Below are 60,948 nucleotides of genomic sequence, written 5' to 3'. Positions count from 1 at the left end.
ACTATGGAACCAGCCAAGATGTCTATCAACAGATGAATGGATTTCAAAACTATGTGATATGTACACAATGGAATTCTACTCAGCCATAAAGAAAAACACAATTACATCATTTACAGGGAAGTGGATGGAACTGGAGGACATTAAGCTAAGTGAGATTAGTCAGACACAAAAAATAAGAAATCAGATGCTCTCCCTAATATGCGGAACCTAGGGAGAAAATGGGTCATAGGAGGAACTCTAGACAAAGGAGGAGATACTATAGATGTGGAAATAAGGTGACCTGAGAGGATGGGAGGGAGGGAAGAGGGAAATTCTCTAATGCACATGATGTACTTTAACAAACATGCCAATCACTAATCCAAACATGAGAAGGTGAAAGAGGGAATGGGGTAGGAACTAGGTAAGGGCTAATTGGGTGAAGCGTGAATGTATGCCTCTAACATCTTGCATCCCATTAAGATGTATGAATACAATGCACCAATAAAAAAATTTAAAAAAAAAGAGGAAAAGAACATAAAAATATAAATAAATTGTGTAGAAACAGGAAAATACATATTATGTATTATTAAGTAATTATATAAAAACCAGTATGTACTCTAAGACTATATTATAATAAAATCCATAGTTTGGAAAATGTCTTAGAATTATAGATTCTTTACATATACAACATTTCTTTACTGTCTTCCTAAATTTCTTACAAGTTTACTTTTTAAACCATTATGAGAAATGTTTGACATCTCATCTAAGAATCTATAACTAAAGATATTTTCAATTATGATTCACCTATATCATTTACATAAGGGATCCATATAATAAGTTCCTCATTTATTTCAGACTCAAATTGACTCCCTCAGTAATACTTTCACACATTCCTTTACAAAAAAGAAAACAGGGCTGGGAGCATAGCTTAGTGGTAGACTGTGCTTGAAATGCTAAGGTCCTAAGTTCAATCTCCAGCAACAACAACAAAAAATAAAAAGCCAAAGCCCTAAGAATCACATTGGTGGTAATGCTTAGCTTAAAGGCAGGAAACTGAAAGCTACATTTGTGTGCAACAAAAAGCTACAGGTAAAAAAGCCACATAAGAAAGATTTGCTTTCCTTTTTCTTATAGCTGTTAAAGTCTGTTGTAAAATTCCCTTATCTTGTATTTTATTTCTGAACTGTTTCAAATTTTTAAAAGTTATATACAAATAATGTAAGATGGACATTTCCAATTAAAGATCTTTTGAGTTAACTTTGTAAAGATCTTTTGAGTCAATTTTGTCAGTCTGCATCTATAATTATATAATTGGAATTTGGTTTCTAAAATTTGGAATTTACATTCTTGAATATTAACTGTTAAATTGGAAAAGGTTTTGACCACTACTCATAATAAATGAGTCATTTAGCCTGTATATATCAAATTACAATTAAAGATATTCTAAAGTAAAAGTTCTAAGACACTTTTTTATACTTTTAAAAATATGGTATCCTTACTATGAGAACTTATAAAGTTAGAACCTAAGATTTTTATCATACGAAAAGTTAAGTTAAATTGTGTTTTCATGTACAAAAGTTTAGAAACTTAAAAATTAACTCTTTTGGCCAAATATTTTTACCCAGCAATTGTAAAACATTATACATGACACTAAGAAAAATTAGTCTTTTTTTTTTTTTTTTTTTTTTTTGGTAGTACTGGGGTTTCTGGAAGCCCTTCTACCTCCAGGCTACACTCCCAGACCTATTTTTACATTTTTATTTTGGAAACAGGGTCTCCTAAGCCAGCACGCGTGGCTGGCTTCGAACCTGCGCTATCCTCCTGTCTCTGCCTCCCAAGCGCGGGGATTACAAGCGTGCGCCACCACGCCCGGCTAGAAAAATTAGTCTTTTAAGGCTAGCTTATTGTAGCTAATGTTTCAGAACAAAGAAATTTTGTACTTTGAGGGAATCAAAAGTAGAAAAAAAAATCTGTATTAGTAAGATGTAAAGACACAAAGACTTTGTAAATGTGTGAGGTCCAAAAAGAATAAAGAGAAAATTTAGAATAACAGAAGGAAACCAAAAGGATGATAGGAAACCAAAATAATACAATTAATAGGGTATATGAAGCATGGAGTATAGTTTTGAAATATTCTTTATATAAAACAAAGCATGCTTCAAACAAATACAAAATGTTTATTACACAAAATATAATAACTGACAACTTTTAAAAAGTACTGTTATTTCATAAGTTTATAAAAAACACTTTACATTTTTATTACTTAACTTACTTTGAAGTTATAAAAGTTATAAATTTTTAGTTAAAAAAATTCTATCCTAATTTATTTTTCCATGACAAAATGTCTCTGAAATATTGAGTATTTCAATGGAATTATTTGTGACATAAACTTACTTAAATGACTTTTACATCAACAATATGCCAATATATATCTTAACAACCCTCTTAGCAGAAAGAGGAAATATTAATGAAGTGCTGCATGAAACTTAAAACATTTCTCAGTTCACATATAGCACAAAAATCAATCTAGTTAGTCTAGTGATATTTAAAGAACATGGTTAGTCACCCTCTCTTGGTATAACTGCATACCCTAACACTCTCATCAAATGAATGGCAATTCAGTTATCTCATATTCTCTATATTCCTTGTCTCCAGGTTGGAATAGCCCTAAAGAAAAAAGAAAAGCAATTACAAATATATAAGTAAAAAATTAAAAAACCAAACCAATTCTATTAGATGTTAAATGTTATAGGTTTGTTTTATCAACTATAAAATATTATACACATGTAGAAATTCCATAAGATATAAACAAAGTTATTAAATTTCTCTGAAGTGAACACCCCTTTAAACTCCTTTTTACCTATGTGGGATATGTAGAAGTGGTCCAGAGCCTGTTGGTCCTATCATTTTGGTTCGTTCTTTCCAACCTCTGGTAGGTTTGTAAAGCCTAGAAGGATCTCTACTAACATTGTTCTCAACCTATAATCAGAAGTAAAATTAAGTTCCAGTTAATTTATCTGAAGTAAGTTTGTGTTAAGTGAGTAAAATATTTAGTAACAAAACAAAAGCAGCTTTAAAAAACATACTTTGTATCAGCTAGACAATAAAAAAACTAGAGCCCATTCAGTTAACCTCTAACTGTGCTTATATAGCTAAAATAAAATGTGGACTATATCAATCTATTAATAAACTATTAGTTTATTTTTTCTAATTATACTATTTTCTTTTCTTCTATTTTTTTCTATTTCTACTATGAGATAAAGTAGAGCTAAGTATAACACTGATATAGCCAGACAATAAATTTAGGCTAGCCACTAGTGAGTCCTTTGCTTAATCTGCGATGATTATCAACACCTTTAATTCTGAGTATTACCAGTGAGATTAAACAATGTTCACAGCTCACACAGGTATAAAACAGGTTCATACAGAAAGAATGAAAAGAATGATGAGTAGGAAGATAATTCAATGAGAAAGAGAAAGGTGCTTATTCCAATGATAGCTGCTTAATTGTACTAAGGTATGCTTTCTAATATTTAATAGATTTGATCTAAATTTGCTTACAAATCAAGGAATCAGGACAATTAGGAGTAAGATGGGGAAAAGTTGATCAATAGGTACTAAGTTAAGGTTAGGAACAAAAGTTCTGGTATACTATTGCATAGTAGGGTGACTATCAATAATAATTATGTAGCATAAATTTCAACAAGATGGAAGAAAGATTTTGAATGTTTTTGTCATAAAGAAATGATGTTTGAAGAGATAAATATGTTTCACCTCACTTAAATATTTATAAGGTGTATTGAAAAATAGTACATTGTACCCCATTAACATATATATATATATAATATTAATCTCAGTTAAAATGAAAAATAAATTAACCTCTCTATAAAGTACCTTTTCTTTCAATTTTGTCAGTCTTCTTTGTTTTTCTGCCTTTTCATCTTCCTTTGCCTGTCTGTCCAGAATTCTCAATTCAAGTTTATGTAAATCCTAGTAAAAAACCAAAAAATATTACATTAAAATAAAATTTGCTTAAAATTTAGTTGTTTGCAGGTAAAATTAATGTATCTAAACTATCAGTACTCCAATATTAACCTTTTCCAATAAAGGCTTTATTTTCTCTAAAATATAAATATAAAGCCGGGCGTGGTGGCGCACGCTTTGTAATCCCAGCATTCAGGAAGCTGAGACCGGAGGATCATGGTTCGCAGACAGCCTCAGCTACTTAGTGAGGCTCTCTGCAACTCAGTGAGACTCCGTTTCAAAATAAAGAATAAAAAATAGGGCAGGGGTTGTAGCTCAGAGGTCAAATGCCCCTGTGTCCGATCCCCAGACCCCCTCCACACACACAAAAATATATATATGTATATATTTTTTTTCTCTAAAGCTTTTTTTTCTCTAAATATAACTAACATATACATGTCCTTCCTAAAATGTTTTCTACTAGCTATTGCTTGTTTTACTTTCAACCTAAAACTCCTTTTAACAGGTAAGTTAAACCCCTTTTCATCTAGCAACAGATATATGACATATTTTATATTTTGTTTTACTGGTTTTCTTTAAGTCTTTTATTATTTGAATTGCTTATCTTTTGGGGAAGTGAGGAGGCATGGGATATTTTGTTATTCAGGAACAATTTTTTTATATAGACTAAGTTATTAATGTATTTTTTCCTATTATTTTCATCATATCTCTTATTTTTTGCTTTATGAATGTGCAATGTCTTTTGATCCACAAAGTAATTTGTAGCAGTTATATTCATAATAGTTCTATCTTATCTGTACCCTTTGCATTTAAAATACCCTTCCTTGTTTAATATTTTTTGGACAAAATTCCAATTGATTTTATTAGCATTTTTCATGTATACAAGTGTTTAAAATTCTATATAATCCTGCCACCTAGAAATAACCTGAGTTCTTTAACCCTTAATGGTTAAAAAGATTAAAAGATTAATGGTTCCAAGATTTCAATTCAGCAGTTATCAATAACTACTTCAAAGTTGCCACAAGTGGTATATGTTTTTCTTAACTGAGTTTTTTTTTTTTAATGGATGTTCCACATGTGAGGTGATGAGAGAAAATGGGTTAGGTATATGCTGAGTATATAAAATACACCCAACCCTAGCGTATAGGCATGAATAAAAAACATAAAATCTCGGCCCTCATGGAGCTTATGTTATGGTGGGGAGATAAGAATGAACAAGCAAGCAAATCATTTATGGCATAAAGTTAGGTGGTTTGGCAGGGATGGCATCTGGCAGAGATGACAAGACACTCACTTCCTGGCCTGTGGCTACCTTTCAGCCTCATCTCCTGCATATTCCTATCCCCCCTCCCCGATACCCTAATACTGAAATATTTCTAGTTCCCTCCAATAAACCATGCTGTTACACTCCTCCAAAATACTATTCAGGCTGTTTGCTCTACTAGGAAAGCTCTCTATTCTCCTTCAAGACTCAACTCACACATCACCTTCTCTTTAACTATGGTAAACATCTCTCCTTGTATATCCACCACCTAAAGCACTCTGTCTAGATCTCAATCACCATACTACTTACCACTTTACACTAAAATCTCCTATTTGCATATATTTTTCCCACTAGATTATAACATACTAGAAGTTAGTGAGCATGCTTACTCATTTGAATGCATTCAAATGGCTTTTGCTGAATTGAATCTATAATGCCTCCGTATGTAGCATTTAAAATTATTTAGAAAATATATATACTTACTCTTTCTTGAAACTTGGAAATCTCATCAGCAGCAGTTTTCCTTTTTTCTGCCTTTTCTGCCTTTTCCCTGATCTCCTTTTCAAGCCTCAAAAATTCTTCCTGCTCTTTCTTCTGTTGGGTATAACTTTCTAGTAGTAATTTTAGTTTAAACTGGCGCTGACGTTCTTTCTGCTGCTTTTTCTCTTTTTCTGCTTCTTCTTTTAACTGGGAGGCATATTTCATTGACATCTCTATACTTTTCTGTTTTTTCCAAGCTTCAACTGCCAATTTCTGTTTCTTTCTTTGTTCTTCTTTTTGCTTTTGATTATCTTCTGGTTTAGTATGATATATCATAGGTATGTTATCTGCCTTTTCTTTTAATTTGAAAATTTCCTCCTTTTTTTGCTGTTTTTTAGTTTTCCAATTCTGAATAGACTAAATGATTAAAAACAGATAGAAAATTTTGTAAAATAACCCAGAGTAATAAATTCCATCTTCCTGATGAGAATATTGATTACAAGATGCTAGGTGCTTAAGTTTTTACGTTTTGTTTTGAACCAATACAAGGATTTTTTCTACTTCTGTTTTTTTAAATTATGCTGTATCTTTAATTATGAATAGTAGGTTATTCATTCAGCTTTCCTCTTCCTCTCTAAAAGGAAAACTAAAGGTAGGAGGAGAAGGAGGAGGAGGAGGAGGAGGAGGAGAAATCTCAATAGCTGCATAAATTCTGGCAGCCAGGTAGGACATATCTCCTGCATTAGCTTTCTCACAGTCAGGAAACCATTTTTGTATCGTTCCTTATTGTATCATCCATTCATTCAATGAAGCTTTATGCAATGTGTATTATATACAAAATAATATGGTAGGAATCATAGGTAAATAATACCAAATGCCATCTAGTACAATGCCATTCGATGTGCCAATCTACAAAAATATCAGGAACTCATGTCAGATTGTATATCAATGCACTGTCTTCTTCAGTTAAAAATTTCCTATTAAAACTGTCAACTGACCTATCAAGAACCTCAACAGAAGCCTGGCGTCGTGGCGCATGCTTTTAATCCCAGCGTTCGGGAGGCTGAGACCGGAGGATCTGGGTTCGCAGCCAGCCTCAGCTACTTAGTGAGGTCATTTTCAACTCAGTGAGACCCTATTTCAGAATAAAGAATAAAAAGATAGGGTTGGGGGTGTAGCTCAGAGGTAGAATAGTCCCTGGGTTCCATCCCCAGTATTGAAAAAAAAAAAAAAAAAACAACTCAACAACAACAAAAAAAACACAAAAAAACAAACAAAATAAAACAAAACAAAAAGAACCTCAACAGAAAGCCAACAGAATGGGGGATTTTTGCCAACTACTACTTTGATAGAGGACTAATATCTAGAATATATAGAGAACTTAAGAAACTCAATGCTAAGAAAACAAATAACCCAATCGCCAAAAAATGGGCAACTGAGCCGGGCATAGAGTCACACACTTGTAATCCTAGCATTTGGGAGGCTAAGACAGGAGGGTCATAGTTTGAAGACAGCTTCCCCTACATAGTAAGGCCCTTTGCAACTAAGTGAGACCCTGTTTCTAAAATAAAGAATAAAAAATACGATTGGGGGTGTAGCTCGGAGGTAGAATGGCCCTGGGTTCCATTCCCAGTAACGCAAAAAATTTTAAAAAAAGGACAAGTGAACCACATAGACATTTCAAATAAGAAGAAATTCAAATGGCCAGCAAATGTATGAAAAACTGCTCAACATCATTGGCAGTCAGTGAGAGGTGCAAATCAAGACTACCCTGAGATTTCACCTAACTCCAATTAGAATGGAAACTGGCAAAACACAACAAATGTTGGCGAGGGTATGGAAAAGTGGGAACTCTAATACATTGTTGATAGTATTACAAATTAGTGTAATGACTATGGATAACAGTGTGGAGGATCTTCAGAAGAAGGGAAATTTTCAGAATAATGGAATAACTTTGGAATAATGGAATAACAACCTATTATATGATCCAGCAATAACACTTCTGGTTACCAAAAGAATGGAAACCAAAATACAAAACTAATATATACATATGTATGGTCATAGCCTCATAATTCACAATTGCCAAACTATGGAACCAGCCAAGATATTCATCAACAGATAAATGGATTACAAAAGTATGGGATACATGCACAATGCAATTTTACTCAGCCATAAAGAAGAAGAAAATTACATCATTTGTGGAGAAATGGATGGAACTGGAGAACATTATGCTAAGTTATGCTAAGTGAGATTAGTCACTCATAAAAAGTAAAAAATCAGATGTCCTCCCTAATATGTGGAAGTTAGGGAGAAAAAGGGTCATAGAAGGAACTCTAGAAAATGAAGGAGACACCATAGATGAGCAAATAAGGTGACCTAACTGAGAGGGATGGGAGGAAGGAAGAGGGAAATTCCCTAATATGCATGATGTACATTCATAAACATAAGTCAATCACTAAGCCAAACATGAGAAGGAAGGCCAAGGGAGGGAGTGGAGTAGGAATTGGGGAAGGGCTAAATGAGTGATGTGTGCATGTATGCCTCTACCATCTTGTACCCCATTAAGATGTATGACAACAATGCACTGATTAAAAAAAGTCAGCTGAGGCCAGTTGTACCTGCGAGGCTGAGACTCTCAGCTTGAGACCTTGTCTTAAAATAAAAAATAATAAATAAAAAGGTTTGGGGTATAGGTCAGAGGTGCTATCACCAGTACTAAAAAAAAAAAAAAAAAAAAAAAAAAAAGTCAACTAAACTAACTTATTTTATTGTAGGCCTTTAACAGATTGCTAATCAATATCCACTCTCAGACCAAGTTTGAGCAACACTGTTTTATCTAGAGGAGATAAAACATTGGGTATGCTATAGCACATCAAAAAAAAAAGTATAAATAACATGTTTGTGAATGACTGAGGGGAAGACTGAAGACTTATGTTTGGGTGAGCAAGAACAAGGCAGCATCTGATTTGAGCAGATTCTGACAAGCTGGGTGCAAATAGTGAGAACAAGATACTCAAGAGCACCTAAAAAGTTCAATGTGTCTGAAAATGTTATCTTCATTTACACAGAATATGGGATACATTAAATGAAGTGGGAGGTAGAAATGGTAAGTTTCCTACTCAACAACCAAACTCAGGAGATGTTTTTATCTTTTATTTTATTTTTATTTACTTATTTTTATTGGTGCATTGTAGTCATATATCTTAATGGGATAAAAGATGGTGGAGACATACATGCACACATCAACCAATCAGCCCTTACTCAATCCCCACCTCATTCCCTCCTTCCCATACTTGGCTAAGTGGATTGACTTTGATATGTTTAAGTACATCATGTGCTTTAGAGAGTTTCCCTCTTCCCCCCTCCCATCCCCTCAGTTAAGTCACCTTATTTGCTCCTTTATAGAATCTCCTCCTTTGTCTAGAGTTCCTCCTGTTACCAATTTCTCCCTAGCTTTTGCATATTAGGGAAAGTATCTGATTTCTTGTTTTTTGTGTCTAATTAATCTCACTTAGCATATGTCCTCCAGTTCCATCCATTTCCCTGAAAATGATGTAATTGTGTTTTTCTTTATGGCTAAATAAAATTTCATTGTGTACATATCCTATGGTTTTATAGTCCATTTATCTGTTGATGGACATCTTGGCTGGTTCCATAGTTTGGCAATGGTGAATTGTGCAGCTATGAACATAGATACCCATGTATTACTTTGGTAGTTTGGTTTTCTTTCTTTTGGGTAGATACCCAGAAGTGGTATTGCTGGATCAAATGATAAGTTCATTCCCATTCTTCTGAGGATCTTCCATAGTGTTTTCCAAAGTGGTTGCACTAATTTGCAGTCCCAACAACAAAATGTATTGGAGTTCCCACTTCTCCACATCCTTGCTGGCATTTGTTGTTTGTGTTTTCCATCCTAGTTGGAGTTAGGTGAAATCTCAGAATAGTTTTGATTTGCATCTCTCTGATTGCTAATGTTGCGCATTTTTTTCCTGTATTTATTGGCCATTTAAATTTCTTCTTTTGTGCCGGGCGTGGTGGCGCACGCTTGTAATCCCCGCGCTTGGGAGGCGGAGACAGGAGGATCGGATCGCGCAGGTTCGAAGCCAGCCGCGTGTGCTGGTTTAGGAGACCCTGTTTCCAAAATGAAAATGTAAAAATAGGTCTGGGAGTGTAGCTCGGAGGTAGAAGGGCTTCCAGGAACCCCAGTACCACCAAAAAATAATAATAATAATAAATAAATAGATAAATAAATAAATAAATTTCTTCTTTTGTGAAGTTGAAGTGTCTATTTAATTCACTTGCCCTTTTTTTTTTTTTTTTTTTGGTGGTACTGGGGATGGAACCCTTCTATCTCCAGACTACACTCCCAGGCCTATTTCATATTTTATTTGGAAACAGGATCTCTTAAGCCAGTGAGGCTGGCCTTTGAACCTGCACAATCCTCCTGTCTCTACCTCCCAAGCATGGGGATTACAAGCATGCACCACCACACCCAGCGTCACTTGCCCATTTTTTGATTGGGTTATTTGTTTTCTTAATGCTAAGCTTCTTGAGTGAAACTCAGTAGATTTAAAATGAAATCCTGATATTCTTCCTAAATCTCCTATCCAACAACATCCCACTTCTACAGAACCTACAAAATTATTCTATATCAGTAACTGCTAAACTGTACTTTCACGTTCACACACCATCTCTCTCTACCCGCCTTCAATCAATCACCAGGTCTCAGGAAATAGTATTTGGGAACAAAAATACTCTGGAATTGGGATGGTTTACTTTTATTACAAGAAATATAATGTCTGTTCCTTTTCCTAGGGAAGGAGTTCTCAAATGTTAGCTTGTAACAAGCCAAAGGACTTGGTAAAGCATGGATTGCTGAGACCCATCCCCTGAGTTCTGATTAGATCTGGGGTTGGGGCCTGGTCAGTTCTGACAAGTTCCTAGGTGATATTCATTTGTCAGGGTAAGGACCACCTTGAGAAACCCATGATTTACCTAGAAGAAAAGCACAATAATTTTAGTAGCTTGTTACATTAAATCTTTAAAAATGACTTATGTCTCAAAAATATTTCTTAAAACTCTCTGAATCAATTATCCTAGATTCACTTTATTTCAGAGGGAGGAAAAACAATGATGAGGACAAAAACCCAGCTTTCTCTAAAACTTTATACTAATCATGGAATCAATAATTCTTTGACACTTTTAGGTAGGTCATTTGTTGAAAAGACATGCATTTCTTGTTAAGCCAAGTTAAAGTTATCTAAACCCTTGGTTTTCAACCAGGATAGATTTTTGCTCCCCAGGGTAAAAGTGACAATATCTAGAAATAGTTTTGATATTCACAATTATGGGAGTATAACAATCATCTAGTAGCTGGAGGCCAGATATGTGGTCAACTGCTATACAATGCTTAGGATGGTCTACCACAACAAAGTATTATCCAGTCAGTCCCAAATATCAATAGTGCCAAGACTGAGAAATCTTGACCTAAACCAAAGCCAAACTAATATTTTTGTGAGAAAAGGAATCTGAAGGTATTTGCTACCATCAAGGGTAAGTTTTCTCTCTGGGATAGCCAAAATTAGAGACTTTAAACAATGAGGTTGAAGTTCAAAAATCTCAGGCTGAGACAGGAGGATCACAGGTTTGCAGCTAGCCTCAGCTACTTAGTGAGGCCCTCTGCAATTTAGTGAGACCCTGTTTCAAAATAAAGAATAAAAAAATAGGGCTGGGGGTGTAGTTCAGAGATAGAATAGCCCCTGGGTTCAATCCCCACTATTTTGGGGGGGGGGGAATCTCAAAGCTGAGCATGGTGACACATGCCTGTAATCCCAGTTACTGGGAAGGCTGAGACAAAAGAATCACAGGTTCAAGGCCAGCTTCGGCCAATTTAGGCTTGCAGTAACTTAGAAAAACTGTTTCAAAATAAAACAAAACAAAACAAAAAACAAGGCTGGGGGTGTAGCTTTGAGATAGAATGATCCTGGGATCAATCCCAGTAATCTCTCAAAGAGATTTAATAATCTAATTGTTTTTTCTCTGTCTTTTGATATTCTATTCAAAATAATGTGGCCTTTGCTGATAAAATTACCTTGTTTCAAAAGTCTGAGTGGGTCTGAATTATCTGGGAATTGGACACAGAATATTTTCTCCACATTTATAAAGATTATGGTCCATTGTATAATTTCTTGGGATAGAAATGTTTGACTTTGAGTTCAATTATAGTTTCATTATTTGTGTAAAAATCACAACTTTTTTGGGAGGAGAGGAATTAAACTCAAGAAAATTCTACCTCTGAGTTTTTTCTTTTTTCTTTTGAAACTGGGACTCACTAAGCTTCTGAGGGCCTGATAAGTTGTTGAGGTTGCCTTTGAACCTACAATTTCTCCTATCTCAGCCACTCAAGTACTGGGATCACAGGCATGTGCCACCACGCCCAATTAAATCAAAACTTCTTAATGCCTCAGTTTAATCTTCTTTAAGATGGGGAAAAATAACTATAAACATCTTTTATGGGATTGCTGCAAAGTTAATGATATTGTGTTAAGAATTTAGCATAGTGCCTAAGACATAGAAAAAGGTATTATTATTATTATTATTATTATTATTATTATTATTATTACCTCTTTTTTTCTTTCTTCTAGAGCCAGAAATTTCTGATACCATTTCTCATGCTGTTGAACTTCATCCTGTGTTCTTCCAGGAAGGTGTTCTAGAACTTCTCCCATAAATGCTGGCTTCCCTTTATGTTTGTTTCTCACCTTTAAAAAGTTCTGGTGGTCATAATCATCCCAGCCTCCTTGTCGCCCTCCTGTTTGCTGTAGAAATTTTTCAAAATCTACCACTTCCTCTGGAAGAGTACTTGATATCACTTTGTCTGCAGTAACTTTGCTTGAGATTGCTCTGAAAGCTTTCTCTGTTTCTGAATTACTCAAAGCCCATGTGTCAATTTTTCTTGATATGGCACTCAACTCATTACTGGTTGTTTTCTCATCTTTAATTAGCTCTTCATATCTAAAATAAAAATATTCAAGTTTGAATAAGAAAATACCAATAAATCCATATTAACTTCATTTTCCCTCAAATTTAAAGTTTCTTGCCTCTTCATACCATTGTCTCCAATTGGTATTACTAATATTTATAAATCTAAGCCTTAAGAGATTTCCTTAAAGATAAAAACAATCTTTCAAATTCTTATTTGGAATTTTACAGTGTCCAAATATAAATAAAAATTCACTTTAGACACAAAAAGCTATTTAACCTTATCAAAGAAAAGTGTTACACTGCTTTTGTGTGAGACTCAAATACATAATATGCTTATATAAACAACCTAGTGGTGAAGTATTGAAAAATAAAGGTCAATAATTTTATATAAAATTAGTTTAAACATACATTAGCCTTTGTTCTTCTTTAAAAGTGTTAATAGTATTTTCAATTTCTTCCATCATTTCACTTAGCTTTTCAACAACTGTAAAAAGGAGAACAAACCCATGGAAAAATTATTTTATGTTATATTGCAGTATGATTGAGTTAAATATTAAGGAAAAAACATGTAATGTTCCCCCCACCCTTTTTTCTGTTTTTGCAGAATTGGGGATTGAACCCAGGGGCATTCTACCTCCAAGCTTCGTCTCCAGCCCTATTTTTTATTCTTTATTTTGAAACAGAGTCTTACTAAGTTTCAGAAGACCTAAGTAGCTGAGGTTGGCTATGAACCTGTGATCCTCCTGTCCCAGCCTCCCAAGTACTGGGATTACAAGCATGCACCACCATGCCCGGCTGTTTCTCTAATTTGAAAACATTTCTTATTCTGAGAAATTAAGAAAACTATGTTTAAAATAAATTTTTATGATCATATTTTTCTAATTACAGATGTTTTCCTATATACCTATATTATTAAATATAATATTATGTTTTATAAAAATATTTCAAATGAACTGTATGACTTCAGTTTTTGACAAAATATTATAGCTAAAAAGAGCTTAAACTTTTCCATAAATATGTAATACTACCTCACTTTTTCTGTTGATATATATGGGATTTCATTGTCTAAATCTATCCTACTTCATTTAGTCAATTCTTCAATTGATGGAACTTAAGTATGTACAATGCCATAGTAAAAATCCTTGTATACATATATTATTTTAGCATGCTCAAGTAAAAGTTTTCTTAGAGAATAACTGGTAAAACCTGAAATGCTAAACAAAAAAGTAGCAGTGTACTAGATACTGTTATGTTGTTATTCAAAAGGCACTACGAAAGCTGGGCATGGTGGCCCACATTTGTAATCCCAGCATTCAGAAGGCTGAGACCAGAGGAATGCAGTTTGCAGACAGCCTCAGCTACTTAGTGAGGCCCTCTGCAACTTAGTGAGATCCTGTTTCAAAATAAAGAAAAAATAAATAGGGAGGGGGTGTAGCTCAGAGGTGGAATGCCCCAGGGTCCCATCTCCAGATAGACAGACAGACAGACAGACAGACACACACACACACACACACACACACACACACACACACACACAGCACTACGAACTCACAATTCCTCAGAATGCCCATCCCATGTACTTTAATTGTGTGTGTGTGTGTGTGTGTGTGTGTGTGTGTGTGTGTGTGTGTTACTCAGGATTGAACTCAGGGGCATTCTACCTCTGAGCTACATACCACCCCTATTTTATTTTTATTTTGAAACAGGTTTTTGCTAGGTTAGTGAGAATTTTCACTACTTATTGAAGCTGCAATTGAACCTATGATCTTCCTGTCTCAGCCTCCCAAGTACTTAGATTAAAAGCATATGCCAGCACTCCCAGCTCCCATGTACTTTTAACAGTTTTAAAAATGATGCAAAAATTTATCATTATTGATTTAATTGCATGCTGTGATCATTAATAAGCCTGAGCATCTTTTCCCTATGTTTGTATTTCTTTTGCTATACTATGCAGCCAATAATCTTTGCCAGTTCTTCTATTAGGTTATTTGGTTGCTCTAATTTGTGGGCATTCTCTCTATATATTATAGATATTGGCTTTTTAAGTTACATATATATTGCTAATATCTTTCTAATTTGTCTTTGAACTTTGCTTATGGGTTCAAGTTTTTTTTTAAAGTAGCCACTACGTTCACTTCTTAAAATATTTTCTGTTCTTATCCTTCTTGTTATGAAAATATTAATCCATATTCTGTTATTTTTATGGTTTCATTTAACTTATTAATAACTACAATATTTATATTTACCATTTTTAGTGCTTACTTTTATCACCACTACACAAGTGCTTCAATGCACTGTTTTGCTTCATGACAGCTAAGGAAATAAAAGGTCAATGAGGTCAAGTAACTTGCCTAAAGTTACATAACTAACAGGTGAACAGAACAAGAGTTTACCCCAACATCTGTCTACTTAAGTCCATACATCTTGAGCACTCTATTGCTCTGAACCCTTAGGAATGAATGTTGGTATAATAAGACAGGATACCATTTTCCCCCTGAAAGCAGCATTTACCCTAATATAGTCAAGTATTTTCTTATGTATATCTGAAATGACTCTGAAAAGTAATTATTTCAAAAAATGAATGATAGGGTCGGGTGTAGTGGCGCATGCTTGTAATCCCTGTGTTTGGGAGGCAGAGACAGGAGGATCATGCAGGTTTGAAACCAGCCGCACTGGCTTAAGAGACTCTGTTTCCAAATAAAAAAAGTATAAAATAGGTCTGGGAGTGTAGCCCAGAGGTAGAAGGGTTTCCAAGAACCCCAGTACCACCAAAATAATAAAAATAATTAATAATAATAATAATAATAATAAATATATATATATATAAAAAAGAAAAGAAAAAAAGTGAATGATAGGGAATGCACCTGGCAAGGAATCAAGAAATCAGTCCTTTTACCCTTGACTAGCTAAATCTGAACTTTTCTGTACCAAATTCTCAATCTTAAAAATATCACTAACATCACTTTTACCTATCTATCAAATTTTTAAAAATTTGATAGCACTTTAAAAATTAAAAATAAAATTACATAGACCCTGGATACTACAGTTTTCCAATATATCTTCATTAATCCCTAACCTAAAAAGTATTAATGCAAAGTAGATAAACAGATATACTTCATATTAGAAAAGTATCAATTTCCTAGTGAACAACAGAAAAGAAGGGCTCCAACATCTAAATTTACTTACAATCAGGTGTTGGCTTCACATCCTTTAATTGATGCTGAAGTGTTTTTACACTGTTATAGATTTTGGCCAACTGTTGCTGGATTTTTGCTCCTGTAAGGAAGAAGTACAGAGTTTAAAACAATTCTGTGAAAGATATGGTTATTAAAATTCTACACATAAGACTGATCACACAAGACTTATTAACACAGCAAGAACAATTAAATAAAGAATAAAAGATAGTTACTTTAAGCAAAAAAACTTGAACATGTTAAGTTGCCTGGTTCTAAATAAAGCATTTCTCAATTTTCTTCAATATTTAAAAGCACAGGGGGCACCAAGTAAATGTCTTTTTCCCCATTTGGTGGAGACTGAGTTATTGGACATTCTTTTAAATTTAGTAGCATTTAAAAGAAAGTAGAATTTTAGTAGAATTTAAAAGAAAGATTAGTAGCTTAAGCTTAGTATGTTTTGTTCTTTAAAAGCATTTTTAATTATAATTTGTTATACAAATAAAATTTGATCTTCACTGTGTTGTGGGAATATTAAAACTGTCAAATGATATGAACTGAATACTGACAAACTTACTATTGAGTTAATTCATCTACAAACATCCTCTAAGACAGAGGTGGGTGATACCTAGGGTGTCACTGTCATGGCCCTGAAGAAGTGCCTCAGATGCCAGTCAGTGGTATCTGTGTCACAGGATGCCATGTTCAACCCCAAAGGACTAGCTTGAAGTAAATGTTAGGCCCAGAATATAAGTCTGAAAAACAGATGAGGGTCTCAGACGTTTCCAGACAGTTTTTATTAGGAGCAGAAAGAATTAATTCTTTCTTCATATTTTTTCTGGACTAATAATCTTTAATGTTTATTTAAATTAACAGGCTTATGTCATAAATATTCACATAATTGCACCATTATAATTTTATCATTGGGTACTTTATGCACCCTTCTCTTTTTTTGTTTTTGCAGCTTTTCACAAATGAAAACAAAGCACAAAAGACTGTCCAAAAGTACTTTAATAAGTACTTTAAGAAGTCCTTTCAGACATTTGTGTGTTCCAGGGGTATATGTTTGCTGGGGATCAAAGTTAGGACAGTGTGTGTGTGTGTGTGTGTGTGTGTGTGTGTGTGTGTGTGTGGCGCGCGCATCTGTACAAGGCAAGCCCTCCACCACTGAGCTATACTCCCATCCCTGACAATTTTTTAAAGTTTATCAACAAGCTTGGTGCCAGAGCTAATATCCAAAATAAGCCTCTCAATATGTTTATGTGACTTTGGCTTGTACTATTTTTTTAAGTAAAAATTGAGAGCTACATAGAAGAAGATACTTTATCCAATTTATGTTATTTATACACTTGGAACTGACACTCTGTATAGATACTTAAGCACAAGAGAATATAAATGCAGAAGGCCGGGGGTGGTGGCACACTCAATTGTGATATATGAAGGGGAAGCTTCTTTATCTCTAAGACAGTGCATTCCTTCTTCTCTGAGATAAGCATAAAGTATTATTAACAAAAGACAAAATTGTAGACCAAAGGGAAATAAAAAGGAGGAAAAAGTTGCCTTAAAAAAGAGAAAATCAAGCCAGGTGTGGTGATACAAGCTTGTATGTAATCTCAGCATTTGGGAGGCTGAGACAGGAGGATCACAGTTTGTGGACAGCATCAGCTACTTAGGTCCTTTGCAACTCAGTGAGACCCTGTTTCAAAATACAGAATAAAAACTAGGACTGAGAGTGTAGATCAGAGTTTGAATGTCCCTGGGTTCCATCCCCAGTAAAAGAAAGAAAGAAAGAAAGAAAGAAAGAAAGAAAGAAAGAAAGAAAGAAAGAAAGGAAGAAGGAAAGAAAGAAAATTGAGTGACCTAAATATTTACAAACTATTTAGGGGCATAATAATAATAAAAAAAATCAGCTTCCCAATTTTCTGAAAGGAACTTAGGGCAACTAACAAATATTAAGTCAGTAAAGTCTAAATTTCTCTATGAATCATAAGAGAGTTGGAAATGTATTTATATTAGGTCTTTCTGTCATGATAACAGAAGGAGGATGATTTTTGCCACAACCTGACAAAATGACTTTTTAAAAATAGTGTAATCTTACATTGTGAAAGAAAAGCTTTATTAGGAATTTCTTTTAATTGGTAATAAGAGTATGATGAGGAATCTAATGTTTACTAAGCCTATATGGCATAAAACTTAATAGGTATCCATTATTTTTCCTGGCAATAATCCAGTTAGAATGACTAAACAGTGACCTAAGAGAATAATTCATATCCCTAAAAGATAAACTTATTACCAACTAGAATACCTTGATAGAATATATAAGACAGACAGCTGGGCATGATGGCACATGCTTGTAATCCCAGCATTTGGGAGGTTGAGACCAGTGGACTGCAGTTTGTGGACAGCCTCAGCTAATTAGTGAGGCCCTTTGCAACTCAGTGAGACCCTGTTTCAAAATAAAGAATAAAAAATAGGGCAGAGGGTATAGCTTGGAGGTTGAATGCCCCTGAGTTCTATCCCCAGACCCACAAAAAAAAAAAAAAAAGAAAATATAAGGCAATGTACAAAGACAGAGTAAAACTATAACTTTATATCACTGAACAATTCATCATGAACTCAACTTACTTTCTGTTTTTCTGCTGTTAATCAATTTATGTTCTAATTCTTCCAGCATACTTTGCTGAAGTCTGAAGTCACTTTTCTGGTTGTAGAAATGACTGTATTTATCTTTTTCTATGATAATAACTCTTTAGGAAAAGATACAAATGGCATAAATATGACTTAAATATATTTGTTTGAAATATGAAGACACTCATAATTGTATACAGATTAATTTATTTAAATATTTATTTTTTATTTATATTCAGATTAATTTATTTAAAGATTAAAGAATATACTTAGATTTGTGAGTCAAAATATTGGTCAAAATAGTTGCTATTTCTAGGTTAGAAATACTAACCTTGAAAGACATTCAAAAAGTACTGATACAAACTACGAAATATATGACAAGATGTTAAATCTCACTCAGAACAGGAGAAATGCAATTAAAACTATACCACAATAATACCACATGTCTATCAGACAAAAAAGTTTAAATAATACATCCTATTGATAAAACTGGAAAAACAGGTTCTTGCATACACTGTTGTAAATTGCCTATGGACGGCAAATTCAGCAGTATTTATCACATTGCAAGTTCATCTATCTTTGACCCAGCATTTTCTTAGAGAAATTTATTCTGAGGACATATTGACATATGTGAAAATAATGTGGATACTGGAATTAATCATAGCATTGTTTGTTAAAAGATAAAATATAACTTAAATGTCCACAGCCAGGCGTGGTGGCGCACGCTTGTAATCCCAGCATTCGGGAGGCTGAGACCGGAGGATCGTGGTTCGCGGACAGCCTCAGATACTTGGTGAGGCCCTCCGCAACTCAGTGAGACCCGGTTTCAAAATAAAGAATAAAAATTGGGCAGGGGGTGTAGCTCGGAGGTCAAATGCCTCCGGGTCCATCCCCAGACCCACAAAAAAAAAAAAAAAAAAAAAAAAAATCTTTAACTTAAATGTCCACCAGTATGAGACAAATTAAATAAATATGTCACATTCATAAATTGGAACATAATGCAGTGCTGTTATGTTTCATTTACTGATTGGGAAAGAGCTTCAAAATGACACTCTTTTTATAAAAAAGTATTTATATAACAATGTCATATACATGCCCCAGAGTAGAGAATGGGGGAGGGGCAAAGTGACACCTCTCAATCTACACTATGATATGCCTCTCAAATCACTCTGATTTAACAATTTTTACCTTTCATCTATCCTTTCTTTGCTTAGCTTAGGTATTTAAAAATAAATATGCACCTCTAGAGATTATTGGTAATTCACATATGTAATGACTGTGCCATTATAGTACCTGACAAACATTAACAACTCCTTGTACCTAAGACATACTCAAGTTAAAAACACCACCAAAAGCAAAAGAAAAAACCAAAAAGCAAAAAAGCATTGCATACAATATGTCACCATTTTTATATGGAATGAAATCTAAATATATATATGTATTTCATTTCCTTATAAACACATAAAATATCTGTGGAAGCATACACAAGAAATTAGTTCTAATGGCTGTTTGAGGGAAGAGGAACTGGGTGACTAAAGGTGGGTGAAACTGAGAACTTCTACTGAGTATCCTTTGAAATGTTTAGATTTTTAAGCCATGTTAATATATTACCTACTGTCAAAATAAAACAGAATGATATTGCAAATTGTTTTTCCTCAAAATTCAATGAAAATTGAATAGAAACACTCTTCTAAAACAAAATACATTGAGTTGCTCTATGGACTTTAATCATTTAGTGGACATTATCCCATCTAGAAAGAAAGGTAAACTAGAATCTCTAACCCCGAGTCCAGTACCATCTAGAATAATATAATATTAACAAATTTCAGGTATAGATAACATTGTTATTAATGTCACATGTTGCACAATTGCTCTTCTGAACTTATCCATTAAATTACTTCTACCCCTTGGACCAACATTTCTCCATTTTTTTTACTCCTAACACTCAGATCTCATACCTGGTATCCATCCTTCTACTTTGTTTTATGAATTCAACTTTTTTCTATTTCATATAATGATATTATTCTGTGTTTGTCTTTCTGCATTTGGTTATTTCACTTAATATAACTTCCTAACACAGAAGATCTTAAAGTATTCTCACACATAGTTGTGAGATGATAGATATGTTAAATATCCTGATAATAAACATTTCATTATACATAAACACATTATTTGTTTATATATATGATTTTTATCAATTATACTTCAATAAATATATAGAAATGCTAGCTATAAGTATTATATAAATGTAGTGAGAGTTCAGTTTCTAAAAACTATGTTAAGGCATAACTTTTCAAAATTCAAATAGTTTCTTTTTTCATTGGCAGAATTTCTAATGAGAATTACCACTGAACAGTTTGTTATGGTAGTCTTCTTTTCTTTAGTTCTTTGGCAAACTGATAGTCTTAAAGTTTAAAGTAGTATCTGTATAAAGCTCTCAACTATATGGTAGAGTAGCATGCTTTGAGGGTTTTTTTCAGTACTGGGGATTGAACACAGGGGCATTCTACCTCTGAACCACACCCCCAGGCCTATTTTTTATTTTTCATTTTGACACAGGGTCTCACTAAGTTTCAGAGGGCCTCACTATGTAGCTAAGGCTGGATGTGAACTTGCAATCTTCCTGACTTAGCCTCCCAAGTATTGGGATTTCAAGTGTATGCTACCACTCCAGGCTCAACAAAATTTTCATACACATGTATTTTAAAACACTCATTTAAAAATATTTACTAAGTGGTTACATTTGTTAAATGAAAATGTACTCAACCTGCTATGTAATACACAAAAACTAAGAAAATACCTGTTTTATTTTCCTTTAAACACACTGACTTAAAGTGGTAAAATTAGATAAAGTTGAAACAATTGCACTTACAATTAATTTTGTATTAAATACTGTACTATCATCTCTCCATTTTAGACCTCCTGCCTTTCTCTTGTTATATTTGATAGGCTAATGAGTAGAAATTTCTAGCATGGGATTTGTTAAGGTAAGAATGAATTAATTTTATATTCTCCATTATAAATTAGCTAGTAAAGCCGGGTGTGGTGGTGCACGCTTGTAATCCCCACGCTTGGGAGGCAGCGACAGGAGGATCACACAGGTTCGAAGCCAGCCTCGCTGCCTTAAGAGACCCTGTTTCCAAATTAAAAAAAAAAAAGTATAAAATAGGTCTGGGAGTGTAGCCCGGAGGTAGAAGGGTTTCCAGGAACTCCAGCACCACCAAAAAATAAAAATAAATAAATAAGCCGGGCGTGGTGGCGCACGCTTGTAATCCCCACACTTGGGAGGCAGAGACAGGAGGATAGCGCAAGTTCGAAGCCAGCCGCGTGTGCTGTTTCCAAATAGAAATGTAAAAATAGGTCTGGGAGTGTAGCCCGGAGGTAGAAGGGCTTCCAGGAACCCCAGTACCACCAAAAAAATAAATAAATTAAATAAATAAATAAATAAATTAGTAATGTTGATAATATTCTCATACTTACTGCTTTTTCAACTTTTCTGCTGTGCGTATGAATTCTGCTTTCTTAGTCCAACTAACTTTCTGTTTCCAGTTTTGAAGCTGAAAAGGACAAATTCCACCTGAAGTACTAAAACAGCCATCATTCTGCACAAAGAAAAAAAGTTATCATTAATAATAAAAGAGTAAGAGTTGAATGTGAAATATTTTTTTCAGAGATAAAGCATCAATGGTAGAGTTTCTTGATGAATAATTTTAGGGTCCATTTTTAAAAAATACACTTTGTAGGCACAGGTAGACACATCCTTAGTAAGAACCCCAAAATACAAGAAATTAAAATGATTAATAAGGGGGATCACAATTAAAGAACTTCTGTGCAGCAAAGAAAACCATCAAGAACCTAAATAGAGAGCCAATAGGATGGGAGATCTTTGCCAGCTACTTCTTTTAATAGAGGATTAATATATAGAATACACAAAGAATTTAAGAAACTTGCTGCTGAAAAAAACAATCTAATCAAAAAATGGGCAAATGAACTAAAAAGACATTAGCAAAATGGAATTCTACTCAGCAATAAAGAACAAAATTATGTCATTTGCAGGAAAAGGGATGGACCTAGAGAAAACATTGTTAAATGAAATTAGCTAGTCACAGAAAATAAAAGGTCATGTTTTCTCTTATATGTGGAAGCTAGGGAGTAAGGGCGATACAAGAGAGACTTCAGATAACGGAGGAGAAACCCCAGTGAAGCAAGGGAGGTGGTACAGGAGAGAGGAGAGGTAGAGGGAGGGAGAATTAACAAAGGAGTTACTTCCAGTGCCATTATGCACTTATGTGACAATAACAATGCCAATCTCAGTATCATATTTGGGAAAGGAGAGGGAGCCAGAGGGAGGGGATTTCACCAAGTGTTGTGTGTCATGTATATCACTATCACTTTGAATTACATTATGATGGGAGACTACAATGCACCACTAAAAGTATACGAATGTTAAAAATAAAAATATACTTTGTAAAAGAAGAAATTTCTACTATAAAATACTAAATTTAGTAAGAAATGTGTTCAGAGATTATTTACAAAAAAGATCTAATACATTTACCAGTCATTTGTCATGGATTGCACACTGTGGTGTGACAAGTGAAGCATAAGACACTAAGGAAATGATTATCTATACAAATATGGTCCCTGCCTTAAAATCTAGTGAAGAAAAACAGATTTGAAGAGAAGCTGTTAAATAAGTGATAAAAACAAACAAAAGCACTCTAAGCATTATAAGTGCGACTAAGAAAATAAATGGTGCTAAGATGGAGAAAATGGGCACAGACTTGTTTTTTCTACTAGAAGAGCCACAGCTGTATTTGAATGAAGTGACATTTAAGGAAGAATGGAGACAGCCTTGCCAAAACAGGAGCTAAGGATGTTGTAGGCCTAGATCAAATGTACAAAATTCCAAGGAGGCAGGAAAAGACCTTGGCTAGTTCAAGAAGCAATGTAACACGAGACTAGTAAAGCTGTGTGGTGGGGTTGGGGGTTGGCAGGAGATAAAAGCCAATAAGTAGCTACATGCACGACACCAGTTTTAGGTCACTTAGTGAGTTTTACTGAAGGGTTTTAAGCAAGGGAATGCCATGTTAAATTTAATTCCTTAAGATGATTGTTTTAGCTGTTTTTGGAGAAAAAACAGATGGGAAGTGTGGAGGTATGGTGAGGCACAACTGAAAACAGGAGGACCTCGAAGTAGATGTACCTTACACAGAAGTAGAAGTACCTTACACAGGTAAGGAGTCAATGTTTAGATCTACAATGTTTATCACCAATGTTGGTGATATAAATTAAAAGAAGAATGCTAAATATATTTTGGAGGTATAACCAAGTGAAGGTGCTAAGCAACAAGATGTGAGAGATGAATAAAAAAGGAAATAAAGCTTTATATTTCTAAGAATAAGAATAAAGAATTTAGAAAATATTTTAAAATTGAAATATAATCCATCCATAACATGTTACCTGTTTAAAAGTGTATAATTTAGTGGGTTTTAGTCTATTTGCAAAGTTGTGCAACCATCACCATGAATATGTACTTCACTCTCTTTTATGAATGAATAATATTGCTTTAAATGGTCCTACCACATTTTGTTTATCCACTGATGTCCATTAGCTGATGGACAACAGGGTTGTTTCCACTATTTGGCTATCCTCAAATCTATAATCCCTTTGGGATTACAGGCATGCGCCAACATGCTGAGCTGAGGTCCTGTTTCAAAATAAAAAGATAAAAGCGAAGGTGGAGCTCAGAGATAGAATGCCCCCAGGGTTCAATCCCTAGTACCAACCACAAAAGCAAGGGCTATTAGTGCCAGGTGGGTTCTCTGGGGATCCTGGAAAATAGTGGTAGGCTTTGAGGGCACAGTAGTACTTCCTCCACTAAAGCTCCTAAAATGGCAAGACCCAGTGTATGTCCTACAGCATTCATCATGGGGGGGCATCAGATCTGGCTGTTGGGGTACAACAGGGGATGAACCAACTGCAGTCAGTCAGGCTGTTGGTGGCTGAGATACTGGTGCTGGCCAGGTTGCAGCCCTAATCTGAAGGGCCCACCTGGATGGGGGGGGCCACATGCAAGTGTGGCTTTGGCTTCTACAGAACATTAGCACAGAAGCATAGAGGCTAAACATCTAGAAATGTGACACATGAAAAGCCCTGTGGCTTCTGACCTTCCTCATTTTAAAAACTAGGCCATATGTATTTTTATAATTGATTTAACTAATCAGAAAAAGCTCATCAGCCTGATTCAGTGAAGTCCCCTTTGCTTTAACTTGTAAAGAAAAGTAACCTGAAATAACCTCGTGTTAACCAACATACTTTTTTCTATTGTTATTTCTTGTTCCTGTGGTAAAAACATAACAACAACAAAACAACACTGTTTTGCCATGTCCTAGAGGAGCTCTCATTTTATTTTACAGAAGGGATACTGCCCCAATTGATGAATTGTATATAATGTCAATTAGATTTTTAGTTGTTATAATTTTTAACATATATTTTATACATAAGACATCAATATCTGATTTGCAAGTATTTCCCCCCATTTTCTGACTCTTCCCTTTTATTTGTGGTGCTTGGGATTGAACCTAGGACTGTGTGCATGTTATGCCTATACTTTACCACTAAGCTACACCCCCTCACTTCTTCACTTTCCTGATAAAGTCCTTTGAAGCACTAAAGTTTTTAATTTTTATGGAGTCCAATATATCGTACTTGAGTTTTAGTTGTTTGTGCTTCAGGTGTCATACAAAAGAAATCATCTGCTTATCAGAGGTCATAATGCAGCTGGACATGGTGATTCACACTTGTAATCTCGGTACTTGGGAGGCTGAGACAGGAGGATTCCAAGTTTGAGTACAGCCTCAGCAAGTAATGAGGCTATCATAAACTAAGTGAGACCCTGTTTAAAAATAAAAATAAAATAGGACTGGGGGTGTAGCTCAAAGGTAGAATGCCCCTGGGCTCAATCTCAAGTACCACACACACAAATAAAGGTCATAATATTCATGTTTTTATGTTTTCTACTAAGAGTTCTATTATTTCACATGGAGATCTCTAATCTATTTTGAGTTATCTTATCTCTAGATAAGATGTAAAGTAGAAACTCAAAGTTTGTATGAGGATTTCCAATTGTCTCAATACCATTTTTTTGGAAACCCTGTTTCCTTATTGTTTTGCACCTTTGCTAAAAATCAAATTACAAGCCCACAAAAGGAGGTTTATTTCTTGATTCTCACTCATCTCTGTGTCTATCTTTATTCTAGTACCTAGTAACCATACTATTCAGTGAGTGTAGGAGTGTGTGTGTGTGTGTGTGTGTGTGTGTGTGTGATACTGGGGATTGAATTGTGGGGCATTCTACCTTTGAACTATATCCCTAGCCATTTTTATATTTTGAAACAGGATCTTGTTAGGTTACCACATACTGGTCTCATTCCTGTGATCCTCCTGTCTCAGTCTTTTTTTTTTTTTTTTTTTTTTTTTTTTTTGCAGTACTGGGGATGGAACCCAGGAGCATTGCACCTCCAAGCTACACCCCCTGCCCTATTTTTTTTTTTAGTTGTCTCAGTCTTCTACTGGACTACAGGCATTTATCACCATGCCTGACTGGTGGTAACTAGATTTAAATTAAATTTTGATAAGATGTGTGAGCCCTCCATAATTTGTGCGTGTCTTTTCCTCCTCCTAAGCTTGTTTCAGCTATCTTGAATACTGCATTTTTCACATGAATTTTAGGAACTGCTTATAAATTTCAGCAAAAGAAAAAAAAGGCAGCTGAGATTTTTATGGATTGCACTCAATCCAGCCCTATTTTATTCTTTTATTTTGAAACAGGGCCTCATTAAGTTGCTGAGGCTGGCTGTGAACCTGTGACCTTCCTGTCTCAGCCTCCCAATTATTGGGATTATAAGCGTGTGCCACCTAGTCCCACTCATTACTGTTTTAGAATTTAAGTTTTACACTTCTTACTTCTTGTCTCACCATGTGACTGTTTTCTGCTTGTGACACATGATGCCATCAACCACCTTCTCACACAGCAGGGATTAGGGGCTCATGAGAACCTGAACAAGTGGGGCTGCTGGATCTTGGGCTTTCAGTCTCCAAAATTCTTAGCCAAATAAAAATGTTTTATTTATCAAGCATTTTGTTATGACAACAGAAAAGAGACTAATACAATACCCAGTGTTTCTGCTGTGTCAATCTTATTGAAGAGTCTTTATATGTAAGGAATTACTTTTTGGTATTTCAAGATTTTTCTATTTGTATCTTTTGAAAGTCACATTGTGTTCAGGGATGGATTTTTCTGAATTTATTCTACTTGTAGTTCACTAATCTCTTAACAATGTTTCATCATATTTGGGAAGTTTTTTTCTGACATAATTCAGGTTTCATTTCTTTCTATTCCTTTCTCTTTTTCCTCTCTTTCTGGAGTTCTTATTCTTCATGTATTAGTAAACTTAATGGCATCCTACAGTTTTCTTAAGCCTTTATTTTTCTTCATCATTTTCTTTCTGTTCTTTAGTCTGGATAATCTGAACAAAACTATCTTTAAGTTTTCTGATTCTTTATTTCTTCCAGCTAAACCTCTCTAGTCAAGTCTTCATTTAAATTCTTGTGTTTTGTAACCCTGAGATTCCTATTTCTTTTTTGTAATTTTTAATCTCTGTATAGATATTTTCTACTTTGTGAGATATCATTCTAATATTTTTTTGTTTTGTTTTTAGATCCTTAGTTATGGTTCTCCTTAGTTCTTTGAACATATTTAAAATAACTTACTTGAGTCATGGTGGTGCACACTTGTAGTCCCAGCTGCTCTTGTCTTGAGACAAGAGGATCACTTAAGCTCATGAGTTTTAAGACCAGCCTGGGCAACATGGCATTTCAGTAAAATAAAATAAAATAACTAAATATGAAAACCCTATAAAGTAACTGATTTCAAGTCTTTGTCTAGCACGTCCAATATTTAGTCTTCCTCTTTACTGCTTTTTTTTTCCCATGTGAAAATATACTTTCTTGATTTTTTGCACATCTCTCTTTTGGTTAAAAATTGGATTTAAAATGACATAATGTGGCAACTGTGAAAATGAGATTCTCAGTTTGTTTTGTTGTTGACATACCTGTTTGTTTAGTTACATTCTTGAACTATATTGTTAGGTGTGACAGTGAAATCTCTACTTAGTTAGCTTAGTTATTAGCCTTTACTCCTTAGATGCATTAAGTCAGTGTGTCTCCTAGCCTTTGCTACCTGTGGGTGAGGGGAGGTGTGTGCATAGTGGGGCATACCTTCAACACTCAGGCAATTTACAGCTTTCTCTTAGCCTCTACTTTCTGCCGGCACAAAGCTTCAAGGTCAAAGATGAGGACTTGGGATTTTCTTGGTATATCCTTATCACAAAACAGTTTACTATAATCTTATTTGGCTTAAACATCCCTTATTTATTCGCTTACAGTTCTAGAAGTCAAGTCTAAAATCAAGATGTGAACCTAAAGGACATTATGCTAAGTGACATAAACTAGGCACAGAAAGATGAATATTGCATGCTCTTATTTCTATGTAATATCTAAAAAAAAAAAAACCTGATCTCATACAGAGTAAAATAATAATAACCAGAGTGTGGAGGGAAGGGGAAAGAAGAGAATGAGGAGTTGCTGGTCAGAGTGCTAAATTTCAGATAGAGGATAAATAAATTTTGAGATCTAATGCATAGAAAGTTGACTATGATCAATAAAAATATGTATTTCAAAGTAACTGTGAGCAAATTTTCAAATGTCTCACCACAAAAAGTGATAAGCAAGATGATATGTTAGTTTTACTCATTCAGATTATATACATATATGGAGATAGCACACTGTCCCATTATGACTTGTTTATTAAAATCATAAAAAAAAACAATGTGTTGGTAGGGCTATATTCCTTCAGGTCAATAGAGGGAAGATTGCTAGAAACAAAACCGAAGATACATCCCTATGCTGGAACAAACCTAGCATCACCCTAGTGTAATGTGTAATGTTTTAGAGATACTTCAAAAAAGTCCTAATTCAACAACTAAAATGATCAAGAGAACAGTTGCTAGGAACAAAAGGGAAATGGCATTTAAGAGGATGGTAAAGAGATTTGTGGTCTTCAGTCCTGAAAAGTAATGGCTGAGAGAAGATATGAACAAATAATATGCAAATATTAAAAGCACAGGTAAGGTACATTATTATTTTCATAACAAGTGAGAAATTTATGACATTCCTCACCCTAAAAAGACTGTAGGAGCCAGGCATGATGGTGTACGCTTGTAATCCCAGGATTTGGGAGGCTGAGACAGGAGGATCGTGGTTTGAGGACAGGCTCATCTACTTAGTGAGGCCCTTGCAACTCAATGAAACTCTATTTCAAAATAATGAATAAAAAATAGGGCTAAGGGTGTAGCTCTGAGGTAGAATTCTCCTGGGTTCCATCCCCAGTGCCACAAACAAACATTGTAAGATAGAATACAATACAAAGCAGTTCTGAGCCAGATGTCGTGGCACACTCCTGTAATCCCAGTACTTGAGAGGCTGAGACAAGAGGATTGTGGGTTGAAGACCAACCTCAGCAACTTAGCAAGACTCTCAGCAATCTAGAGAGATCCTGTTTTAAAAAACAAATAAATACATAAATAAGGATGAAGATATGGCTTGGAGATAGAACATTCCTGGGTTCAATCCCCAGTACCACAAAAATAAATAAATAAATAAATAAATAAATAAAGTAGTTCTAAAATTTCAGAGATATTTACTCCACAATAATTTAAGGGACCTGTTATGGATTGAATTGTTCCCTCCCCAAACTAATAGGTTGAAATTCTAATCCCCAAAGTGACTATTTTTGGAGATAGGGCATTTTCAGAGGTAAATGGGGTTAAATAAAGTCATAAAAGTCCTAATCCGACAGGACTAGTGTCCTTTTAAGAGGAAGATAGCCAGGTATGGTGATGCATAATCCACATGGCTCAGTAGGCTAGGACAGAATTAGGTGACTGAAGCTTCAGATATCTTTTACTATAACTTCTAATACTATTAGACGTCATCAGGGAAAATCATCTCTTCCTAAGAAAACATTAGTTGGTTTCACTGTTAGTAGGAATGTTTGTTCATTTAATCACACAACAAATATTCATTACTGTAGAATTTGTGTGTATGTATAAGGGCACACAAAGATGAATAACTCATAAATTCCTCAAAAAAAATCATAACTAGTACATAGTAATTTTTTTAAGTTTACACATTTGAGGAATTCTATTTTATTCCTGCTGTGATTCTCAGCTTCAAGGCTCCGCCTTCCCTACTAAAATAGTGAGAAGGTTTATAAAGCAGGGCTTTTTCAATGTCAGTACTCTTGACATTTTAGACCAGAATATGCTGGCCTCGATTAGATGTTAGCTGCACCTAAACAATCTTTCCCTTCTGTGACAGTAAAAAAGTCTCCAGCCATTGCTAAACTGAAACAGCTAACACATGATTCTGATATAACCCCTGGGAAGGTGCCTATCACCTTTGAGAATTACTGTGGTGGTGCGATAAAAGAATGGAACAATAATAATATTAAGCAGATTGTAAGAAATAAATCAGGAAGCAAAACATGGCTATAAGAATTTAGGGAACAAATCACACTAGAGTAAGCAGAAAAGTTTTTGAAGAGAAAGTAATATAGCTAAACCACTGGGATCATACATTTTAAAGTCCCTACCTAAAAATAGTTGATAATATTATGTATTTTTACATATTTTATATTTTCTCCTGATGAACCTGGGCTAGAGTTAGAATCATAAAGAGAATTACAGAGGATGTATGAGAAAATGTGCCTGAGGTGGAATTTCCTGAACTGCACACCAGTGAATACACGGTATTCCTTTACAGGATGAAAAAGATGGAGCCCGTCCTTTGTTTGGGACAGCTTTCCTAGAGGTTTGAGATGATTCAAATATTTAGTTAGCGCCTACCATATCCTAGGCACTGCACAACAGACACACTTCTTGGCACTGAGAATACAATAGTGAATAAAACTCCCCCAAATTTCTGCCTTCAGTCAGCTTACATTCTCATGGAGGCGGAGGAAAGACAGCTAAACATAGGAATAAAATATGTGATACATCATATGGCAATAAGCCCTATGGGTAAAAACAAAACCAAGAAAGGGGGCTGGGTGTTGTGGGTATAATGCGACTCAATTTAGAGAGATCAAGAACAGTCTCACTGAGCTGACGGCCTCTCAAAAAAGATGTCAGGTCCTCGCTATGAAGAAGGGTCTTGGCCCATCTTAGGAGACACCTCATATTTTATTCTCTGTGTTCCTAGACATAACGCCGACAGCTCGGTAAGGCGCACATTATTTGTTAGTCTCGATTTTTACAGAAGGAACCGGGCGGCCGAGAAATATTCCTACCGCGAGACTAGAAAGCAGCAGGGCCAGGCTTGCAGCCAGGTCTGCCTCGACTCCAAAACTACCTGGAGGTAGCTCGGTAAAAGCTGTGAGACGCCGAGCCAACTAAGAGCAAGGCCTGAGGAGCCAGGCCCCAGCGAGAAAGCGGCGCAGCAGAGGATACCAGTCGCCGCCTGCAGCCCGCCGCGCCCTCGCCGCCTCCGTTTACCTGTTGCGGCGCCGGCGCCACTCCCACGCTGGGCCCAGGGGCCGCGCCCGCCCCCGCCACAGCCCCGGCTACTGCGGTGGCCGCCGCCGCCACCACGACCGTTGTCAGGGCGGCCATGTTTTCCACAAGATCTTTGGCGACCAGCCGGGCCTGGGCTTCGTGACAAACGACCCCCTTGTCTCCGTCTCCGCCGACCTCTCCCGGAGCAGCAGGGCCTGAGCGCAGGCGCGGCCTCGGCCTGGTGTGGGGCGTGGGGCGGGGCCTGATGGGCGGGACCTGGCGGGCGGGGCCTGGTGGACCTGGTGGGCGAGGCCGCGGGCTCCGGGCAGCGTAGGAGGTTGTGGAGTGTTTTCTGTGGGGTTGTGACTTGTGTAACTTTTTTCGATGCCGGTATCTTCTGTCCCCACCCAACCTCATACCTGCCAAGGAAATTCATTGTCTGACACGGTCTCTCTTAAACATTATTAGTGTCATGGCTAATACGTATTTTTTTCATAGGATAGAACTTCTTTCTAGTTTCCTACTCCAGTAAGCGCTGGTGAAACTGAGTCTAAATGAAAAGACATTGGCAGTGGTTTCTAACAATGAATTATTTTACATTTTCTGTTTTTGTTTGTTTTGGTGTTGAGGAACCTAGGGCATTCTACTTCCGAACTACACACCCAGATTTTATTTATTTATTTATTTATTTATTTATTTATTTTACGGTACTGGGGATGAAGCATAAGGGCATTCTACCTCTGAGCTACACCCCAGCCCTATTTTTTTATTCTTGATTTTGAAACAGGGTCTTGCTAAGTTGCAGTGCAAACCTATTTTCTTCCTGTCTTAGCCTCCCAAATATTAAGATTACTCACATGCTATAGATTTTCTAAGGATAAAGAAATGCCCCACAGAAGCAGACATCAGAGGTAAGGATGCTATAGCTGCAGTGCTTGGACTTGGCCAATGAAAAGAGAAATTTCAAACACTGGTTTTAGGGATCATTTCTATAGGGTGCGGCTTTTTTTTTTTTTTTTTTTTTAAGGCTGGTTGACTCCTTCAGGCAGAGTATCCTGTGGCAGCCCAGCTAGTTTATGTATGACTAAATTTTCCTGATTTAAATAAAACCATTCATTCATCCTACTTCCTACTATATGCAAGGTACTATTCTAGGCCTTGAGAATTCATTGTTGAATTAGATATGTAAGGTTTCTTCTCTTATAACTTTCAGTAAGTAATTTAAACAAATAAACAAATTGGGTATTTGTTGAGTAAATACCTTGTGCCAGCCCTGTTTTAAGTTCTTTGAGTGCACTTTCCCATTTAATCCTCAAAACCTGAGGGTGGAAATGCATCACGATCTCCATTTGGGGAATAAGGTGTAATGGACAAGGCTACAGAGGAAGGGGTTAGGATACAAACTTAGACACCTTGAGTCCTCAGAATCCTGGTAGGGACATTAAACAAGCAGTTGCATAAATGCTTCCAAATCCCAGGATGTGAATTTGGCCTTTATTTCCATGTAGAAGATATTTAAAATAAAATTGAAAGACAGTAGTAGGGAGGATGCAAACTGAAATGTAATAGTGTCTAGGACTCTGGAGTGTAGGTGACTACTGACAAGAGGAGGCAACTGAGAAGTCTGTGAGCAGAAAAGAAAACCACAAGTCTCTGAAAGAACATGTCTCAAGGAAGAGAGAATGATAAATTGTTTGATCTTCTATTGGGAGGCTGGATGACAAGAGAACAGATAAATGATGGCTGAGTTTGGCCACCCCTCCAAGAGCAGGGGCCTGTGGGTGGTGAGGACCAAAGCCTGGTCCAATGGGTTGAGAAAAGAGTAGAGACAAGGAGGTGTGTGTGTGAGAGAACTATTTTGATGGATTTAGGGGTATAGGTGATCAGAAAAATGAGGTGGTATCTAAGGTAGATAAAAATGAGGTATCTAAGGTAAATAACTACCTTAGATAAACCCACACCATCCCCCCTTTTTTTTTAAAGCAAGGTTTTGCTAAGTTGCTGAGGGACTCCATAGGTTGCTGAGGCTGTCCTCCAGCCAGTGATCCTCCTTTCTTAGCCTCCCAAGTACTGAGACTACAGGTGTGCACCAACATGCTCAGCTACCAAATCCCGCTGAAAGGCAATATGTATGGAATTCCCTCCACAAGCAAAAGATTTGGTCTTTGATAGGGGAACAGACTCTTCCTGACCCCAGGGGTTGGAGGAACAGAGAGTTCTGTGCACATGAGTTGTAGCACAAGGGGGTTGGTAGACTTAGAGGTAAAAGATGGCTATCTCCAAATCTACCAATGTGAAGTAGGAAAAAGTAAGTCACTTGGGGTAGTAAGAAGATCATATCTCTCATTTATATATTTACCTTTTCACCAAAATGAGGCTGTTGCTCTAACACTGTCCAAATTTCCACAATTGCTAGTCCAGAATAATCTTGCAGCTCTAGGGAAATATAAATTAATTGAGTGGTCATTGTGAGGAACAATATGGGACTGGATACTGTAAGGGAGAACAGGAAAAACCACCAAGATGGCCAGTGAGATTAAACTCTTTCATGACTTATTACTATGGAAAATTCCAAAAATTAATATCATACAAAGAAAGTCAGAGAAGGCCTTTGTGGCAAGTGGAATAGGTAGCTGCCTGTGTCCTCAGCAACAAAGACTATATATATATGAATATTCTGCTTTTCTTTCCAACCCATACTTTAGAGTGGTGAAGCCACATAGTAGGTTTATTTTTAATTAACAAAAACAACATAGAAAAATTCTCTTACTCTACATAATTTACAATATATGTGACAAAAACAAAACATCAATACAATTTTATTTATTCTCATTTCTCTATTTTTTTTTTCGGAACTGGGGATGGAATTCAGGGGCATTCTACCTCCAAATTACAACCCCAGCCCTACTTTATAGTCTTTTTATTTTTGGAACAGGGTCTCAGTGAATTGCACAGGGCCTTGTTAAGTAGCAGAGGCTGTCTGTGAACTACAATCCTCTTGTCTTGGCCTCCCGAATGGTTCTCCTATTTTTTTTTTTTTGGTATAGTTTTTTAAATTTTTTTATTTTTATGTGGATCATGTTGAAAATGGCATACATTTACACAGTGCTTTGTGCCTTCCCTTCTCATTTCCCCTTACCTCCTTTGTCAATGAGTATTTTTATTGTGTAGCTTCCTTGTTTGCATTTTGTACCAATTTCAATTTAACATGACAGGTTTATCTTTCCCCAACTTTTTATATTTGCTTTATTACACTGAAAATCCTGAAATAGCAACATATTTGTTACCTTTATCGTTCAAAACCATGCAGTTTCAAATTTCAAGTTTAATATTACCATTAAGTGAATCTACTGAGTGAAGCTTCTGATCCTTTTGCAGTTATTTTTCCTTAGGATCCTTCCTGCATAGGATGTGCATTCAGAGTTGTGTTCAAAAATTCTTTAACATCAGCTTTTTCTCTATGTAACTATGGATCCAATTGGACAAATAATTCAATTATTTTGGTTATGTTCAATTCCATGTTTCCTCTTTTTTGTTGTTCTTTTGTTTGATTTACTTTTTTTAATGTGTAGTACTAGAAATTGAACTCTGAGGTAGTCTACCTCTGAGCTACACCCCCAACAATGTTTTAATTTTTTTTTTAACTTTGAAACAGTGTTACTTAGTTACTGAGGGGGCTCCCTAAATTGCTGAGGCTTGTCTCCAACCTGTTATCATCCGAGCCTCCCAAAAACTGGGATTTACAGGCATGTGCCATTTTGCCCAGCTTTGATTTACTTTTTAAAAATATATAAAACAGCTGGGTGTGGTGGCCCATGCCTATAATTCCAGTACTTGGGAGACTGAGAGAAGAGCACAGGTTCAAGGACAGCCTCAGCAAGTAGTGAGACTCTCATTAACCTAGTGAGACCCTTTTTCCAAATAAGAAATAATATGGGGCTGGGGTCATAGCTTGAAGGTAGAATGCCTATGAGTTCAATCCCTAGTAGATGTGTGTGTGTGTGTGTGTGTGTGTGTGTGTGTGTGTAATGTGAAGTCGAAACTATGTGACAAGATGTTTAAAGAAGTTTTGCTCCCAACATGCCCTCTTTACACCATTTCAGTCAATTCTCTGAGTAACTGGGTTTTTTAAAATAAATTTTTATTGGTGCATTGTAGTCATACATCTCAATGGGCTAAAAAAACGTGTGGAGATATACATGCACACATCATCCAATCACCCCCTATCCAATCTCTAACCCCTTCCCTCTCCCTCCCTCTTACCCATGCTTGGCTTCCTGATTGACTTTGATATATTTAAGTACATCATGTGCTTTAAAGAATTTCCCTTATCCTTCCTCCTACCCCCTCAGATATGTCACCTTAATTGCTCCTCTATAGGGTCCCTTCTTCATCTAGAGTTCCTCCTGTTACCCATTTCTCATCTGATTTATTATTTTGTGTGACATTTCACTGTAAATGCCATAATTTTGTTCTCCCTTATGGCTGGGCAAAATTCCATTGTGTACATATCCCATAGTTTTGAAATCCACTCATCCGTTGAAGAACATCTTGGCTGATTCCACAGTTTGGCAGTGATGAACTGTGTAACTATGAACATGGTTGTTCCTGTATTAGTTTGGTATTTTGGTTTTCATTCTTTTTGGTAGATACCCAGAGGTGGTATTGCTGGATCATATGGTAAATTTGTTTTCCTTCTTATAAGAATCTTCTATACTGACCTCCAAAGTGGTTGCACCAACTTGCAATTCCACCAACACTGTATTAGAGCTTCTATTTCTCCACTTATTCCCACTTACTGAAAACCTGAAAGCCAGAAGATGAGTAACTTTGACAGGATGATCCACTCACAACTTATTTTTTTTTTTTTTTGGTACTGGGGATGGAACCCTTCTACCTCTGGGCTACACTCCCAGACCTATTTTATATTTTATTTGGAAACAGGGTCTCTTAAGCCAGCGGGGCTGGCTTCAAACCTGCATGATCCTCCTGTCTCCACCTCTCAAGCGTGGTGATTACAAGTGTGTGCCACCATGCCTGGCACAACCAATTCTTTTTTAAATGGAAGTCACTTGGATCTGGAAATCTGCTGAGAGATTAGGTGAAGGAGCAGCAGCTTCTATTGCTTCCTGGCCACACAGCTAAAGAAACCTGCTAGCCCTTTGCTGTGAAACAGGCCCCAGTTCCAGGTCTGCTGTGCAGTAGGCTCCAGGCCTGGCCTCACTGGCTCCAGAACCAGCCTCACCCCACAGCAGGCTCTGGAGCCAGCCCACTGGTTCCAGACCCTGCCTCGCCACATGGCAGGCTCCGGGCCTGGCCTCCCTGGCTTCAGAGCCAGCCACACATCACAGCAGGCTCTGGTTCCTGTGACTGTGGGCATGATGTTTACAGAAGCTCTCCTATTTTAGTAGGAGAAAACAGCACATATCATTTTCAGAATCTGAGAGCCCACTTCCCTAGCAGCAGTGGATTTTATCTCCCCACTGAAAGCAAAGGCTCACAGCCTTACGGTGGAGAATGAGATCTGCTGCTCCAAGCACACTCTGACCCCCAGCGCAGCCCAGAGGAGCACAGCGGCCATGAGCTGAGGTCTCCTGGGACACCTGGTGCAATCAGTCCAGCATCACTCAGTTAGCTCTTCCCCAATACCCATTCCTTCTCCCCTCCCTTCTTCTCATGTTTGGCTTAGTGATTGATTGACCTTGATATGTTTGTGAATGTACATTATGTACATTATGGAATTTCCCTCTTCCTCCCTTCCATTGCTCTCAGTTGGGTTGCCTTATTTGCTCATATATAATTTATCCTTCTTTGTCTAGAGTTCTCCTATAACCCATTTCCTCCCTAGCTTCCAAATATTAGGGAGAGCATCCGATTTCTTATTTTTTGTGGCTGACTAATCTCACTTAGCATAATGTTCTCCACTTCTCTTCACTTCCCTGTAAATGACATAATTTTGTTATTCTCTACAGCTGAGTAAAATTCCATTGTGTACATATCACATGGTTTTATAATCTGTTCATCTGTTGATGAACATCTTGACTGGTTCCATAGTTTGGTGATTGTGAATTGTGCAGCTATAAACATAGATACACATGCATTGGTTTGGTAGTTTCGTTTCCATTCTTTTTGGTACATATCCAGAAGTGGTATTGCTAGATGATATGGTAAGTTCATTTCCATTCTTCTGAGGATCCTCCATACTGTTTTCCAAAGTGTTTGCACTAATTTTCAATTCCACCAACAAAGTATTAGAGCTCCCTCTTCTCCACATTCTTGCCAGCATTTGTTATTGTTTGAATGATTGTCATTCTAGTTGAAGTTAGATAAAATCTCAGAGTACTTTTGATTTGCATCTCTCTGATAGTTAAGGATGTTGAGCATTTTTTCATACATTTTTTGCCCATTTGAAATTCTTTTGTGAAGTGTCTATTTAGTTCACTTGTCCATTTTTTGACTGGGTTCTTTGTTTTCCAAAGGCTTATAGGACTGATCAACAAATTTAGCAAAATGTCTGGATACAAAATCAATCTTAAAAAAATCAGAAGATTTTCTGTATGACAACTATAAACCACTGAAATAGAAATTCAGAAAACACTTCCATTCAGGATATCCCACAAAAAAATAAATACTTAGGAATAAATGTAACCAAGGAGGTAAAAACCTCTACAAAGAAAATTGTAAAATATTGAGAAAAGAAATTGAAGAAGACCTTAGAATATGGAAAGATCTTCCATGTTCTTGGATAGGCAGAATAAATAACATCAAAGTGGTCATTATTCCAAAACTGATCTACAGAATCAATGCAATACCCATTAAATTTTCAAGGTCATTCCTCACAGACATTGAAAAAATTGGTTCTTAAATTCATTTGGACAACAACAAAAGCAGCAGCAACAACACCTAGAATAGCCAAAGTAGTTCTAAGCAACAAAAACCATGCAAGAGAAATATATCTTCTGTGGGACTGACAGCTCAAAGGATAACTGCAAATGCAAACTATTTAGCTTTCTATTGGAACTGCACCATATTCCACTCCCACTAAAAACGTGCAAGTGTGCCTGTTTTGCCTCAAGCACAATACTTTCGTACTGTGTTTTGGGATTTTTGACAATTTAGGTAGGTGAAAATAGTATCCCCAGTAACTTTAGTATGCCTTTCTCTTATTATTAGTGCAGGCAGCCTTTTTAATAAGTTTAAGATCGTCTGATTTCTTTCTATCTGAACAATTTACATCTTTTACCCATTGACATTTAATAATTTTCTTTTAGGTTTTTAAGAGTTCTTTATCAATTAGGAGTTTGTGATATAAACTGCAAATATTTTTTCCAAATTTTTAATCTGTATTGTTACTTTTGCCCTTTTTTGCCTTTGAAAAATTCTTATTTTTATATAATCACATTTGTCAATTTTTATTATTGCCTTTGATCTTTCTGGATTTGTAATCATCCCCAGAAAGGCTTTTCTTACTCTCAGTTTGCAATGAGTTACATTCTTGTTCTCTCCTATGGTTTCACCTTTTGCATTTAATTCAGATATATATCTAGATTATTTGGATTTCATTCTGGTATCCAGTATATTGGGTATACATTCAATTTTACTTTTACCTAAATGGTTACATTTATTAAAGAGTGTATTTTCACTAGTGATTTTTAGTGTCATTTAAATTGTCAGAAATGATTAGTCTATTTTTGAATTTTCTATTCTATCATTCTGTATATCTATGTATTATTGGATAGACATTTTAAAAAACTATAGGGACTTCATAGATACTAGTTCCTCTTTTTGTTTATTGCAGGGTTTTAATAGCTTTCTTGCTTGATCATTTTTCATAAAGAATATTAATCTATAATCTACTTTACAATAAAAAGTAGACATTTTTATTGGATTTAATTTTATTTATTAACTTGGAAAACAACATATGTATAAGGTCTTTCATGAGCAAGATATAGACCTACTTTTACATTTTTAAAAAGTAAATTTTTCAACTTTATTTTTAAATTTTGAAATCTTTTTTATTTATTTTTATTTTTCATTTTATTTGTATGGCACTGGGGATGGAACCCAAGGACATTCTATCTTTAAGTTATATCCTAAACCCTATTTTCTTTTCTTTATTTGGAAACAGGATCTCACCAAGTTGCAAAGGACCTCAGTAAGTAGCTGAGGCTGTCCACGAACCCTGATCCTCCTGTCTCAAGTTTCCCAAATGCTGGTATTACAAGCATGTGCCACCACACCTGGCTCGAAATCTTTTTTTTTTTTTTCTTTGTGGTACTGGGAGTGGAACCCAGGGGCTTTCTACCTTCGGACTATACTCCCAGACCTGTTTTATATTTTATTTGGAAACAGGGTCTCACTAAGTTGCTGAGAGTCTCACTAAGTAGCTGAGGCTGGCTTCGAACCTGTGTGATTCTTCTGTCTCAGCCTCCCAAGCGCGGGGATTACAACTGTGCGCCCCACCATGCCTAGCTGAAATCTTTTTTATTACGACCGTAAGTGGGATTTTCCTTTCTTTTTTTTTATATATCTCCTAGAGGCTATTTTTTAAAATTGAAAACAATTTATATTAGTTGAAGTTCTCTAGAATATCAGAATTCAAAGGATATGTATCCTGTGAATAAAAATAAATTTATCTGATTAGCTTACCCTCAGAAGTAGCTGCCTGCACCTTGAGAACTGAGGAAGAACCAAGCTTTCTTTTTCACCATTTCCTCTTTCTTTCACCTTTTATTACATCCAGATCCCTAGCCTATTGGATAGTGCCACTAATATCAGGGTAGGACTGCCCCTTCAATTGGCTGTTACAAATGGAAATAATCTCTTTAACACACTGAAGTCAAGTAATCCTGGGTGTTTCTTTCTTTCTTTTTTTTTTTTACTTTTAAATTGTACCATTTATTAAATCAGACTGTTATTCTTAACAGTTATGTAAGTTACATGTACATTTAATTCAGAGTATTTCACATGGAAATTTTTGGTTTTTTAGTACTGGGGCTGGAACCCAGAGGCTTTCTACTTCCAAGCTATACTCCCAGACCTATTATATATATATATATATATATATATATATATATATATATATATATATATATATTGGAGACAGGGTCTCACTAAGTTGCCAAGAGCCTCACTAAGTAGCTGAGGCTGGCTTTGAATCTGTGCGATCCTCCTGTCTCAGCCTCCCAAGTACAGGGATTACAAGCGTGCACCACCATGCCCGGCAGTCACATGGAAAATTTTAAACTCCTATAGGCTAGCAAAATTGTACCACACAATATATAAGTGGGGAAGGAGTACTGCTAAACATTCAAATAAAGCAAGTATTTAAAACAAAATAATAATAACAAATTTAAGCATTACATTAAGAAAATTCAACACTACAAGCTAAATGTACTTTCTGAGTGTATTTATATAATCAACGCAGTGTTTTTTCTTTAAAACATCAGGAAATGAAATAAGGCTTGTTAGTAGATACAGCTGCCCTCAAAATTTCAATCTCAGTTGCTTTCTTAAGTTAAAATGCACATAGTGCACAATTAAGATATATCAAAAAACAGAATCTGCTACTCTAACAATAGCTGCCCATGCATAATACTTAGTATTTTTTATACCAAATTATGTTTCTTAGAGAAAGAAAAAGATAAGCCACTCTAAAACATTTAGTTTGAAATGTATGCTAATACTTTTCTTTGAAATAAAAAAAATATGGAGGAAAATGATTATTCATTATAAGGAATAAAAAGCAAAACACTAGAATGACCAAACATTTTCAAAGAACAAGCACCACAAAGACATTCTTAATCCAGTCAAGTTGATCATACAAATTAGCTATCACATAATTCTTTTCTATTTATTAATTTTTATAATGCTCTTAATTGTTTTAATTTTGACCTTACTACCCAGGGGCATTCTATCTCCTAGCTACTCCCAAGCCCGATTTTTTTGTTTTGTTTTTTTGCAGGTCTGGGGATGGAACCCAGGGGCATTCTACCTCTGAGCTACACCCCCTGCCCTTTTTTTTATTCTTTATTTTGAAACCGGGTCTCACTGAGTTGCAGAGGACCTCACTAAGTAGCTGAGGCTGTCCACGAACCGCGATCCTCCAGGTCTCAGCCTCCCAAATGCTGGGATTACAAGCGTGCGCCACCATGCCCAGCTCCGATTTTTTATTCTTTATTTTGAAACAGAGTTTACTAAGTTGCAGAGTGTTTCCTAAATTGAAGCTGGTTGTGGATAAAGATCTTCCTATTTCAGCTTCCCAAGTACTGGGATTACAAGCATGCACAAACACGCCAGGCTCTCACTCTAATATTTTAGACAAGAAGGTTGTTGTACTTTGGGCTGCCCTGAAATCAGATAAGGATTTGGGTAGAGAGAGTAGATTATTTGGGAGGTGATCTCAGAAAGCCAACTAAGTGATAGTAAAGATAGTAAAGGGAGAGAGGGAAGGGGAAAGCCAACAAAAAGTACTGTGTCACTCCAGCTGGAGACCTTCTGGGGAATATTACAAAACATTCTTCATAGTTGTTTCACTGAGGCAAGGCATGGTGGCACATGCTTGTAATCCCAGCATTTGGGAGGCTGAGACAGGAGGATCGTGGTTCATGGACAGCCTCAGCTACTTAAGCCCTCTGCAACTCAGAGAGACCCTGTTTCAAAATAAAGAATAAAAAATAGGGCTGGGGGTGTAGCTTGGAGTTAGAATGCCCCTGGGATTTACCTACAGATTTACCTACTAAATCCCAAGCCTTACTGGGTGAGGGTTGCTGTGGATACATTAAACACTAGCATTTATACATTGTCTTACATGATAATAGAGAAAGCTGTCAGGTCAAGAATGAGAGAGAGAGAGAGAGAGAGAGAGAGAGAGAGAGAGAGAGAGAGAGAGAGAGAGAGAGAGAGAGAGAGAGAGAGTGTCATGCCTGGGTGGAGGATGTCAGTGTGGCTGGATGAATTCAGAGGCACTATATATCTGCAGTGCCTGTGGAGACCCAAAGGAGCATGATAGCTAATCTGGTCTTTCTAAATTTTTCTAAGAGGAATCTCCCCATTGCCTTCCACTTAAATATCATATAAGTATAGTGAAGCCACATGGCCACCCCTTAATGCAAGGTGTCCTGAAAGTAATTTATCTAGGTTGTTATGAGGGTGAGTAGGTTAGTAATAGCACTGCTTGACATACCAGCCAGTCTTGTTTTGTTTTGTTTTGTTTTGTTTTAGTACTGAGAATTGAACCCAGGGACTTCCATCTCTGAGATATACCCCTAGTCCTTTTTATTTTTACTTTGAAACAGGTCTAAGTTGCTGAGGCTGGCCTAGAAACTGTGATCCTTCAATCTCAGCTTCCCAAATACTGGTGTGCACCACCATGCCAGACTCAGCCTGTCCTTTAAAATACTCTTATATTTCTTGAATTGGTCTTTGAGTACAAGCCTGTTTTTCATCTGATTAGGTCTACTTTTCACTAAAATATTATTTAAAAATACTACTTTATTTCATGGCCAATTTTATTCCACTTCAGTGTTTTATCTACCAAGCCTTAATTTTTTGGACTCTTGATCTGTTGTAGTCTCCTTCTACTTATGTTTCTTTGTCTTTTACTTTGTCTTCTGCTCTTATGAATACTGTTGTGCTTTTTTGTGTATAGAATTTATAGCTTAGATCTAGATTGTGGATTATGCCTTTTATTTTTATCTTCCTCCTTAATGATTATTTTGCCCTGAATTCAATTTTATCTGAATATATCTGGTGATTATTTTTATTTGCTTTTTTCCTGGCATGCTTTTGTCTGTTCACTTAGTTTCAACATTTAAAAATCATTTACTTAGACGTGTTTCTTATATGTAGCATTCTATTGAACACTGCTTCTGGACCAATGTGTTTTTAATACACAATTTAATGTATTACTGCCAATTTTTTGAAAGAATAACAACAAAAATAACCTCTTTATTTACTGTCACAAATTCCTGATTACTATTAGCTTCTCAAGCCTGCCTTGACCCTGAAGTAAGTGCAAAAAGGAAACAGGTAAAGGAAGTAAAAGAAAATAGTAAGCCGGGTGTGGTGGAACATGCTTGTAATCCTTGCACTTGGGAGGCTGAGAGAGGAGGATAACAGAGGTTCGAAGCCAGCCTCTGCTGGCTTAAGAGACCATTTCCAAATAAAAATATATATATAAAAAAATAGGTCTGGAAGCGTAGCTTGGAGGAAAGCCCCTGGGTTCCATCCCTAGTACCACCAAAAAAAAAAAAAAAAAAAAAAAGATTTCTTTTTTCTCCACTGATTTGGGGCTGGGGTGAAGAAAGTTTTGAATTCAACATAATATGATAGTTTCAATTTGGGCAGCACTGACCTTTGATACCTGAAAACAAATACCCAAAATAATGAGAAAACATATGGGCTCCACCAAAGATATTATTTAGAGACAGGGAAGGGGTAGTTAACAGATTAAACTTAAAGAACAATCAGTGCAATCTGAGTAATTGGCTGAGACAGAAGGATCCCAGGTTCGAGACCAGCATCAGAAACCTAATGATATCCTGTTTCAAAACAAAAAATAAAAAGTATTGAAAGTGTATCTCAGAGGTAGAATGCCCCTAGTTTCCATTCCCAGTACAAAAAAAGGTAAAAAACAAAATCAGAAAGAGGAAAATAAGGATATTTTCCAATTATTATAAAACAAGTTTAATTCAATTAATGAACTTGTTGCACAATGTTTTTAAGTAGTGATTTAAAATGTTTTACAGAATGATCACTATTGCAAAATTAACACTAATAAAACAGTTATGGTTCATTGTCACGGACTAATCTCAGTCAGTTTGTAATTGTCCGTTCCCGGTCAAAATCTCAGAAAGATGGGGCAAAAGGCAGGTGGAGTTCTGCAGATTCTTACTGCAGCGATTCTTTCTCCTTTAGGGACTGAATTTTCTTTAGGTCCCTAAATGACGACGCTTTGGAAAGAATCTGAGGTGGACAAAGGCTTCTTGAGCCAATGACACTTTATTACGAAAACCCCAAGAAATTTATACACTTCACCAGTAAAGTTAAGTGAAAGGGGGGCGGGTGTCTTTCAGCTGGCTGTTGGCCTTTGAAGAATTAACTTCTGTTCCTTTCCAAGGTCCCAAGGTCTTGTAGATAAGCAGTTGCAGGTGGCAGCCTCCCAGGATAGTCAAGGCTTGGGAGCTTCTCGGGGGAATCTTTTTTAACTTTTCCTGGAACTTTTCCATCTTTTGGGCTCAGTTCATATAGCAAGTGTGGGGAAATGTGGTGATTCAGGTGGATGTGATGGAATTTCTTCAGGTGTTGGTACCTTATCTTCTAAGTCTGAAAGCTTAAGCATACTCACAACACAGTTTGGCAGACAAAATAACACAAACAACACCACAAGGTTCTTAGTTTTAATTGTTAGATGTATTTCCTTAACTGCTGAGCACTCTTCTTTAGACAACAAGCCTATTAAAAGTCTACTTATCTTTAATAATCCACTTCCCTGTCACAAACTCTCTGCAGTCTGCTTCTAACTTTCTAATTTCTTTCTTTCCCAGTTGGGACTTTCTTATGATAAGCTCTTTTTCATGCAAAAAATGCTTTTCTTATTCTTACGGTATTTCTTTTCCTTCATACATATATATTTAAAATGTCTGTCCTTTATTTTGTAATATTTATTTCTAATTATGCGGCCAGTTTTTCTATCTCCTGGAATGCTCACACTGAGGTAAAAGTTAACAGTCTTTTTCTTTGGGTCTATTGTATTTGGGCAGCTAAGTTGTTTCTTTAAGGTCACACACAAAGTTTTTCTCTGTCTCTAGGCAGGATTTCAAGGGTAAATAATTATTTTGAACTGAGCTACTTTTGCCAGAGTTGATAGATAGTGATGAAGGTCGGAGGCCATTTGTGATTGCTGCAGCTGGGGTGCTTATCACAGTACCTGAATTCTGGCCAGTTTCTCATTATTGTTGAGCAGAGCCAAGGACGTTTAGACAAATTATTAGAGAGTTTATTTCCACGGACTCAGTTTCTTTTTATAGTTCTAATTTCACATCACTGGAGCAATTCGTGTAGAAAGTTAAAAGGAATAATAGTGAAGGGTATCTAAAAGTGGGGGGTACTTTGGCCAGAGACGACACCTTCTTCTCGGGGCGTTTTTGCCGATTTAACTATGTGGAGTGGGGGTCTCAACACATAGATGCCGAGGCAGCAGGATGTCTTGGCAGTTCATCTTGAGGTTACAAAATAATTTACTAAAAATGGGTGAAATTGCTCCGGAGTTCTGTGTAAATCAAATGTTTTTTAATGGCTGGGCACGGGATTTATTATTTTTGCTTATAATGTGCATTATACCATGGTACATGTGCTTATAATGGTACATTATAGTTTTAGATCATAGTGTAAATCATGTTGACAGTGACATACATGCACATAGCACTTGGTATACCCTCACGGCCCCATTTTCCCCCTTCCCAGTACAGAATACTCAGATTGATGTTGGTATATTCACACATGTACACATAGACAATGGTAGTATTTCCATGAATGAATCTCAGTTTTTCCCCTCTCCTTCCTTTAGATCACCTCTCTGGCTCCACTGCAGTTTCTCCTCCAGTGTTTGAAATACCTCAGTATCCCAATTGTACCCCCCAAAAGGGCAACTGAATTTAAAAGATACTTCACAATAGAAAAGATACAAATGACCAACAGATACATGAAAAAAATTTTCAACATCATTAGCAATTAGGAAGAAGTAAATAACAACTACACTGAGATTCCATCTAATCCCAATCAGAATGGCAAACATTAAGAAGTCAAATAACAATAAATATTGGCAAGGACATGGGAAAATAGGAACTATTCTACAATGTTGGTGGGAGTGCAAACTTGTTCAGCCACTATGGAGATCAGTATGGAGATTCCTTAGAAAACTGGGAATGGATCCTTTACAGTTTAAATGGTGGGGGTTCTTTTTTTTTTATTCAACTAAAGTTTGTTGAATAGAAAAATTTAAACTAATAGGCAGCTCAGTGCAGCTTTAACAAATTTTTATTACAAAATCAGTAGGAAATAGAGCAGTAGGAAATAGAGAAGGAGAAAGCAATATGCTGGCCCGCATGCTAGAGAGCCTGAAAATGGAACTCTGGCCCCTTTTTGGGACCCCAACCTTTAAATAGATTGTGTATTGGTATTTTTTCATCAGTATTACCAAGGCAGTGGGCTAATTACTTATTCCTTAGCCAGGTGGTGCCTCTTTGTCACTGGACAGTGCACTTACTAAGTACAAGGGTCAAAAATCTACCTGGCCCTTGTCCCTATTGTATAGGGCAGTATTAGTTGCTCATCAACTAGGGTGCTTTGAATCCACACACAAAGTTTACCTTTCCTATGTCCAGACTGGATCACAGAGGAGAGGAGGTAAACAGAGGCACTGATAGTCTCTATTGTAGTTTTAGGGCTAAAGGCTTCAAATGACTCTAAGGCTTTTAGTACAGGTTAATCATTAGAATGAAGGGCAAAGATAGAGAGGAACTCTGCATTTTAATAGCCGCAGCCCCCTCCCTTTCTGGGTGCCTGCACAGCACCTAGGCTCTGACTATATTTTACACTTTGGAAATTATCAAAGCAATTTTCCAATACTGGCACATTAATACATTTTGATGCCTTTTCCCAATACTGGTCTGTACCATATTATAATGGTGTGAGATGGAGCCATGGGTTCTTGTTTTTAGCTAATTTAGAAAATAATAGTCAGAACTATGCTGTGAGCTTAAGCAATTTTATTATTACAAAGGTAGAAAGAAGGGACAGAAATTAAAGCACTATGTGTGTGTGTGTGTGTGTGTGTGTGTGTGTGTGTGTGAGAGAGAGAGAGAGAGAGAGAGAGAGAGAGAGAGAGAGAGAGAGAGAGAAATGTAGGGGAGTGCCTTGAAGGTACTGAAATTTTGAATACAGGACAGTTTTTATAAAGATTTATTATCTTCCATCTTGCTTGACCAGTAGTCTTCCTCCCCTGACATAAGTGTTGATCTGCCCATTATCTCTGAAGCAAGCCTTTTGATATGGTTATGAAGATTCACTATCTTTGATATGATTATAAGAATTCACTATCTTACATACTGCTTAACCAAAAACTTTTTTCCTGCAAATGTGGGCTCTCCCTGGTCCCTGGTGCAAAACCAAAATGTGTTACTTGATTATCAAAGTTGGGGATCTCATGGTATCTGTTCTCATTGAAGAAGGCCTGTACCATCCTCCCACATTTTTGGAGAGTTTTAGCTTATCCCCTAGAAGTTATTTACTATATAAACTTTGTACTTAAAATACAAAGGTCCTGGGCTACAACTCTGTGTTCTTGGTAATCACTTTTGGTGCAGGGTAATAGCTGCCTCCCCTCCCTGCCTGAGTGCCTATGCAGCACCAAAGCTATTTTACAATACATTTTGAAATTAGTTACCAAAGCCATTTCCCAATACTGACACATTCCCCATTAAAACCATAGAACTACAGTAATAGATGCATACCCATGTTCATAGCAGCATAATTCACAATAGCTGGATTTATTCTTTTAAATAAGGCTTCATTATACACAAAATATTTGTATCACTCTTTCAATTACACTAATAGGTGATCTTATAGTGCCCTATATAATTCACCATTATAAATTAACAGGGAAGAAATAAATTGTTATACTGACTTCTGAGAACAGACTGTCAACCAATCAATATTATTTAAATACATATGTGGTGATATCACTCAAGAACAATTGAAATCCTTTTCTCTCAAGAACAATTGAAATCCTTCTATCAACATTTTACTGACTATTTCAATGTAAGACATTCTATTGTTTAAATAAATCTGTGTTTTTGGACATTAAAAAGAGAAAATAATTTAGAGTTTCTTGCCTTTCAACTTTTATTATATAGTTTCCTGGTAGAGTTTGAGTTCCCTAAACAAACACTATCTACCAGATTGTTGTTCTCCAGGATGGAACAAAGAGATTGATTATTCAACAAAAAATACAATAGCCACAGTGACAATGGGAACTCTTCACTTCAAATGTAGCTGACAAGACAGTATCAGGGCACATCTGAACAACAACAACAAAAAAATGTAAATGTTTATTTAAAAAATGAGCATTCTACTTCTGATTGCATACACTGTGCCAAGTATTCTTGTTAACACTCATAGCTTTTCTTTGGTATAAATAAGTATTATGTTTGAGAGAGATTTTTAAAGATAATACAATCAGCCTATGAAAGAGTCAGGCATTGAGCATCAATGGGATTTTATGGTTAATACTCATTTTCCTCAACTACAAAACATCCAAGTCAAATTTTCTTCTTTTGAAAAATGATTATTTGTTGGAAGCCAGGAGAAATAAAAAAGACATTTGTGTTTAAATAATTGTTAATTTTTTTTCTGTTGGTTCCAGGTTTATTTTATTTATTTATTTATTTTTTTGCAGGTTTGGGAATGGAACCCAGGGGCATTCGACCTCCGAGCTACACCCCCTGCCCTATTTTTTATTCTTTATTTTGAAACCAAGTCTCACTGAGTTGCAGAGGGCCTCACTGGCTGTCCGCAAACCACGATCCTCCAGTCTCAGACTCCCGAATGCTGGGATTACAAGCATGCACCACCACGCCCGGCTGGTTCCAGGTTTACACTCCTCAGGCCAGCCTTAGGGAAATGAAACATCTTGGGGGACAGTGATAGTGTTACAACTCTATTGAGTCTCCATAGAGTACTTTTCCCTGAGAATTCAAGTTCACATGAGGAACATGAATCTATTATTTCAAAATTAACTTTAGAAAAGTTATTGTGGGTTCATTTGTTTTGCACTTAGATAGAAAATTGAACTCATATATTATTCATAGAATCCTTTAAATTTAAAGAAAATTTCTCAGGAACAGCTAGCTCATAGATATAAAAGAGCATTTCAGTTAAATATTTATTCTTGTTTGAGAATTTTAAATCAAAACCAGGCCTTAATTTAGAAATGTAAAAGTAAAAAACTTGTATATCAAGAAAATTATAAAATGTCAGTAAATGGTTAGAATTTCAGTAATTTTGGACATTTTTGTAATTATTGTGTATTGATATGAGAAGATGTATTGGCCACCTCTGAGATGCTGTTTCTCTTCTTTCTCCTTCTTTTTCCTGAGAAACTAGTGTTTATTTTCAGTAAAACTTATTTCCATTTTGCTTCACAGCCTGTGGAAGAGCAGATTAAGCACACTCAGTGTGCTTCCTGACCATTCAGCAGCCTGAGTGATGAGAGTTGCAGAGGGGTTTTCAGATGGGACCTGCTACATAGCCACAGAGGGCACCCTGCCACCTTCAGATGTGTCTGTGACCTCAGGTTGAGTAGTAATGAGCTCAGGTTGTAGAGCATTCTATTCATCTTGAAATTCCTCATTGATCTCAGCTTCTCTTAATGTCAGAAAAACAATCAACTATTTTTTTAAACCACTGCTTTTGGATTTTTTTTTACAAGTAGGGTAAGATAATTCTAAATTACATTGTTGGTTTGATATTACTGAGCCTATAAAATAGGGCAAAAGTAAACATACAGTGATGGGCAGAATTTTGAGCTCAGGAACATCTTATGGACTACTCATATTGGTAGGAGAATCAGCAAGTGTTAGAGATTTTACCCAGGAATAACAAGATATTAAACCAGGTTGCCTAGGACAGAGAAACACAAACACATACAAGTTCCACACTGATTTAAATATGAAAGCCAGAAGGCATTATATAATGTTCAGGAGGCATTATAGATCAGCCTGAGGAAAGCACCTGGTAGAAATCTTAGTGGATTCTATAGCAAAAGAAAAAAAAAAAAAAGAAAGATTTTGGTATTGTAAAAATGTGTAAATCCAAGTACATGCTTGGCTACTATTGGTTATTGTAGAGAAATGCAAGAAAATGAATAGTTCTTATTGTTTTGTTTCCTTTTCTGATCAGTATTTCTGCAGGAATTCATTTTTAATATGAAAGACACAGATGTTCATACCCTTGGCAGAGCTTGGAAATGTAGCTGTCAAGACACTTAAAGAAGAATTGCTGGTTTTTTTCCTTTAAGGCCATCAAGTGATAGGGAGGCTAGTTGGAAAAAGGCATAAAGAGCAGAAGTTTTCAATATAGAGTAGATAAAATATTAAACAGATTGAGCATTTCTAACCAGAACACCTAAAATATGAAATGCTCTAAAAGTCTGCACTCACTTTGGTCCTCAAAAGCCTTCAGATTTGGGAGTATTTGAGATTTCAGGTTTTCAGATTGGGGATTATCAATTGGTAAAGTCTACTCAAATATTCCAAAAGTTGAAAAACTCTGAAATATGAAAATACTTCTCATCCTAGGCATTTTGGATAAAGGATTCTCATTCTGTATTTCATAAGGTAGATATAATTGACCAATTTTTGACTTCTCTGCATTGAAACTGAAATGCCTTTTTTGTTTTTTCCCCCATTTTCAAGAGTATTTATTTATTTATTTATTTTGGTGATGCTGGGGATGGAACCCAGGGGCTACACCCTCTGAGCTACACCCCCAGCCCTATTTTTTTAATTCTTTATTTAAAAATTTTTTGTTAAATAAATTTTTATTTATTTAACAAAAAGAAATACATCTTAATGGGTTAAAAAACTTCTGGAGATATACATGCACACATCACCCAATCAGCCCCTACCTAATGCCTAATTCTTCCTTCCCCCTCCTTCCCATGCTTGGTTTCCTGATTAACTTTGATATGTTTTTTTTTCTTTTATATATGGTCAAGTTATTTTTGACAAGGTTTCCAAGAACATTTGGTAAAGGAAATAATAATATTTTCACTAAATATTGTTGAAAAATAATAACTACATGAAAAAGAATAAAATTGGGCACTTCCCTACATCATATACAAATTTAACTCAAAATAAATAAAAGACCTAAATGTAACTCTTAAGACTATAAACTTTTAGAAGAAAACCAGGGTCATGAAGCTTCACAACACTGAAATTGGCAGTGATTTCTTAGATATGATTCCAAAGGCACAGGCAACAAAAGAATAAACAAACTTCATAAAAAACAGAAAAATATTGTACATCCAAAGACAATGTAAACAGAATTAAAATTTACTGATAGAATGGGATAAGATATTTCCAAATGCTATATCTGAAGGCATATTAATATTCCAAATAGAAATTCTAAAAATTAGCAACAATAAAAGCAAGCAATACAATTTAGAAATAGGCAAAATACTAAAATAGATAATGAATCTCCGAAGATTTTTATATGACCAGTAAACACATGAATATCATACATCATTATCATAATATAACTAATCATTAAGGAAATACAAATAGAAACTATAGTGAAATACTACTTCATATTTGTTAGGATGGCTACTTAAAATGAATTACCTTGCTCCAGCCCTTTACCTTGAGTTTGCTACACTTTACTTTTAAAGTGCGTTTCTTGTAAGCAGCAGATGGATGGATTCTAGTTTTAATCCATTTTGCCACTTTGTATTTTTATTTGGGAATTGAGGCCATTTACATTCAGTGTGATTATTGAGAGATAACTTTTAATTCCTAACAAGTTAAGATTTTATTTCTGTTTGAAATACTCTTTATTCTTCTTTGCTTAGTTGTCTGCTGGATGGAAAATCTTGTTTCTCTGGTTCTGGTGTGTATTACCTATTTCTTCTTTGTAGTTAATCTCTTTGAGTATTTTCTCTAGTGCTGGTTTTGAAGACATAAATTCCTTCAGTTTCTTTTTGTCATGGAAGCTTTTTATTTCCCCACATAATTTGATAGATAGTTTTGCTGGGTATGAAATATTTGGCTAGAAGTTGTTTTCTTTCAGAATTTGGAATGTTACTCCAAGCCCTTCTGGCTTTCATGACTTGGTTTGGGAAGTCTGGAGTGATTCTAATTGGTTTGCCTCTGAATGTCACTTGGCCTTTGGTTTTTGTTGCCTTTAAGATTCTCTGCTTGGCTTCCACATTGGTCATTTTGACAGTTACATGGCATGGGGAACCTTTTCTCTGATCCTGTCTAAAGGAAGTTCTATAAGTTTCCTGGACCCATGTATTGACCTCTTGCTCTATGTTTGGAAAATTCTCTGCCACTATTTCTTTGAAGATATTATTGATCCCTTTGGTTTCACCTTCTTTTCCCTCCTCTATTCCAATTATTCTTAAGTTAGCTCTCTTAAAATGGGCCCATATTTCTTCAATGGCATATTCCTGCTGTCTGATTTTTTTTAAGTTACAAATTATGCATTTGTTTTTGGAGTGATCATCTTTAGGAGTGAGATTCTATTCTCCATGTGATCTAATCGATTGTTTATAGTTTGAATTGATGATTTTACTTCAATGACTATATCCTTTATTTCTTTTAGACTCTCTCTAAATTTTTCGAAGGTCCTGTATTATCTCTACAGTTATATTCCTGATTTGATCTTCTGGAGATCTCTGAATTTCTGTGTTATCAGGTTCTGATATCATGAGGTTGTGGGCATTCATTGCTCTATTGTTGTTCCTCTTTCCCATTATTCCAGAAGTTTGTGTCTTCTCTGGGTTCTTCCCCAGGTCACCATGACTTCACTTAGGGTGCTCTGGATTTCGAGTTTGTGGTAATCTCAGTCACCACTACTCCTTTACTGGGTTGTATTGTAAAGACTCAGACCCAGGGAATTAGTTGAGGCTGCGTGAGACCGTGGGGGTGCCAAGCTGGGTGTTTTTCCATGGGGAGCTGCAACTAGGGTGTGGTATCTTTGCCACCACTACTCGTTCACTGGGTTGGACTGCAAAACCTCAGACCCAAGGAGATTATTAAAGCTGTGCAAGTCCCTGGGGGTGCAGTGATAGGATTTCTCCTGTAGGGACTGCAATTTCACTTACAGTTATTGTGTGCACTGATCTAGAGCTGTTGTTGGCTTGGTTAACTCACTGCTGCTACTGGCAGTATGGTGCTCCTGCCATGCCCTCAGCCGTGAGGCTGGCATATTTTCTGTTTTTGAGCTCCTTTCTGAGTCCCTGGAAGGATTGGCTACTGGGGGTTTTAGATGTTCTTTGCGCTGAAAGAACTGCTGAATTACACCCAAATGATCCACAGCTGCTCACTGCAGCTCCTTGATTACCTTTCCTTCTGGAGCCTGGTGCTGTGAGGCATGATGGTGCCGGTGTGGCTCTGCAATATGGGCTGGTTTCTTTTCTGGTCTCTGGTTGTTCTTCTAGTCTTCTTTTTCTCTGTCCCTTGTGTTTACATTTTTTATTTCTCTGTTGCTAGTTTTTTCTGGCTATGAAAAGTGCTGATTTTGTGGCAAAGGAAATTAAGTGTTAGCAGGACTCATAAACCCTAACCCTAACCCTAACCCTAACCCTAACCCTAACCCTTTTTTTGGTCACCATCTTCACAGAAGTCCCTGAAATATCTTTTTGTGTGTGTGGTACCAAGGTGTCTTTTTAAATTTAATGTAATTTATTTATTTATTTTGTGGTACTGGGGATGAAACTCAGGAGCCTTCTACTTCTGGGCTACATCTGATCACAAAGCATATCAACTAAAAAGAAATAAAAGATCATATTACACAGAATTTTAAAACTCTAGAGCCAAATATACTATCAAAATTAATGTAATGGTTTAAATAGGGGACATCAAAAACATTACATATTAATATCTGTGGGATACAGCTTAAGCAATACTCAGAATAGATTAATCAGCTTTCAGTAACTATGTTAACAAAAAATAAGTGAATTAACTGTATTAGTATTAGGAAAGGGCTTCAAAATTTATCAGTGTGCCAGTATTGAAAGGGCCTTTAAAATGTATGAATGTACCAGTATTGGGAAATGTTGTATGTGAAAATAACTTCAGTATTAGAAAGCCAGGAGCTTCCGGAAAAGGGCTGCAGAATTCCAGGTGCCAAGGGGGACTGGCAAGAGAATAGAGGAAATCTAGGATCTTTTACATTTCTAAGAAAAGCAAACTTCCCCAAGGATGGGGGAGGATGGCTCATGAGGAAGTTCAGGGTCTTTTACATTTTAAAGATAAACAAACTTCCCTAGGATGTGGGAGGATGCCATGAGCCTCCAAAAGATCCCAGACTCCAGTAATCAACTAACATATTTTGGGGTATAACAAAAGACTTGGGGTTTGTGCTGGAGACAGGGCAGGTCTACAGGAAGAAATCCGACATCAAAAGACCTGCCCCAGAGAAAGGGAAGATCTAGTCTGGTCAGAAGACTTGGTATAAAATGTCCTTGCTCCAGGGAAACCTCAGGTGACTTCTTTTCTAGTCACTCTCCTATACTACCTCTGGTATAGGGCTTTATTAAACTCTGTTCTATCTTTCTGTCTTTGTAATAATAAACTCATTTAAGCTTCCAACAAGAGTTTGGGCTAGTGTTTTCTATACGTAGCTCAGAACAAGAATCTGCATCTCTGCACCTTACTGTAACAGTTTCAGGAGCCCAACAAAGTTCTGGCATCATAAAAAAAAGTACAGTTTATTAAAATTAGTAAATTAGAATCTAAATGTTAAATATTAAAAATCTAAGGAAAAAATGGTCAGAGAGGTAAGTTTCCAAAGAACATCCAGGTCAGAGAGCTTCACAGGCTAATCTTATCAAATCTTTATGGAGTAAATATTGCTAATGCTAGATTATTTAAAATCAAAAGTTTATCAGTATTGAGAAATGGCTTCAAAATGTATTTGAAAATAGCTTTGGTATTAATGTGCTAGTATTGGGAAATGGCTTCAAAATGTATTTAAAAATAGCTTTGGTATTAGAAAGCCAGAGCTTGGGTGTAGGCAGGCCCTCAGAAAACCAAGAAAACAGAGGGAGCCTAGGGCCTTTTACATTTTAAAGACAAGCAAAAATTCCCCAATGATGTGAGAGGATGCCACAAGTCTTCAAGAGATCTCTGACTCTGATAACCACTTAACACATTTTGGGGCATGACAAAACACATGGGGTCTGTACTGGAGTCAGGGAAGCCCTACAGGAAGGAATCCCCACATCAGAAGACATGCTCCAAGAAAAGACAGATCTAGATGGGTCAGAAGATTATTGGTAGAAGAAGATAAAGGATAATGTATCTTATTTTCAAGTTAATCCCCTACAACCCCCCCCCTTTTGGCTGTAAGGCTTTAATAGGGCTTTAATATCTATCTTTCCATCTTTGTAATAATAAAATTTCTTAAGCTTACAGCAAAAAAAAAAAAAAAAGGAGTTCTGGCTATTGTTTTCTACAAACATCTAAGAACAAGAACCTGAGGCTACATCTCATTGTTAGAGTTTTAGAGCCCAACAGGGGCACCTTAATATTTTTCACCATGCCAGTTTTGGCACCCAATGTGGGGCTCCAACAGTGGTCTAATGCCACTGCATCTTTAGTAACCCTCCTAAGAAACATGATTGAATCCTGGCAGATGACTGGATTACCAGTGCTAATAGGCTCTCTGTGATCGTGGAGACTCCCCTACCATTGCTTAGCTATGGCAGACTCTCCAAGGGAGGGGAAAATTTCCCTTAAAATAGTGTAGGCAAGGCCAGGCATGGTGGCACACGCTTGCAAATCAGGTGCTTGGGAGGTGGAGACAGGTGGCTCACACAGGTTTGAAGCCAGCCTCAGCTACTTAGTGAGCCTCTCAACAACTTAGTGAGACCTTGTTTCCAAATAAGTATAAAACAGAGGAGATGGCAGCCATCACCCATTGGTAAATGGCAATGAATCTTTCTCTCACTGCATCTGTGGCCCAGGACAGGTGGTAGGGAGATAAGCCAGCCATACTAGCCTACTTGCTTCTAGCCACAGCATCTTGGAAGCATTGTCATTAGGAATTGCAGTCAGTAAACAGACACAGCTCCCAGCCATTCACGGGGTGGCCTGTGTGCCTCCTGTTGGTGTGCATCCTGTAAACTCTGGAAGTTCATGCACCCCAGTTGCCCCAAACTCCCGAGACCCAAGTGCTGGAGTCTGAATTTTAAATTCAGAAGCCTGAATGGCTGAGTCTAAGCTCTGCTTCTGAGAGTCCTACCAGCTAAGAAAGCTGGACTGTCCCAGGCGCAACTCCAGTGGCTTAGCATTCTCAGGGTCCTATCGCCACCAAGTTAGCCTAAACTGCTTCTGAGAGCCAGATTGTTCTCCAGAGGCTTGGGATACTCAGGATCTTATTGCCACCAGATTAGCCTCCAATTAGCTCTGTCCATGTATATATGCTGTTACTGATCCCCTGTATAAATTAAAAAAAAAGTTTGTGGCTATCTCTGATTTATTGACAGTTTTTGGCTTCTATTTCCACCTAGCCAATACAACTGTTTGAGATAGAATACTGAAAACAGGGACCTCCCACCAAGATTCTAGCTCTGCTAGCCACAGTTTGGGTTACTGATAAAAATATTTTGGAAAATACAGTGTTTTATTAGCTGGAAGTTCTAAGGTAAAAACAAAGCTATAGAAAACCTCATCCAGATAGAGAGAGGACAAGCACCAGAAAAGGAGGGGTGAGGTGGGTCAGAGACACGAATGGCAGTCTCAAGCCCATAGAGACCCTCCTTGGGGGTAGTAATGCCACTCTCACCACATCCACATGCAGGCTTCTAGCTCGGTGCCCTGGCTGGGTCACTCAGTTCCATAGGGTGCAAGGAAGGAGGGCAACCTTCTGTGCACTCTCCAATTACACTTTTTTTTTTAATGGAATCTCAGCAATATCCTAAAGCAGCTCATTTTCTTTTACACCCAAGCCTGGCCTCAGTATTTGCTGGGGCATGGGAAAGCCTGGCCACCACAGGATCTTGCAGTTAGAGTTGTTCTATAGAGAGAATGGCAAGTACAATGAGAGGCCAAATTCAGCTGTTTTTGTTTGTTTGTTGGTTGGTTTTTTTTTTTTTTTTTTCTATCTCCAGAGTCACCCAGACTTATTCAAAGATTTCAAGCCTGAGGCAATTTTAGCAGCAGCAGTGGAGGCAAAAACCCAAAGACCAGGTAGCCCCAGCAAAGCAGCCAGAGGACTAAAAGGAATGCTCTCCCTGACAGCAATGTGGGGAGGAGGAGTTCAGAGTTTAATCTGTCCATAAGCCTTTTAAAATATTTATTTATTTGTTTATTTATTTATTTTACTGACAAAGAGGTAAAGAAATTAAAAGGGACGTTGTTATTTATACCACCAACACTGAACAATACGTGCCAGCATTCAGGTTGCTCAGTTACTTATCAGGTAGAAGGGGAGGCTGTCTTCAGAGACAAAACTTTAAAAACTGGTGTTGGATTTAGACAAATTTAATCTAAAATCACTACTGCAGGCTACTAATTCAGTTTATAATAATAATGACTTGGAAAGGGAAAAACAGAAAGACAAATGGCATGAAAAAATTCTGGCTGAGCACTAATCCCACAAAAGCCTGGGCTTGAGTATGTTTTAAGTGTGGAGAGTCAGGGAATCTCTGGCATGAATTCTGTAAACCAGGAGGCAGGAAAGGCCCTACAAGGCCCTGCCCATGGTACAAGGGGGACCATTAAAAGTGAGTGCCATCAGTTCCGGAGGCTTGGGATACTCAGTGCCAACAGGCTCTCTGTGATTGTGGAGACTCCCCTACCATTGCTTAGCTATGGCAGACTCTCCAAAGGAGGGGAAACTTTCCCTTAAAATAGTGTAGGCAAGACCAGGAGGGATCTGGGGCCCCCACATCCAGGTTCAGATTAAGGCTCTTTAGTCTTAACTTATGGTGGGATCTCAGACTCTCCAGTTTTTTGTAGACACTGGGGCCAGGTTTATGGCATTACTTTCTCTCCTGGACCAAGGTCCTAATGTATAGCTATGGTCTGCGGCATATCAGGCCAGCCCCTAAAGAGTTTCTTTACTCAATATTTAGCCTGGTCCTGGGATGACCTTCAATTCTCTCATTCTTTCTTAGTTATCCTAGAGACTTCAGCTCCTCTATTAAAAAAGAAATATAATGCCAGAAAATCAGCTAACTTGGGTACAAACCTCTCCCTTGATTTTATTTAAAATTATACCATGTTTTGTCTCATTCTTCAAGAAAAGCCACAAAAGAAAAAAAAAAAACTTAAACTTTTTTTCTCTTTTGATGACTGTACTAAAACAAGGTACTGTTCGAGGGTTTTTTTTTTTTTTTCTTTTTATCTCAACTAGTCTTACCTAAAATGTAAACTTCTAAAAACCTGTCCAGACTGTTACAGTTTGGGGTGAGGAACTTAGATCTGGGGACCCCAGATCCCTCAAGACCTGGGGGCACCTAGACCATTTAATGGTCCCCCTTGCACTGTGAGCCAGGCCTTGGAAGGCCCTTTTGGCCTTGTGGTTGATGGCATTTATGCCAGTGATGCCCTTGCTCTCTACACTTAAAACAGACTTGAGGTCAGTCTTTTGTGCTCAGGCAGAATTATTTCATGGCTTTTGCCCTTCTGTCTCTCCCTTTTCAAGTTTCTGTTAAACCAAATTGGCAGCCTGCAGTAGTGGTCAGGATTTGTCTGAGGGTGGCCTCCTTTTCTACTGTCTAAGAATGCCAGCTTGTATTGTCTGAGTTAGCAATATAGTTTTAAACTCAGTCTGTAAAACAAACAAACAAGCAAACAAACAAACAAACAAACAATCAAACAACTGTGTAAGGGCAGATCGAACTTTAAACTCCTCCTCTCCACACTACTGTTAGGGGAAACATTCCTTTTTGCTGTCTCCCAATCTAAAACCTTAGCTTTTAGGATATTACCTTAGTATTTAGGATATTTATGGAATCCCATCTAAAACATAGAGAGATATATGGTGCCCAGAAGATTGCCCTTCTTTCCTGCACCCTGTGTGTGGGGGCCTCATGAGGGTGGCCTTACTTTCCACCAGTTTGCTGCCCACCAGGAGGGTATTAAATGGGGAGGGGCTTTGTCACCCTTTCCACTTGCTCCTTATTCCCCTGTCCAATGAGCTGCATGACTTTTCTCTGTCTGGATGAGGTTCTCTGCATCCTCTAAGCTAAAGCTTGGCCAAGGGTGAATCCAGCCAAGCACCTGTGTGTGAGCATTTGCGAGGGCAGCTCCTCATGGCTCAGCCAAGATGGGCCTGGAAGAGTGTGAGTCTGAGCCTCCTCAGACCCTGTCTCTTCACTCAACTCCACCCTCTCCTTTCACCTCTGGATGAAGTCAGAAATTCCTAGTGCTACCAGCTAATAAAACACTGTATTTTTCAGAATATTTTTCAGTGGCCTAGAATGGGTGGTTCCTGTTTTTGATATTCTTCCTCAGACAGTTGCATTAGCTAGGTAGGGACAGATGCCTAAAACTGTCAATAAATCAGAGCTAACTACAAACAGATTTCTTTTGCAGGGGGACAGTAACATCCTAGTTGACTGGAGGCTAATCTAGCAGCACCAGGGCTTTGTGAATCCCAAGCCTCTGGATCTGCGCCTGGGACAGTCCAGCTTTCTTAGCTGCCTAGAGCTCTCAGAGACCACTTGGCTAAACACCTCAGGCCTCTAAACACAAAGTTTAGACTTCAGCACTTGACCGCAGGGAGTTCGGGGCCACTGGGGCATGAGAACTTCCAGGGTTTACAGACCAACAGGGTGCACATGGCCATGGCTGCTAATGGCAACACTTGTTATGTGCTGCTGCTAGAACACACTGCCATTTAGAAATTAGTGGTGGCTGGCCTCTCCTGTACAGGGCTTCTTAAGAATGTTGCATCTTTGATGGGGGTAGACTGGATTGGGCACTCATTGGGCCCTCCAAGCCTATGTTATTTAAAGGGTTTACTTTCTAGAGGGGATTTGACCATGGACTAGTTCCTTGGCCCAGGGGTCCCCAAGAACCCAGAATTGCCTTCCAGACTCCAGAAGCTCAATGGTCATTCTCGGGGAACTTCTTATCGCTTCAGGAAGGTACATATATTTTGGGGTGCAGTGGTACTAAGACCATCATCGACTAGAACTGCCATTGGCTCCAAAGATAGCCCCATGTGAGTGCCAACGATGATACAGTTTGGGGTGAGGGTTACTGTTTGGGGGAATTGTCCCCAGGGACCTTTGTTAGGCTCCTGGAAACAATTCTCATAAAAACCGCGGGTTCTTGTCCTGAGCTAAGGATAAATATGCAATAGCCTAGACTCTTGCTGAAGATTTAAAGGGGTTTATTAAAAAGATAGAAATACAGAAGACAGTTACAGCCCCATGCCATTCAAGAGTGGCATGGGGGGTGGTTTGAATGAATTCACCAAAGATCCTGGACACAGAGTATTCTTATAGCCAGCCCAACCAGATCTGTGGCAGGTCATTTGATATGTAGATATTCTGCTCTATCTCTAACCCAGGTATCCTTCTCTATCTCCAGCCCAGATCTTCCTAGGCCTTTTGTTACACTCCAAAATGTGTTATCTGGAGTCTGGGATTTCCCCCCACATCCTTGAAGAAGTTTGCCTCTCTTTAGAAATGTAAAAAAAAGCCATAGACTTCTATTTTCTAGCTTATCATCCTTTGTGCCTGGAGATCTGCAGACTTTTCCTTGAAGCCCCTGGCTTCTTTTACTATCAAAGATATATTTTTAAAATTGGAAATGTTTCCCAATACTGGTACATTAGTAAATTTTGAAGCCTCTTCTCAATACTGGTACACAGACCATCATAAAACTTAGACCTCTGTGAAATTTGATTAAATACAATATGTGTTATGGTACTGGTACAGAAAAATTGTACTAGTGTGAGATGTAGCTGTGGATTCTTGTTCTTAGCTATGTGTAGAAAACAATAGCCAGAATTCCTTTTTTCTGTATGCTTAAGCAATTTTTTATTACAAAGACAGAAAGATAGAAACAGATATTAAAGCCCTACACCCAAAAGGGGTGGT

General features: G+C 36.8%; 1 protein-coding gene across 2 annotated transcripts; it reads right to left on the bottom strand.

The window, feature by feature from the left end:
• Window positions 1-2,615: 2,615 nt before the first annotated feature.
• CCDC112 (coiled-coil domain containing 112) lies at window positions 2,616-31,223 on the bottom strand (the record flags this gene model as incomplete). Of its 2 annotated transcripts, XM_080699041.1 has the most annotated exons (10): window positions 2,616-2,646; window positions 2,840-2,958; window positions 3,874-3,969; window positions 5,711-6,124; window positions 12,331-12,721; window positions 13,100-13,175; window positions 15,878-15,967; window positions 18,490-18,611; window positions 21,973-22,094; window positions 31,107-31,223. In XM_080699041.1, 10 exons carry the CDS (start codon window positions 31,221-31,223, stop codon window positions 2,616-2,618), a joined length of 1,578 nt encoding a protein of 525 aa, XP_080555167.1. The 2 variants fall into 2 exon arrangements, with proteins under 2 accessions (XP_080555167.1, XP_080555168.1); XM_080699042.1 differs by lacking the exon at window positions 3,874-3,969.
• Between the last annotated feature and the right edge of the window lie 29,725 nt (window positions 31,224-60,948).

The sequence above is a fragment of the Muscardinus avellanarius genome (assembly GCF_963383645.1).
Source record: "Muscardinus avellanarius genome assembly, chromosome: 7".
Taxonomy (NCBI): domain Eukaryota; kingdom Metazoa; phylum Chordata; class Mammalia; order Rodentia; family Gliridae; genus Muscardinus; species Muscardinus avellanarius.
This window is presented reverse-complemented; position numbering and strand designations above follow the sequence as displayed.